The following is a 65115-nucleotide window of genomic DNA, read 5'->3' on the forward strand; positions in this document are numbered from 1 at the left end:
TGTCTTTGGGTTAGATCATTTTAGTCCTAATAATAAGGCTGGAGGTGGTTGTTTTATCGGTGGATTTAGGCCTTTTTGGTGTATCTCTCACGCAGCGGTATTTCTGTGTTTGGTGTTTATTTGGCCTCCGAAGCTGGGTATCGGCATAAGATCGTGAGCTCTGTTCTCATCTTGGAAAGCAGAGGTTTGTTCACGTCCGGGATGGTTGAGATAGGCGGCATGACCGTAGCCTACTACCAAACCGAAGCATGCTTCGCCGGACTATTTGAAGGACGTATGTTGAGCACATTCGCCGGACTGGGAGACTGGACTAACGGCGGCATGAGGGCGTAGTTGCTTGCGAGTGGACTGTGGTAGTCGCTTGTGAGTGGACCGTGCTTTTCGGAGTCGCGTGCGAATGAACCGTGAAGATCTAAAACCGAAGCATGCTGCGCCAGACTTTTTATGGACGATTTCCGAAGCATGCCGAGCAGATACACCGGTCTAGGGCAAGACTGGGCAAACGGCGGCATGAGGTGCAGAGGAAGATGCAGGGGTCTCAGCGGGGGAAGATGCAGAGGAAGGAATGAGGAGATACGGGTGGCGGCGGCAGTTTGTTTTTGGAAACCCTAACGGGTTTGGGCCGGGCCCCCACTAGCACTTAGTCTAGGCTTTTGTCTCAGGTTGGGCCATTTGATTTTACAGCCCATAAGCCAGTTTTATTTGTTTTTTTGTATTTGTTTTTGTTTGTTTAGTTTAGTTTAGTTTAGTTTAGTTTTTTAATAAAAAAGAAATGGGTTTGTGTCCCACTCCTCTTTTGGAGGAAGAGTGTGGGTGTTAGTCCTACTCCCCCTTTGGAGGAAGGTAGGTGTTTGTACTCTTCCTCCTTGGGAGGAGAGAGTGTGGTAGTACTCCTCCTCCTTGGGAGGATGGAGCGTGAGTGTACCTCTCTTCTTTGGAAGAAAGGTCGTTAGCTCTGTTTTGACAGAGCGCTTTCTCTTTTGACTGCAGTCAAGAGAGAAGGTGTAGAAGTTTAGACAATGTCCGTCACAAAGAAATTTGTTGACGGGGAAGCTCCTGAGCAGTTGCGTTAGTTGACTTATAATCTGGTTTTCCTGTATTGATAAGTCACAGTTGTAACTTCGTTTATGAATGAATGCAGTGAAGCATATTCCCATAAAAAAAAAAAATTATGTTTTAATTGGCAACTCTATGCCCATAATTTAATTTTCCTGTGGCTAACAATTCAAAAAATAAAAAGAAAAAGAAAAAGAAAAAGAAAAGAAGAAAAGGAAGATGCATTATGTCTTAAAAACTTTATATTAAGCAATATATATATAAAGATGACGTGAAATGCAAGAGTAAGTTAATGATTCAAGAGTACCTTTATAAACTAGCCAACAAAAAAACTTGTAAAGTTATTAGAAGATTCAATTCTTGGGATTTTTTGCTCTCAATATTAGTAATTATTCTATGAAAGAATTCGTATAAAGATTAACTTTTAAGTCGAAGTTTCTTTATAATATATATCCTTAGGAGTTTTCCAATCCTATTTTGGTTTTTTTTTTATTTTTATCCTTTTTTGATAGAAAAAAATTTAGTTGTAAACATAACTATATATTAATATGTACATTAATTTATTATAATTAATAAAAATGTAGATTTTATTAAATATAATATTAATTTAAATTTTAAATATAAAAAAATTAATATTAATAAACAGATTAACGCAACCTGTTTATATCAAATCTCATTCGACAGTGCCTGAACGAGGGGATCAAAAGTTCAAGCTGACGACCCGAAGGAGTCGAAGGACACATTTGAAACTTCCCCCCGCACCTCCCCCCCCCCCAAAAAAAAAAAACAAACTCTCTCTCTCTCTCTCTCTCTCAAGACTCGGCTGCTGATCCTTTGTCCGAGACCGAAACTCTGCTCGCGCAGTTTAAATCCGGTCTGTCGTGAATGGAGGCTATCAGAAAGCAAGCCACCAAGCTCCGAGAACAGGTCGCTAGGCAACAACAGGTTCTCTCTCTCTCTCTATTTGATCATTACGGCCAAGTTCTTAGGCCAGATCACCTAGTATTTTCACCTGTCATGGCAACTAGATCCGTTGTAATGCTAAAGATATAATCTTTTTGTTATTCTTTTTATTTGATTTCCTCCAAAATCTATTTTTATTTTTTATTTTTTCCAGTTTATACGTTGTTTTAGTAAAACCATTTTCTTAATCTGGGCTTGTTTGGAATGTGGCAACACGGTAATAGCTATCCTTGCTGATATTTGGTTGATTATCCGACTAAGCCATGTTTGTACGGTAACAACAAGCATTGGATCTATCAAGTTCTGATTTTGAATTGGCAAATGAAAGAGAAATCTACAAAACGTTTTGCTTTCTTTTGTCTAATAAGCCATCATTGCTGCTGATCGATGCATGACATGTAGCCTTTAAAGGCAAACGATGAGCTGGGGAAATTTTTTTTTTTTTTCCTTTTGGCTTTAATTTTTTTTCCTTTTGGCTTTAATCGGCACTCTATGTTTTGGGTACACGAAATGGAACCTATTGCATCTAGGAGTTTGATTTGATAAATCAAAAAATGGGTTTATTGAGTATTTCACAATGAATATTTCTAAGTTTGCAAAGTTCTCGTCTTTAAATGTATATTTTGTTATAAGCTAGGACGTAGAGTAATTGGCTTGTCTTCGGTCCTAAACCTACTATCTGGAATTAGGCCATAGATAGTAAAACTGTTCCTATCACTGCAACTAATGGTACAAGTTATTTTGCCATTGGAATTTCCCAATCATATCTGTTGATGTCCGTCATTACCTATTCAAGCCTCCTTTACCATGATGGGGTTGTAAATAAGATAACATGGGAAGCACAGTGGTGCAATATCATTATCCTCTTGGATGCTTGACAGTGGAAATGGAAAAACAGATCTGGTGGTGGGTTTTATTTTGGTTTGCTAGAAAATAAACTAGCATTTTATGGGAGGCCTTTATGTGTTATGCAGTCATTTATATGTGTATTTCTGCCATTTCAGATATTCCTGGTGTGCTTTTCATGCTTGTATTCAGTGCTTGTTAGCCTTCTTTTCTTGTACATCCACGAAACTTGTGGTTTCAAGACTATTAAGTGTGTGCTTAACTTGCTAATCAAGAAATATTATAAGGCTTGTGTGCTTACTTTCACATTGATCATGGATTTGGTGCTCCACCTCATTCGTTCTTTCTTTCTGCTTATAGCTCCATATATTTTTTTAATAAAAAAATGCATGCCTTAATTAGAGCGTCCTCTTTATTTAACCTTTAATTTCATTATCTTGTTTTGGTTAGTTTTATTTTAATAATAACGTATGTTAACATTGAGGGCCTTTTTTAGGTTGTCCTCAAACAGTTTGGGGCAGGGGGATATGGAGGTTCAGATAACCTAGTTACTGATGAGATGGAATTCCAGCAGCATCAGAAACTTGAGAAGCTTTACATATCAACACGTGCTGGGAAGGTTTATCTTGTCCACCTCTGGTCCATCTTTAATCTTCTTTTTTCTCACTAAGATTTTATGCTAAAGCATCTTTTTTTTCCCCCCTCTCCCGACTTACAATGATTCACCCTTAAATCTTCAGCATTATCAAAGGGATATTGTTCGTGGTGTAGAAGGATATATTGTCACTGGTTCCAAACAAGTTGAAATTGGTGAGTTGGTGAAACTTTGATGCCATTTTCTTTAAGAAGGGTTCAACGTACAATGACTTAAAATGTTGATTCTGTCAACCATATCTTGTTCATAGGAACAAAGTTGTCAGAGGATAGCAGGAAATATGGCACGGAAAATACATGTACGAGTGGTAGTACATTATCAAGAGCTGCAATGAATTATGGGCGCGCTTATGCTCAAATGGAGAAGGAGCGTGAAAATCTGCTGAAAGCTCTTGGTACACAGGTTTGACCAAGATTTTAATGTGCCAGAAAATGAATTTCCCTGAATGTTGGTTGCAGGAGCATGATATCTGTTCCATACCTCCCAAGTCCATGTTTCCTCACATGAATTATAATTTTTGATTAGATGTCCTTGCAATTTTAACTGTCAAGTTGCATATATGGGTTTGGGATTCCTTTTACTGGATGAAACAAAGTAAGTCATGGTTATTTGGGATGAACAAGTAGTGATCCAATTATTAGTTGCATAATTGCAACTGCTCCAGCGTTTTGCTGAGTTACTGCTGAAATATGTCTTGGACTTACAAGAGGATTGGTTAGTGGGTTGAGAAAGACAGAAAGTAGTCCATTGGACAGAGAAATCAAGACACTGTATTTGACAAGGTATTTCAAATATCAAACGCTGCTTTTATGCAGTACAAGTGGTATGTGACTTTATGTTAAGTTGGCAGCAGAAAATCAAGTGACTTGTCCAGTGCATGGTCCTCTTCTACTTAATTGTCCAAATACCAAAAAGAAAAAAAAAAAAAAAAACAAGTCCTTATGTTTCACTTGAGTTTTTGTTACCTTGTCTGAGATTTTTTTAGAATTGTTGAAAGGCTTATCTTAGGTCTTGATTACATTAGATATAATTTGTATGATTTCAGATTCAATATATTCTTCACCAATCTCCCATATAATTGGCATTTTGATGTTGTTGGGATTTTGTTGAATGCTTTGATTATTAGGTGGCAGAGCCATTAAGAGCAATGGTAATGGGAGCACCATTGGAAGATGCCCGACATCTTGCCCAGCGTTATGATAGAATGCGACAAGAAGCTGAGGCTCAGGTATTTTTCAAGATGGCTTCTTGCTGGGTTTTTATTTTTATTTTATTTATTTATTTATTTTTTTATCTGGAGATATTGACTTGACAAGTGTACTGGAACTGTAATTTTAGTCTTACGAGCCTGTAAAACACTTCATGTTGAACCTAGACAGGCAATTGAAGTGTTGAAACGACAAGGAAAAGTGAGAGAAACACCAGGCAATAGTGAGAATGTTATGAAACTGGAAGCAGCTGAAGCAAAGCTACAAGATTTGAAATCAAACATGGCAATACTAGGGAAGGAAGCTGCTGCAGCAATGGCTGCTGTTGAAGCTCAACAACAGAGGTTAACTCTCCAGCGACTTATTGCCATGGTACTGAAAATTCCCATCCAAATTTAGTACAGGTTCAGATAGTATATTTGGTATAAACATTTTAGGAAATCAAATTTGAAATTTTGCCCATCCTTTTTCTTCTGTATTGTGAAGGTTGAAGCAGAACGTAGTTATCATCAGAGAGTGCTTCAGGTGCTTGATCAGCTCGAAGGTGAGGTATGCAATCATGTCACCATGTCCTTAACCATTATGCTATTTACCATTGTGACTGAATTTACAGTAAAATGACGTGAATAGTTTTCTGTATCAATTTGTGAATTTTTACTGTCAGCCGCTTTTATGCACAGATGATTTCCGAACGACAACGGATTGAAGCAGCTCCTACTCCTAGTATGGATAACACAATGCCTCCACCTCCATCATACGAAGAAGTCAATGGCATATATGCTTCTCCAACCAATAATGGAACAACAGACTCCACGGGTTTCTTTTTAGGGGAGGTCAGTAATTTAGTATATCATGTTCCTACCTATGACTTTTGACTGATGTAGCTTCCGCATTGGCCCAATCAAGTGATTAGGTGGCTGGATTTGATTGGACCACATCCTAACAAAATATTAGTCTGTGCATAATACTTTTAAAGATATGCTAAGAATTGTGAGAAAACTAGAAATCTTTTTTTAACTATTATTTATAACATTTTAAAAATAAAGCAAATAAAATATTGAATATATTTTTTATGGGGAACAATATATTTGTTAGATTGATTATATGTATTTACATGTGTGTGTGTGTGTGTGCATATATATATATATCTTATGATTTGTGTACCCATAGATGAACAAGGATTAATTTTACTTCCCCACCTTTTCCAAGGACAATGCAAAAGTTTCTTTCAATAACAAAAAAAGGGGGAGGTGGTTGGATCCAGCCCATTCAAATTGAAATTGTTACTGAATGAGACATGTTTTTGTATACCAGTGTAAGCTTTGTTATGCCAAAACCTAAAAATGTTAAGTTAGGTAGTTAGCAATACTTCCAATGTGAGTGTTGATATTCGTGTATCAGAAATATGAGTAATAGTTGATTAAATATAGCAGATGGTAAATGAATACACTGGTGTTATCATGGATTGGTGGTTATTGGTTTAGTTGTTTACCAAGCAAGCTTGAGTTCAATTCATGGTACTTGCATCTTTGAAGAAACTCATACTTTTTGGTTAAAACCAAACCCGGCTAGTTCATTGGAATGGGGCTGGGTCGCACAGGTCAGACAAAAGCCCTGATGGGTGAATGGGTTGGCTGGATTTTGACCAAGTTAAAACGTCATTGAAACATGGCTGGGTCAGTCAGGCCAGAATAAAACTCTGATGGGTCCATGGGTTTGACTAGATTTTGTCCACATCTGATCTTATTAAACAGCCAGCCTGGTCTATCCACCGGGTCTATGAGCAAAAGTTGAGTTTAATAACGAATTTGTCTTTTGATTGTATGTGATGATATGTAATTCTGTTGCAGGTTGTGCATCCACACCAAGCTGAATCTGATGTGGAGCTCAATTTGTCAATTGGTGACTACATTGTTGTCCGAAAGGTTTGCAGCTTGCTTGACTTAATTACTTATAATCTAACACTTTATATACTTTGTTCCCTCTTTTGATATTTTGGCTAGTAATGTCGTACTTTGTCTGCTTAAACTGATTTGGTGAATGCAAACCTGATTGCAGCCCATTTTGGCTTGGCCCGACCCACCAACATGATAATAAGTGAACATATTTTCTGAAATAATCTTTAGTCTAACATAATATTTTTGAAAGATTAATGATGCTAATTTTCTTTCATACAACTATAATATAGAATATAGCACATTAACAACTTTTGTGTTAGTTTTTTTTTTTGGTGGTTAGAGGAAACTGCTTATCCTGTTGGGTTTTCGTGGGGCCAAAATCGTATTCAGAGATTGCGTATGCAATTTCTTCCAAAAGGAGCATTTCGCGGGTTCCCATCAAAAGCTTTTTTCGTCTGTTATGTTCTATATGTGCCGAATCCAGGAATCCTGCCCAAGTATAATCAATCATGTTTCGTCTTCTTGACAGGTGACAAACAATGGGTGGGCTGAGGGTGAATGCCAAGGGAAAGCAGGTTGGTTTCCATTCGGATACATTGAAAGAAGGGAACGTGTTCTTGCAAGCAAGGTGGCTGAAGTGTTCTGAGCTATTGTGTTCTTTTGGCATCTTTAGCCTAAGGATTTTGTACGTGTGGATGTTTTGCTCCAGCCTCCAAGGTGTGATCTTGTTTTCTTGCAAATAGAACCCATAATGTTACATATATCTATGTGAAATAGATGCTAGGTTGCCCTTCTTTGGTTTCTCAAATGTTATAAACATTTCTTTCTAATTTTATGGCCCCTTTCTATGCAAAGATGTCCTTTTTTTTTCCTAATCAAGCATATATATCATTCAATAAGGAAAATGGATACATAAGGAGGTGGTGGGATTTCTCAACAAACACCCCATTACAACAACCACTGCGCAAAAGTTAAAAAAAAAAAAAGAAAAAAAAGAAGGAAGTTTTAGGACCAAATACTTGGTCCTCACCCATACCCCACAAAGAGGGAGCGGTCTTAAATGACGGTTTTTTATAGTTTGCACAACTGTGCGAATTATGAAGCCATCGTTGGAGGTGGTGGAAGCTGAATGTGCATTACAATTTCTTGTCTTGAGATATTTCCTGAAGAGACCTGTATTCCCTTCCTCAAGATCATCGGTTAAGGAAAACGTAAACATAGTAAGAAGACCAGCATTGAATGGGTTGGATCGTGGCGGGCCAAGTTTCTTCATGCGCACTTGTGGTGGCATGTGGAGACTGCGCACTTGTGGTGATTGTGAGATGAGGTGGGGCAGATATGGAAGATTTTGAGATGGAGAATTTACTGGTGTGGCGCGTCTAGCTGACAGGCGAATTATGGCGCGGCGGCCCTTGACGACCATGCTTTTTGCTGCGATTCCACTTCATCCCGGTAGATTGGCAGTTGGAGAGTTGTGTGGTGGGGCGCGTGTTAATAGTCGATCGCCGGAGTACGGTAGATCTAACCAAAATCAAGCTAGTGGAAAGGAGATAAAAAAACACTAGCATAAAAATATTTACATAGATCGGTACTAGAAAAGGAATGGAAATGAGCTAGAAACACTCAGAAAGGAATAGTAGTTTTTCTAGAGAGAAGGGGAGTTTCTCTTTTTAGAAATGAAATGTCGAGCTGCATGTGCAAATATGTCCTTATTTGTACGTGTTGATGATGAGTGAATAGATGGCCCCTTTCTTCATATTCCATCTTTTGTTTTCTACTTCACCTTCTCAGACTATCCCTCTGGTTATAGAGAAATTCTTATTGTAGTCCCCGAATGGGGACTGCGTTGCCAGCATAATGAAACGCAGTGTTTTATTATTAAATAAAACGTTGCGTTTCATTATAGGAAACCAAAACGTCCCATACATAGATGAAATCGCCCTCATCGCCCAGATGAAATCGCCCCCCCTCACCCCGTCGCCGTGGTCGTCACCTCTCCCCATCGTATGCTACGTCGTCGTCTTCTTCCTCAGAGAAGAATAAATCCCCTTTCTTCTTTAGATGCATATAAAAATCATAGAATGTGTTTGTGTTTGGTTCTGGTAAATCCCCTTGCTAATTCTTGATGTCCCACTAATTAGTACATAGTATTCATTTATTTCCACATATGAGTGAAACTCGAGCAAGTGATTTGCAAAAGGATGGCTACTATCCTTGCAATCGATCTTCCTCCTCGTTTTCTAAAAAACAAGAACTGTAAATGACTAAAATGGAAGAAAAGAAAAACGAATGAGGTAAAGCTTGAGACCCAAAAAAAAAAAAAAAACTTAAGGAAAATGGAACGAAAACAAACAGAATGTTCCGTTGATGGTAGAGGAAAAGGGAAAGAAAACAAACATTGAGTATGTGATGCCGTTGATGGTGGAGGTGGTTTTTCCATTCATGGAGATTTGGTCTGGGCACAGCAGTATTCGTGCAGAATGTCAAATGTTATCATTTAGCTTTAGGTTGTAGAAGGAGGGGTAAAGTAGTAATTACAAGCCTAAAAATGTGGACAACCTAGTCATTTTAGACATTAGGACTGCAATACAGTCCTCTTAGAGGATTGCCGACTATATATAGCACCGCTCCTGGTTATAAATCTTACGTTCTCTATAGCCTTGTTATGACTTGAAAGAAATTTTCCTTTCCCAGCCATTCAACACATGATGGTTTTACAGTGCAACGGAACTTGGCAGAAAGATTATCTGAACTCGTAGCACCTGCCATGTGGTCATTTTCTTGTTAGTTCACATATAGAGATTTTAATGTGCTTCATGGGGCTGGAATTTCACGTGCAAGGGTTAAAAAGTAGAGGGACTGCTACCATATGGATAAAGTTAACAGGAAAAAATCTCTTTTCTCAACGGTGGGAGTCATGGCAGGGAACAAGCGGAGCCATCACCAAAAACTGTAAACAGTCTAATTGAGGGTGAAAGAAAGAAAAATGTAATAGCTATCTTAAGTGTCCAATGCTTAACATTTCAAGGAAAAGTACTAAACTGGGGCTCATTTGATGTATCATCGAATTTGGAAACTACAGGATAAAGGTTTTCTCCCAAGAGGTTGGGAACTACATGAACTGTATTTGGAATCTTTATAGTTGATATACATTCTTAATATATATAATATATATTTATGATATTAAACACAAACATAAATCGAGTTTTATCGAACAAAGCATGCACTTGGAAGCCAACCATGCTGACAGGAAACTCGAGAAGTCCTGCGTAAACACCAAACAACAAAATCAGCAGCAGGCAGGCAGTCAAAGAAAATAATAATCTTCTTTTAATTGTTCCATCAAATCATCAATTTTAACACCGATGAAACCTTACTTTAATTGTTTGGTCGTTTGGCATTGAGATAAGCAAAAATGATGGACAATACAATGAACAGCATAACAATCTGCATTTGAGGTCAACATATTAGCATTAGATTTTCTAACTATAATATTCTTTTTGGGGGAGGAGGGGGTGGCTCAAATAAAGAGAACCATCAAGTGTTTGGAAACAGCATCAGGTTGATATATTAGCATATACTTACAAGAGCAGAATTGTATCTAGGCTCGCTCCTGACTATGTAAGATTTTCTGACAAAATCCATAAAAAATTTGTCAGAAATTATATAAAAATGACGGCAATAACAGTCACGAAACATGTATAAAGTTCATAGAAGACCATATAGAAACTGTGACAACCTGTTGTTAAGGACTCCAGAATCCCTGCAGGTTTTCTGTACTGCTTCCAGCCTGCTCAACGTTCTTGTTGCATTAGGGTCACTCTTGTTGACCTAAAGTAGTCAATAGCGCGTTATGCTAGAAACAGATTAGAAACTTGGTTTCACAACAGAAGCAACACGACTCAAATATGCTAAGTATAACACTTCCTTCATTGCAAAGTATAGATATGTCCACATAGCTTGGAAGCACTGAATATTTATTTCGTTCCCACAAACAGAATTCATGTCCAGAAAATCTGTTTGGCATAAAAATTGCAGGTCATCATATCTAGGGGTCTGGTAGAACAATCAATACGTCCAAACTGGTTTATGAAAAATTCTAGAAGCATAGGATATGAAAGATAATTCCAATATATGAACACGACAGAATAAATATATAGTTGCAATAGAACATATCTTGCTAAATATTAAGAAAAAATTATTAAGAAAAGCATTGTACCTTCGATTTCAGCAAACAAGAGAAATCAAAGAAAGCACCATAGACATCAGCCATCATTTTTGTTCGGTCAATGACTTTGGCAGTAAGACCTAGACACCATAACCACAATCAATGAATACCATTTGGATGGAAGCTATCACACGATAAATATGAGAGAGAACTAGGCATGCAGCGTCACGACCCTTTATTATTTATCTGAATACACTGTTATTTTCTTTTTCATAAAATGAAAAAAGGACATCAAATGTTGTATTGCATTATAGTTTACGCAGGTTCTGGCAGGTGGGGTTGTGTATACAAGGTTTCCTTCCCAGGGGGTGGGTGTTCCAAGAGCCTACCATAGTGAGGCTCCACATCATCAAAAAATGAAGTGTGGGAAACATTGTGAGAAGCATATGATATGATAAAATAGCTAATACAGTCATGTTAAGAAAACCCTTCATTTTAAGAAGTCATCCATCAACAGTTCTTCGAAGAAATGGATCAAAGTCAAAGTCCATAAGCATAGATAACATCTCTCCATTTCTTATTTCAACCACCAGTTTGTCAGAAAATTGCACGATGGCCGAATGTGAACCCAACAGCAGTGGGCACTGCCATTCGTATAGTTTCAGATTGGCCTAAGCTTCCTGAAGACCCAACAACTCCCAAAGAAATCACTGCTAGGTTTTAAGCCAAGGTGCAGTGACTATAAAACTGTTCTTTGTAGGCTACTAGCTCCCTTAATGTCCACCTTAAAAGCAAGTCCATATCTTTTTTCCCCACAAGTCATCACTTTAAAAGAAACCGCACTACGTACAAAAAGTAGAAAAGGTCTAAAGAGTTGCCAAAAATGGAACGAGACCTCGCAAAGGCCCATTCCAATGTCTCATGAAATTGATGTGGTCCAGCATTCACCACAACACTCCACATCATCAGAACTGAGAAAACTTTTAGGTAGCCTAAAATGAGAGCAAAGATCTGCAGTGACAATTCTTTTTTTCTCAATGACCCTATATAAGAAAAAACAGATGTATGGAAGATGCAAAATTTAATTTCCATGAGACCTCCACACATGCCGATCAAATTTTCGGTTGTCTAACATGCATTCAGTTTCTGCTGAAAGGAATAATTAACTTACCACGCCTCATTTTCACTACACCTCGGAAGACTTCAATGTTGTTGTAGCACAATGCCAGTGTTCCAATTGCCATGATCTAGCAAATATAGCATAAGTCAAATACCAAAGAAACACCTAACAATTATTTTTAAACATGAAAGAAAAAAAAATCTAAAACCACACACCAGAAATCAGGAACTTCAGATTTTGTACCATATGCAGATCAGAATAAATATATGAAAAGATTGTAACTTTGCAAGTTACATGTGCATAAATGCATACACTCATGCCTCTATGTCAAATTATCGGACATGATAAAAATAAAAGCTCAGAGTTTATTAATTTATTAACTTTTTCTTAAAAATATTAACTAAAAAAGGCCACAAAGTTCATTGAGAAGATTCCGTACCTGGGGAATAGCACAAAATCGAAATATTGAGGGATCTCGTAAGGCAGCCATGTACTTCAAGCAATCTTCTACATGCATCAGAGCATTGGTGACCATGTTATTCAAACATTGCACTGCCTTTTCAGAGTTTTCCTCATATTTCAAGTCCTGGATCACAAACATAAAAAAAATGCCCATGAGAAAAGACAAAATATAATGATGGTGAAGTACAGTTTTACTGTGTTTTTAGACTCCTACCACTCTACTGAAGATCGGTGATAAAATTTGGTTTGCATACATGAGAAGGCAACAAACATAGAAAAAGAGACCAAGTAGTAGAATTGAGATAAAGCATGGAAAAGAGTTGTACCTCAAGTTTGTTAACATACTTCCTCCAGATCTCACGAGGCCAAAACATGCAAGACTTAGGTATCTCGTTAATATCCTCAAGATAATCTCGTATTATGTTTGTTTTCTGTGATTGTAGAATGTCTAGTATTGAATCAAACTTCCAAGCAAAAGGAACTAAAGTGAAAATTCATTGGTTGCTCCAAATATTTTTGCATTACCTGAAGAAATAAACCCATTGAATTTGAGAGATAATCTGAAGCCAAATCTTCTGACCCAGAGGCATGAAAAAGCTTGGACAAACCTAGTCCAACAAGTCCCGCTACGTAGTGGCAGTATTCATCATAGTCATCAATGGTCTCTACCTGCAGCATGAGGAAATATATATGGGTGTCACACAAATACATATTTTCTTTGCATCTTGTGTTCGGCTATGCAGCTTATAGAGAGCAGTTCCAATAAATGGTGGGGCATTTTAATGATCCAAACTAGCCTTAATTACTTCCTAAGAGAACATTATTTCTAGTGAAAAAAATATAGCTCACTACGTAACTGAAATACACCCACCAAATGGGGAATATATATATATATATATCTAATTTGGATAACATATGACAAAAAAAGGAGAAAGCTGTGAGCTGCTCGTAGTAACTTATGGCATGACTATTCAATAGTGGGGATCATAGGCCTAAGGAAAAAGGGAACGATTTACTTTATTTTGTGGTGGGTGGGAGGGTGGCAGGGATGGTCCAATTACACAGATGAAATTCTGATACAAGCTTTCGTTGGATTCGGCCAGGTAGCACTCTTTGGGCAGGTCATTATAATGAGGGAAAACTTGTGTCATTCAATATCATTAGTTCCCCCAGCCAACCATTTCCAACTGGGGATAATTTATGAAATGAACATAAACTCAAGAAAACAATATGAAAATCTCCAGCCACCATTAACCCTTCTCCAGAATGAGCATGCATAACAAACCTCCTTGCATATAAATTTTGCCATTCCTGCGCCCATTCTTTTGGTAATATCCTCAATTGCCTCCTGATAACTGCAAAATTGACAGGAGTAATGTAAGTTATTTTCCAAAAGCATGTAAAGCAATAAATCATACAACTATTTATAAGTGGAATAAACAGATGCTGCAAAGTTTTGAATCATATAGCATATCCTATAGATCCCAAGTCAGTTATTCATTTGACGCAGACTTAGAAAGGGCACAATCACACAAAGGGACCAATAAAACATGGTCCATAACTTTTCTTGGACCCTAATGGCAGCTTTAGATTCTAGAGTGTCTTAAACAATCACTCTAGGCATCTTAAGTTGAGTATTCCAATTTAAAAACATCAACAATATGTTGAAGAAGCAGTTTATAATATAATTGATCAGCATATTGAACCAGCGGGACTAACTATTCATTATGTATCCCACAAACACTAGACTTCGGGAAAAAAGGATTCAATCTAGAAAATAACCTAGTTGACTGTATAGTTTCAGCACACCTCATTAACTACTTTGGAACATTCAGCGATACAGAAGAAATGCAAGGGTAACATAGATATTGCACGTACCATGTTATAAACTATATAATAAATAAGAGACAAACCCCATATGGTTGCAGTATCAGCAACAAATAACTGTACATAAAAAGTTAAGAAAACAAGGGAACTGGTGATTCAGATTATGATCAGGTCATGGAAGGAAAAGCTGTAACAGGAAAGATAAAAAAATAAAACCAATGTTCTCACATCCTCAGAAAATCATTTCAGTTATTCAAAGAAAAGTAACCTCTTTCCAAGCTCCAGAAAAGCAGTTGATACAAGGTGAAATTGGTCCATGAGAACTTTGTAGTCCTTTGCACCACCTTTAAGCAGAATAGAATAAGTAATATCAGTAGATGGATGAAGACTCAATTTTCTTTCACATGTTAACAGGCATGCAACATATAATCATACCTAAAAATTATTTCCATGGACTATTTTTTTTCAAGAACATAATAAATATGGAACCTTTTTCTTTGAAGAGATAAACTGATTAAATAAGAATGCTCAAGTCCTTGGTTTGGAAGCCTACTGCATTAATCTGAGATTGGAAACTTTACACATACACAGGTAATAACTTGGATAAAATAACAGATATTAAATAAAATAACATGAAAATCAATTAAAGAAACTTAATAACAGATATTAGAAATTGGTTAAATCGTTTGCTTACAACTGCATGCATATATTTACATATGTATGTACGTGTGACAACCAAAAGAGTTAACAGCAACAGAATTGAAGAAATAAAATGTGGTCCACAAAACTACAGCTCGAATCACCCACTTAATTGTCTACCTACAAGCACTACAAGTGATTTTCTAATGAATTTAATCACTCCTGTGTCAATAATGTGTATCAAATTGGATTTTTTTTTTTTTTTTTTTTTTTTTTTTTTTTTTTTTTTTTTTATGGCAGAATGAAATAGATGAAAAGTTCCTCACTCTATAGAATCTAGAAAAATAAAGTGAGAAAGAACAGTGCAAAATTTCATAAAACTCACAAGAAAAATGCCAGTCGCAATCATAAATGTGATGATGAAAAGCTGTCAAAATAGGCACTTTAACATCTGTAGGTATGCTTGTATCATCCTCTGAAAGAATAACATCATGGAAAAGTTCATTAGTTGGGTGAATCAATAATAACACATAGAACTGAGAGTTGGAATCCAAAAGGAATTGAAATTGATGCCAAAACAAAACCAACAGCTTTTTTTTATTGCTTTGTATGTAACAATCTACGGAAGAACATTACGAAAATCATATCAGTTTGACAGAGTGAGCAGCTATTAAAATATGCAGCCTTGTGATTCTAAATTTAAAACGTGACGAAGGAAATAATGTATAAGTTTGAATGAAATTCCCCAATATTCAGAACAAAGTCCAACAGAGAGTAGAGTATTGACGTCGATAAATGCAACCCACAGGGCTTCAACTTGTTTGGGAGAAGTTATATTCTTTAACAAATCCCTGATGAGACTAAGGTATTTAAAATGGAAGTGCCTGGCTGGTAGCCTCAAGTATTCCTCTGTCAACACAAACATAACTATTTAATCTTCATTCATGATCTGATATTACCCATAACAAATATAACTAGAGCTACCAACGTGTAAATGAAATGTGGTCTCTTAAAGAATTTCAAGCTTAATGAAAAGACACATCAAGCTTGCATTTTACACAAGACGCAAACAACCGATTTGATATAGAGACCTTAAATTCATTCCCTCAGACAGAAAATTAACGAAGAAAAATCACAGAGAAAATTTAAGGTTATAGATAAGAATAATGATATATACAAGCCCCGTACAAGCCTCGACAGATACCGACATTACTCGACAGATGATGGGAACATACCAACAGTATCAAGGGCCCGAAGAACCAAATAGAATATGCATACCTGCAAAACCGTGAAAAGCATCACTGAGGCATCAAATATGATACATTGCTAGAAAGTAAAACAGTGAGTAATCCGACCACAAGACGGTCAAACCCGAACCCCAGATAATCATATTCATATCATTGAAAATCCCAAACAACCAAACACTTTCCAGAACAAGAACATTACGCATCACAACAAAACCACCAAAATCATTCAGATTGCACACTCCCCAGTCCCCACGCAAATTCAAACGGCAACATACGGCACCCACGAAAAAATGGAAGAAAATAAAACCCGGATTAACCATAATTCTATACAATACAAGACATACGTAAGTGCGGGAGGGAAGCTTACAGCGTTGCGAAGCTCGGCAGGGAGCTGCTGAATAACGAGAGCGAAGCTACGAGAGACCTTGTGGAGCATGCTGTAGCAAAAGGCCCAGTGTGGTTCGGGAGGGATCTGCTTCTCGGCGTGCCGAGCAGCTATCTTCAGCTTCATCAGCGGGTAAATGTCATCGGGGTGTTTCAGAATCACGCACACTCGGCCCATCCTTTTCCTTCTTTCTCAAATCGAATTCTATTTCGTCTCCGGAAACCGAGAGAAAGCGAAACTACGGATACACGAAGTAGCTGGCTTTTCGTAGATGCAGATGAAGTCAGTTTTTTTGTTCTCTTGAGGAGTCTGAGAAGAGAGGGAGAGAGAGAGTTGCGAGCGCAAAGTCGTTGAAGTGCGATTCGTAATATGACTTTCTTTCAGAACGATATTCATACAGGATAATGTGCGTGCGTGTGTGTATATATGATATTTCTTTTAGGAAAATTTTATGTGCAGTCATTTTCGCAGACTTTTTTGTGTATTCCAGTGATATGATTAGTTGTGTATTAAAAAAAAATTAATCCAGTCAATCATATCAGTAGAGTGCGCAAGAAATACGCAAAAATAACTATATGTAGCATTACTCTTTCTTTTATGAATAGAACCAATAAAATTACGATGAAAATGGGTTGTATTTTTCGTGTATCAGAATTCAGAAAAGAGATTGGCTCTTTTTTGTCTCTTTTGGTGGGTGTTGGTCGTTTTCTTCTTTTTCTGTACTTTTAGGGGCCTCGAAGTCGTGTAAAACGAGGAAGTTACCAGCCGGAAAGCGTGGACTTGAGGTTTGAATGTCTTTTCTTTATATTTACGAATTTACCCCCACAAAACACGTCTTTCGATATGATATATAAGATTATAAAATAAATTTCATAAAATTATATTAATTTATTAATTTATTTTATATAATCTCTATATCTTTAGCAGCTTTCCTTAATAGATTTTGACATCATCAATATCTTGCGATAGAAAAAGTCTATAAATTCCATCCATTAGAAAAAGTCTATAAATTCCAGCCTATTAAATTTTATAATTTTATTAAAAAAATATAAATAAATGGATAAATACACCAATTCTTTACAATTTATTTTAAAATAATTTTATTTAAAACTTTATAATACAAAGAGTAGTACTCTTTTATTATTGTGTAATGTAATGTGAATCCATCATTCTATATCGATGTTATTTTTCATTTTTCTTAAATTTATATTAAAAAATTTAAGAAATATTCTTTTATTTTAAATTTCTACAAGTGCGCGCAAATTTTGAGTTTCTCCTAATTAGGTAATATGGAAATAATTAGTTATAAAAAGATTGTACAAAAGTAATTTTATAAATTAACACGACTTTATATTATTCATTAGATTATAAAATTATTTTTATTATAAAGTAGATCTAACAAATAACATAAAACTATATTAGTTTATGAGATTAATTTTGTATAATTTCTTTGTAGTTATACATTTCTAGTTTAATAATTATAATTTTTTATCTTTTTTTTTTTTTTTTTAATATTGTATGACTATGACAATGATGAGATAGTGATATAGTTTTTATATTCTTCAATACTAATTTATTTCTTCTTATTTTTTATGTAGATTTTATATTTATTCACTTTTTTAAAAGGTAAGGGTTTATCCAATTTAGGATTGAAAATATCATATCTCTAGTATGTGCAAATTTCACATACTTTAAAAAAAAAAGTTAAGATCCACTGTTAAAAATTTAATTTTTTCATGAATTCAGATTTATCCAAATTTTCAAATTTTAAACAGAATACTTATGGCTTGTATAATTTAGTACTGCAAATATTATTTATTAAGAAGTTATATTTCTTTATTTTTTTTATTTGCTAGATTTACTTTTAAAGATATTTCAAGCTAATAATTTGAAGTCTTAAGTTCAATTTGCGGGCACAAAATTCCATTGTACATCTTTATCGACATAATCAATTGATCATGCCATACTCGTTATCTCCTGATCTGTCATTGTTATTACTTACTTTTATCACCATTTTTCAACATTGAATCACTGATATTGATTTTTGAAAATTTCTATTCATAATAACTTAAGTGAATTGATGTGCCAAACATAGATCAATTATTTATTGGAAAATAACTAAACGTGACAAACACGAGGTTAAAGTCGTTCAAATTTGTCAAAAAGGGCGCTAGTAAGAGATGAATAAAATAATTAACAAAAAGATTAATAAGCAATGAAACACGTAGTCGGAGTCGGAGGTGGAGGTGAACCGCCTCTGATCCGCTTCAACTCGGGCTCCGACTCTACTCAGACTTCACTTTAATATTGTACATATTTAATAAAAATATATGTATTTTTTTATATATTAATCATATAAATATGATAACATGTAATAATAATGTATAAATACTAAAATGTATAATAACATGTAACACCAATGGATAAACACTAATATATAAATAATAAATTTATAATAACATGTAATACTATGTATAATAACTAAAGTATTGATTATGTAGATTTTATATAATTAGATCTTATATAGTTAGTTAAACTCAATAATATATATACTAGCATGAGTTAATTATTATTATAAAGATATCTATATTCTTTATACATTAATCATATATTTTATATAACTATAACTTATAAAGTGAGTTAAATACTAGTATGGAAAAATGTACCTAAAATAATACACTTTTACTATAATAACATGTAACACTAATTTACCTAATATACCATGTAGTAGTAATGTATAGACTATAGTAATCAATCTATGATTTTATAATAACTTATAACATGTAATATTAATTTTGTTCTTTTTTCTTCATGCACAAGTTGGAATGAAATTCGTTGCAATTTATTTTGGTTCTTTTGTTGTAAGTTGTAACTTGTTGATGGAATTAGAACTTGATGGATGATGAGCCATGAGTTGGTTGGATAATTTGGGAGGATAGATAATGATAGATAATTAGTTTGTAATTTTGGTTATGTATTTTTAATGTGTGTATCATATTTGAAAAATTTCTTATTGCAAGTTTGAATTTTGTTTTATTTTACGGTATCCAAGATTTTAATGTGTGTATCAAGTTCTAAGGATCTAAGCATGAATGATCATTGTGTGAATGATTTCTTTTTACAAATTTGGTTAAATAAATTAGAAATTAGAAATTATATATTTTTTTTAAAAATTGATATGGAAGTCCAAATCTGATTAGAGTACAAAATTGTAAAATTAAAATATCAAATGGATCAAGGAAAAAAGTCCAATAAAAAAGCCTAACTCCGACTCCGCTCCAACAAGTCAGAGTCGAAGTCGGAGCGGAACCTATAGAAGTCGGAGTTAGAGTCGGAGGTCGGATTCGACTTCTGACAAAGTAGGAGTCAGAGTCAGAGGACGACAATACCGACTCCGAAAAGTCAGTGCTCAATCCTATTTCCTTTGCTTTTCGTAACCTTCCATCTAGAATCTTCCCTTCTTCTTTCTTGAGTTAGCAGATGTGGACCTCAACCTACCAGGGGTGAAAACCGACATATCGGTTTCGGTTTTGGACAAAAACCGAGACCGAACCGATGGGGTGAAACTGATGAAAATCTCGACCGAAACCGGCCGGAGAAGGGGGAGGAAACCGTCGTCCTCGATCTCGGCGTAACTCCGGTCGGTTCGTCGGCGTCGTCGGTGGTTGTGTGCGCCGTGAGAGAGAGTGAGAGACCACGGTGACTGCGTGGCTGGCGAGAGAGAGAGATACGAAGAAGAAGAAGAAGACGAAGGGAGAGAGAAAGAGAGAGAGAGAGAGAGGAGTGGCGGCTGGTGAGAGAGAGAGATACGAAGAAGAAGAAGACGAAGGGAAGAGAGAAAGAGAGAGAGAGAGAGAGATACGAAGAAGAAGAAGAAGAAGACGAAGGGAAGAGGAACGGCGTTGTGTTAACCCTATAGTTAAAACGGCGCCGTTCGTTTAAATTTTTTTTCCAATACTAAGCCATAAAACGACGCCGTTTCACTTCAGTTTTGAGTGAAACGGCGCCGTTTAGATAAGTATATTTAAAAAAAAATATAAATATAAATAGTCGGCCGGTTCAACGGTTTTTAGGGGGGTGAACCGCTACCGAACCGACCGACATCGGTTTTACATAAATAGCACCGACGGCCGACCGATTCTCTGCCGGTTTCGGCCGGTTCCGTGCGGTGGCGGTCGGTTGGCGTTGGTGGCGGTCGGCGGCGTTGGTTCCTGTACAGCCCTACAACCTACAATACACACATGAGAATTTAAGCCCGTATAAGTCTAAGTTAAGTAAAATTGAGCCCAATTCTATTTTTACTGTATAATCAATCTTTACTTATGTCAATAGCCCAAATGTTATGCATTGTTTATTAAATACTATTTTTGCCAATAAAACTTATTTAATCAAGTGTAATAAGAGTACTTAAAACAACATTATTTCCCTTTTATCATTATACAATCTAATTTATTCTCCATCATATCTTGTTTATTGTGTGAATCAATTAGTATAAATTAGTGTAATTGATTTATTGTATTTCCATTATTTCTCTAATCTCATTTATCTATCTATAAATAGGGACATGTATTATATATTCAAGAACAATTGAGATTAGTAAAAATTTATCCCTCATATTCCCTTATCCCTTTTCCTTTCTCCATCACTTTTTCTATTTTATTTTGTTTAATTTATACATGGTATAGAGACCTTGACTAATGCTAAGCTTGATTTTATGGATTATTTTTTTTTATTAAATTCTTTTGTTAACTTCCTCTTACAAAATTTTCTTAGCTATGTCCCTTTTTCAATACAGGTTTTCTTATATCGAACTAGCAATCGATTGTACTAGTTGTTGTCAACATTTTAGCATAAGAACCATTGACTTTCTAGTGTCTTGACACTATTTTTTTTTTTCATTTGTGATAAGTCTCATATTTAACGTGTTATTTTGTATTATTTTCCGTTCATCACATGTTCTTTAGAAACTTTCTACACACTTAATAGATCTCCATTCATGATAAGTGTTATATTCAACGTGTTATTTAATACTTTTTTTTTTAATTTATTTATCGGTTCACCATACGTTCTCTTTAGATTTCCTATACATTTAACAGATAACTTCTCTACAATAATAACGCTACAAACCACACTTTTATTTTATTTGTATTTTATTATATAAAATGTGGACTTTTAAGGAGTCGGGAGTCTTATATCAGACTGTTGCTGTGTGTTCTGAGTGATCTATGCACCAGAGTTTGGCCCAAATATACAAATTGGAGTCACCATGGGCTTTGCATTTTGATTAAATTGATCTCTTTTCGTCGGTTAAAATTTTTGGGAGAAATGATGTTTTGGCAAGGCCTAAAATTCGAGCCCTAATCCATAATCATCTACAGGCTATGTTGCATTATTGACAACATACCAGTTGGAAAAAATAATAAATTTTAAATATGCGATTGCTGTAAAAGAGAGAGAAAAAGAAGAAGAAAGTATTTAAATGGAAGACAGTGAGATATATTATGATGTTTTAGGTGCATAGTGAGATGAAAATAAGATTAAAATTAAAAATTAAATAAAATATTATTTTTTAATATTATTATTGTTTTGAGATTCGAAAAGTTGAATGATTTATTATAATTTGTGTGAAAATTTAAGAAAGTTGTAATGATAAGATGAAATGAGATGAAACACTTTTACCATTCAAACCAACTTAGATAAGTAGGTTATAAGTACTAAAGATATTGACTTATTAGCTGAATTTTGATCAGCTGAACATGAATGACTCTAGGTTGTAAAATGGTGAAGAGACTCTTTCACTTGCAGAGGGTTAAAAACATAATGATAAGAAAAAATAGGTTTTCACCTTGCAAAAGGGGGTGAAAGTTGATAAAGATTTTAATTTTAAGTATGATATTCGGGTTTGATACAAAAAGTGATGAATGTGATCTCACATTATTTAGGGATGAGAGAAGTATTTGCCAAATTATTCAAAGAAGTTTCAATCATAATATTGACTGAATATAGGCTTAGATATAATTTAACCTTTGCTTACGTCGTTGAGTCAAGACAACATTCAGTAACAATAATTTATGTGTCGAATTGATATACGTAAAACTATATGGAAACTGTTGGCTATGAATTTCCATGCTTTGATTCACAAAATGGTAATTTGTATTCATCGAGGTTCCATGATTGAAATCGTTAAAAGGTTGTTTACTCCTGCACTCATGTTGACTGCAGAATTTCTGTCCATCGCAATCCGACCTCCGACAAAAGCAGGTTTTTTAGGTGTAGGCAGAGGTGCATGTTCATTGCTGATCATTAAGACTACATCATGCATGGCGGGTCGATCAGTCGGGTTTTCTTGGACACAAAGAAGCCCGACGTTAACGAGTCTCAACAGAATAGAAATGGAAGGAGGATACCCTATAATCAAATCCATCAAGTCCAACGTCTGATCCGTCGTCCACAACTCCCAAGCCTGTTATAATTTTAAGATCATTTCAACTCAACTCATATATAAAGCAATAAGAATTTGAGAAGGCAGAAAAGTTACGCACATAATTAAGAAGATTGAGTGACTCGCTGTTATAGAAGCCAGTATTCTTCTTGCCACTCACAATCTCTAGCAGCAATACTCCAAAGCTAAACACATCAGACTTTATCGAGTAGAGACCCTCCATTGCATATTCAGGCGACATATAGCCACTGTGTTTCAAAACAATAAATTATGCAAGCAATTGAAGGTATTATACAACAAATAGATAGCATACTTACTAAGTTCCAATAATCCTCCTCGTGTTAGCATGTGTTTGATTGTCTTCTACTATTCGAGCCATGCCAAAATCTGATATTTTCGGGTTCATTCCACTATCCAAGAGAATGTTACTGGGCTTTAGATCTCTATGTATGACTCGTAACCTTGAATGTTGATGAAGATAAAGAAGCCCTTGAGCAATGCCTTCAATAATGTGTATGCGTGTCTCCCAGTTTAACATCTTTTTCTTGGTCGGATCTGTTGCAATAGAAAAATAGAAAAAGAAAAATAAACTAAGTCGTTTATGCAATTATGTAGTTTACATGCATATATGTGTGTTTATAAAACACATTAATTAATATGATGAAAGACGCTCGCACCAAAAAGGTAGAAATCCAGGCTTTTATTGGGCATGTACTCGTATATTAATATTTTCTCGTCTTGCTCAATACAGCAACCCAAGACTCTGACAAGATTTCTATGCTGGAGTTTTGCAATTAGTATCGTCTCATTCCTGAACTCCTCAAGTCCCTGTCCTGAACTTTTTGAAAGCATTTTCACCGCAATTTCTTGCCCTCTGAATAACTTCCCCTGTGAAAGAGAACCACATATAAGCTCTTTGAACTTTTTTTTTAAAAAAAAAATAATAATTTTGAGCTCATTCTCTAGAATCAAGAAGAAAACATACCTTGTAGACAGGTCCAAAACCTCCTTCCCCGAGCTTGTTCGCAATCGAGAAATTATTGGTTGCGGTTAATACACTCTTATAACTGAATAGTGGTAACTCAACATCCTTCTTCCCTCTTCTCTTCAGATTATCTTTATTGATAGGTTCATCACTCGTTGCATGAAATTCCGTATTAAAATCAAAAAACAGTATATCATTGCTTGAAGCCTGTTCCCCTGTTTGATATAGAAAGATAGAAATCTAGTGCTCGATCAGTCTGCTTGAACCAGTATTAAGTAGGTTACAGCATTAGATTAAAAAAAAAGCTCAATCTCTATGAGCCATTTAAGTACAAGTAGGAGGACCTACGTGCAGTCCATCTCCAGAGCCTGAACTCCATCTTCACCAACAGATGTGAGATCATACTTTTAGATCCCACAAAAATAAGCTTATAAACTGACATAGTTTCATATGATATTTTAATATAGTTTATAAATTTATAATAAAAGTAATTTTATAATCTAAGGCATTAAATCAAATCACATCATGTTGTTAGTTTACTTTTATGGAATCTCTTTGTATTTAAAGCATTTATCTAATTTTTAATGTTTGGAGCAAGAGAAAGTGTAGAGTTTTTTTTTTTTGTTCTTAGATATAGGTACATCTTTATACGGTTGTCGTTTACCCACAAAACCAAAACAATGAACAAATAAAGCTTGTAATTTTTGTAAAGTGATTTCTCTACGTGTAGAACTTGCGCTTACCTTTGCGTTTGAGCTTTCCCCTTGAAAAACAAATACAGAGACATAAGATAACCCCTGCTGCAGGGACCAGAACACCTACAGTTACTCGTACTCTCCATTTGTTTCCTGATTATGATGATAAGAATAAATATTAGCTCAACTATAACCGAAAATTTAGCACTCGCTCGGATAAAATGATAGCATAAACTTATGTAGATCTCATCTCATTCATCATGCCTTTGGTTCTAATTTGATGCTCATCTCCAGCAAGTCTTTGATACTCATCAGCAGCAAGTCTGAGATGGATGACTTTTCCAACCGGATCACCATCTGGAAGTTGCTGTATGTTCAAAAGAGCTCCTTCCCATATCATACACGTGCTGATATTATAAGCATAAGCTGTGCAAGAGCATTTTTCTATGCAAGACTTTTCACATATCCCAGCACTCTCAAACAAATACGTTATGGGTTTGACTGGCAATCTCATGTTTGACATTTTCAGGAATGAATCATTTTTGCCATTAGCAGGCTTACTATTCTCACATTGCAAAGGCAATTTCCTCACACAACGGCCTGACCAATCATTCAGATTGGTGTCTTCAAAGCCTTTTAGACATTCACAAGGGCTTGAGGAATTCCCATATTCATTATACACGCCAAAGGCACCACACGAAGCATAGACATCAGATGGATTTGCCGGTCGAGACCAAATTAAATTCCAATCCCAAGGGACAGCCCGCGACGCCATTTGCTGGATCTGTCCTGAAGATGTAATGCAAAATCTATACCTGGAAGTACTTTTAACAGAAAATTTAAAATATTTTTCCTTTTCACTGGATACAAAAGTGAAGTTGACGACAGAATTCATTTCCATCCACATATCAGGAGCTAAGCTGAAAGTTTTTCCATTCCAATCTCCAGTACTCCAATATATTTGGCTTCTGTTCCACTGTAAGATATATTGACTGCTTCCATTTGGATCTAATCCAAACGAGAACATACCCGGTGCAGGATCTTCCGAACTCGTCCAAGAAATAATCTGCTTCGATTTTCCAGTATCATTATCGATACCAAGCTTTGCGCCTGGCAGCCATGTATCGGTTGGATGGTCGAAACTCTCCCAAAATATTGTAGACAGGTTCGATCTATCTCTTAAAACAAAATTTCCGTCATCGCGAAGTACTGCTTCAGTTGAATTTGACAGGGTAAAAGGCAGATTTGTGGACCAAAATCGTCTCGAATCTTCGAGCAGCACCAGATTGCCATCTTGAGATAATTCGAGTCTTGAAGAAGATTGGTTAGACAGTGGGTTCTCTCTATTTGCCACCCAGACAATGTCTTTTGTATCAAAGGATTTATACCATATGCAGAGGTAGAGTTTCGAAGAAGCGCCTCGTTTGTCAAAACCGAGTTCAAATATCCCACCTCGAGATTCCAGCCTGTCGACCACCGTAAGAGGCTTACCCGCTGAAATTGTATCGAGGGAGAAACATGCTTTGAAGTAGGAAAGAGTTGGAAGCAGAACAAAGAAAAGCCATGACTCGGCAATATTCGTAACCATTCCTCGCTAACAATCGCAGAGAGTGAGTAATTGCAGCAAAATAAAAGGAGAATAATGACACTAGAAATGTACGAGTAAAGCGGAGATATTCGGCCTTTTGCTAATGAGAAAGTTGACTCCGTCATTCCAGACCATTGACTAGTCCTATGTGCCAATTTCCAGACGCGTGACGATAAACTCACAACTGAATATTCATAATTTATAGATAATTTTAAATAAAATAATATTTTTATTAAAGTTTTGCTACATATAAGTATAATCGCGTACTAATCTATATATACCAATACTAATTTATTTATATTTAAAATTTAAATTAACACTATTTTTAATAAAATTTACTTTTTAACTAATCACATCACATTAATACACAAATTAATACATAATTATACTTACAACTATATTTTTCCTTTTTATTAAACTTAAACACATCAAACCTTTTACAGCGCACCACGGGAAAGGGTCCATCCCGTCCAGCACGATGCTGGAAGCACTCCTAGTCTACCATTTATCTTTCCAAATTATTCTAACACGCAATCTCTCAACAGTTCAACTTATGACATTCTCATATTAATATTTTGGTATTTTGTGTTTATGATGGATTTAATAATAAGTGATATTTTGCACACTAGACTTGTAAATAAAATTATTCGACTATAAAATAAAACTTATTCTGAGTTATTTTGTCTTCCATCAAAGACAATAATTTGTGAGTTATGGCGTGTTTTCAGTCGTCAGCAACTCGACATAACAAATTTAAAATTCTGTTATCTGAACTTTTTTTAACGGTGTGTTTTACAGTCAAATATGATGGTTGAATCCGGAAGTGATGATAAGGAAAATTCTCCAGTTATTTTTTTAAGACCCGATGGGGAACGTGAATGTATTCAACACGAACATCTTAGTCATAACGTTGCAGAGACGACATAAATTAGGTCGATGCCTAATTGTCTTTGACAAAATATCTTATGGCATTATTTTTAATTATGTTTATAATATAATTCTATAACTTTTTAAAATATGTTATTCTTCAATTAATAATTATAATAAATTTAAAAAATAAGATGAAGCATTTTATAAAAAATAAAATGAAATTAAATGATCAAATTCATGATCAACAAATCAGCTCAACAATTTGGAGAATTATAATTTAGAAGTGTTGTGAATGTGTTTAGGTATCTTTAATGTTTTTACTATTCAAGCACGCGTTATTCAGTAAAAAATAAAAATTTTATTTACAAGTCAGTATGAATAACACACTTTCCATACTACGAACACGATATGATTTGACTAGGGAGAAATTTAAAAAATTTCAAATCTTGCAAATTAAATTTATTTTTGTAAGTGGTGTAGATGAAATATTCTACATGCCTTTCACAACATTGACATGGCATGTAAGGAATCAATTGACAACTTCAAGAATTGACATGAATAACATGCCGTTTATTACTCAATTTGTAAAGCATCGAGCTCATGGTTCTACCCTACACAACTTATAGGAATTATTATTTCCCTTGTGGCGGCTGAAGATTTGAATAAAAAGGCAATATCTACCACAATTGTTACATGTATTTCACCATGCACTTATTGTATTCTATACTCTTCATTTGAGATAAAATAATCGGTTCCAAATTAAAGAGAATTACTACGGAAGGAGAATATTTAAAAAGACAAGGTATTCATTGTAACAACTAGGGTTTAATGGAAAAGAATCCAGACGATGAGTCTCTCCCCATGTCTTCCCTCGAGTGAGCTTCCCCTCTCTTAGTAGTCTCCCCTTCCTTTCATCAAACACCCACCCTCTCAATACCTTCAAAATCCCTCTCCTCTTACCCCCTCCCCACTTTCGTTAACCATGTCTTCCATCCCAACCAAGATTGACAAATTCATCCAAGCCAAAGCCCTTTCATGGAGTGATCTTAACTTGGAACCAGAAGCTAGTGCAATAATGCACTTCTCAAACCTAACTCTAATAGGAAAGCTCATCTCCTTGAAGCCACCGGACAAACATACCTTCCACTCAACCATAAAGGCCATTTGGGGCTTTGTATTAAGATTTATCATTGAAGACATTGATGTCAACACTTTCCTTTTCATGTTCCCAACACAGCAAGAAAGAGAAAGAATTATAGACAATAGGCCATGGAACTTCAAAGGCTTCCATATAGTGTTAAGACAATGGCCAATAGGACTTAGTATCCATGAAGTTGCTGTTAACCACTCTGTATTTTGGGTGCAAGTCCATAGTCTGCCACTGGAAATGCTATCAAACCAAAATGCAGAAAGGATTAGAAGCATACTATGCAAAGTCATAGCAGTTGATAAAGCTTCAATCTTTGAATTTGTACTCAGGCAATACTTTAGAATTAGAGTTGAGATTAATATTAACCTCCCTCTCCCTGATGGTTTTGATCTAGCTAGGCCAAACATAGAGCCGATTTTTTATTTCTTTTGAAATATAGGAGGCTCTCTGAATTCTGTTACTCATGTGGGAGATTTAGATCATATATTTCAAGCTTATCCAAGCAATAACTTGTTGCCAGAAAACCTGGTCTATGGTCCATGGCTAAGAGCAGATAATCCAATGAGTAGATGCAAGAATCCCTGTGGCCCGCCACAAACCCCACACCACCATCAAAATCAGATGAGGAGTAATGCATTCACCCTCGGCTCTCTACCACTAGTGCATATTAGCGAACCAACTCATGGGAAGCCCTTCGGAAACTAAACTAATCCAGCCATCCAAACAACAAAGGGAAAGAAAAGATGCATATGGAAGAAAGCACTTTGCTGCACAAACCAGAAAATTGGGGTAAATCACTATGCATCATCTCAGTTACTCCATGCTAGCCTCAATGGAACTCAAGCTCTATCAACCAAGCTCCAATGGTGGTAGCATTCTCAAGGGATCTGATCACACCATGTGGTAATGATCAATGGACTACAGGAGGAATGTCAATGCCATTTATTAATAGCACACTATCTGCTAAGCCCCCAACCCTGACCCAGCCACCAGTCCCTCCTCATGCTCTATTTTGTCCCTTGGACCCTAGCCCATCACAGCAAGGTCTCCATCTTCCAAGCCCCGCATTAAAGCAATCACATCATGCCTCCTTCAAAGTAAACCATGGTTCGACCAATCTACTCCCATCAGAAACTGGCCCGCCTTGTACAAGTAAATAATAGCCTAGTTTGAGAACATCTTGAGCCCAATTTACTATAAGCATTCTCAGCCCTTATGGCCAATCCTTGGAAGCCTCTATGAGAATACATTCTCACCTAATTAGCCTAAGAGCCCCGACAAGCCCAACCTGCAAAGGAAGCCTACTTAAGTGATATATCTCACACTCTTATGGAGCAATAGGCACATCCCAAATCCATAGATCACTATCTAGCAACTCCTCTTTCCCTCGACAACGAGCTAAAACCCCCATGCCCTAACCATAAACTCCTCATTCCCTGTGATACCCTATCGCCTACAAAGAAGAGAGACTTAGCTCCCTCAGAGGTAGAGATTCCACCAAAAAATAGACTATCTTCTCACCTGATAACTGAAGTAATTACCTAGGAAATTATCCTTGAAAACTCTCTCAGTGAGGCAAAATTAGAGGAAACAATAAAAATTGATGAAGAACAACCATTGGCAAAGCTCCTTTAGACTGCGGGGAAATAGAAGAAAGGAATTGATGGACAACAAAGGAAGGCTAGAAGGTATACATCATACAACTCCAAGGTAGCAAAGCTTCCCATGGGTAACACCTCTCACTCCCCTCTCCAGAACGTAGAATCCTTTTCTGAATTGGCTGTTGTGACAGGCTTATCCTGCCACCAATTAAGAAATGAGGCTACTGTATTGGAATTGTAGAGGAATTGCTCGTCCTTCTGCAATTCGTAGCTTAAGGGCTCAAATTAGAACTCACCAACCTGATATGATCTTTGTAGCGGAGACCCTTTTGTCCGATGTAAAAACCTTAGGTGTTGTGAATAGCTTAGGATTTTCGTTGTTTTTACATGTTCCCTCTCAATAGAAATGGGGAGGTATGTTATGTATGTGGCGTCCTAGTGTGGATGTAGAACCTGTTTATATCTCTTCTAATATTATGACTCTTTTGATGTACACGGACCCAACACATACTCCATAGCTCCTTAACCTTGTGTACTGTCCTGCTCCACCTTGTCTTAAAATAAATTTCTGGACATAGCTTAGCACCATCACAGAGGCTCTCCTTGGCCCTTTGTTAAACATAGAAGATTTCAACTCTATTCTCCAACAGTCTGAAAATTTGGAGGAAGACCTTTTGCATCTCCATCAAACCCGAGTGGACTTAAGTTATTCATGGAACAAAATGGGTTGGCTGACCTAGGCTACCAAGGCCCAAATTCACTTGGTCTAACAAACGTCATGGCCGGGTAATATTAGAGAAAGAATTGATAGAGGAATAACAAACTCACAATGGACCCTTTTATTCCCTGATGCCAAGATCAATCACTTTCCAATCTACTCTTTAAATCATTCCCCTCTCCTTCTAAATATGTTTGGTACTAATAGATTCCAAAGTCCGTTTAAATTTGAAGAATTTTAGGCAATGGACCATTCTAGTCTAACTGTTATCAAAGAAACTTGAAACATTAGCATATCTGGTAATCCTCCTTATGCGCTAACTTAAAAACTTAAGCTTGTCAAAAAAGCATAGAAACTCTAGAATGTGAATAACTTTGGTTGTATTCAATCACTCAAAAAAAAATCAGAATTCTCAACTCACTCATCTTCAATCACAAAATCCCACTGATAATTCCTCTCATTTAGAGGAACAAGTGAGTCTATGCCTGAAAGAACAGCTTAAAAGTTAGGAAACTCTTTGGCACCAAAAATCTATACTACAATGGCTAACCACAACTGACCTGAACATGAAATTTTTTCACAAGTCCTCTACCATGAGAAGGAGGAGGAATGACATTGAATGTCTCAAGAACCATTCCAATCATTGGTCAATAATTCTCAAGAAATCCAAAGTATGATCTTGGAGCATTTCCAGAACATCTATCAATCTTCAAATCCCTCATTCCCTTCTGATCTAGAAAATCTCTTCCATTCTAAGATTTCTGAACTGGACAATGAGTTATTGTGTAGCATACCACTAGAAGAGGAAATCCTCTCAACCATCAAACAAATTTCCTCTTCAAAATTCCCGGGACCTGATGATTTCACTGGATTCTTTTATAAACATTATTAGGAAGTTATCAAATATGATATGATTGTGCCCATAATAAACTTCTTCACTCATGGACACCTGTTAAAGGAACTGAATCATGCCCATATAGTTCTAGTCCCTATGATTGAAACTTCTAATACTGACCATTAATACAGACCAATTAGCCTCTCTAATGTTTGCTATAAAACCATTGCAAAAATTCTGGCCAAAAGGCTAAAAGTGATCCTTCAGAAGTTCATATCTACCCACCAATCTACCTTTGTACATGGGAAAGTCATTAAGGAAAACACTATAATAGCTCAATAAGTGTTTCATCTCCTAAAAAAGAAAAGTGGAAGGAAAGGACTTAAGGCCATAAAAATTGATATGGAAAAAACTTTTGACTTTATGAAATGGAAATTTCTTCTAGTTGTTCTCTCTTGTCTTGGTTTCCACTCTACCTGGATAAATTAGATTAAAGAATGCATATCCTCAATTTCATTTTCAGTAGTCATCAATGGGAAACCCCATGGTCTCTTTCACCCTTCTAGAGGACTAAGACAACGAGATCCCCTCTCTCCATTCCTCTTCATTATAGGCAGTGAAGTCCTCTCTTGTTTAATCTTAAGAGAAGAACATCAAGGGCACATAAAAGGGATCAAAAGTAGCAAAGAGGGCCCTCCATTCACCCATCTTTTGTTTGCTTATGATCTAATCCTCTTTGGGTTAGTTAATACTAGAAATGCCCAATCCTTAAAAGACTACCTGAAAACTTACTCCTTTTGGTCTAGTGAAATTATCAACTCAAGGAAATCATCAATCTAATTTAGCAAAAATTCTACCAATTCCTCAATCCAAGAAGTAAGAAACATTCTTAATTTCAAAATCTCTTCTTCCAAAATCAAATATCTTGGCCTTCCCCTTAGTTTTGATGCTTCCGGCACTTTCATCTTTAAAGAAATGCTGGAGAGAATACACAACAAACTAGAAGGCTGGAAGCCTAAACTCATGTCCCAAGCAGGAAGGACCACTCTTATAAGATCTGTAGCTACCTCTATCCCACGCTATATAATGTCTAGTCTTTGGATACCAAAAAATATCTCAAAGGATATTGATAGAGCATTAATGAGATTTTAACGGGGGCTTTGATCCAAAAAAATCTCATAATTTCACTCCAAAATCTTGGAATTCTATCTGGAAACCCAAATCTTTGGAAGGTCTTGGGTTAAGGTTGACTTCCCAGTTTAATAAAGCCTTGCTTAGTAAAATGGGATGGCACCTATCAGTGATGCTTCCAGTAAATGGAAGACTATCATTTTTGCAAAATACCTCAAGATTCCTTATGGCTAGCAGTCTCTCCCAAGCAAACTGACTCCAAATTTTGGAAATGTTTCCTAAAACAAAAAGAGTTTATTGCTTCCAGCCTTTGCATTCAGATTAATAATGGTTATAATACTAAAGTCTGGGCATATCCTTGAATTCCCTCATTGTCTCCTCCTATCCCCAGCCCACTCTCACCACTCCTTCCTCAAGATTCACCACTAAGACTCTTTGAGCTTACTCTTGAGGAACCTGGAAGGTGGAACTTACTTCTCTTGCAAGCCCTATTCTCTCAGGAAACCGTTAATGAAATTGAGAAGATTCATTTGGCCCAATATCAATTTCATAATACAAGGGATACTTTCAAATGGACTCATCACTCTAATTGGACATTTTTAGTCTCCGCCTATGCAACAATTTCAATTCAATCCAATGTGGCTAACTCTCCCTATCTTGCTTCTTTGTGGAAAAAACTTTGGTCCTTTAAAATTCAGGACTGCCCCAAACTTTTCCTCTAGAAGGTGCTTAACAACATTTTGCATGCAAGAGGCCTCATTAAATCCTGCATCCCACTTAGTGATGATCAAGTTTGCTTTCCTATGTGTAACTTGGAAGAAGAAACAATGTCCCACCTTTTACTGAATTGTCCTTATTTTAGGATTCTTTGGAGGCAATCTCCCTAGCCCATGAATATCACCATAATTGCGGGGCACATCATTATTGACTGGGTAAAAACCATCCTAAACCCTGCAACTTCAAGTGTTTGCAGTGTTAGCTATGGACAACCTCTGGTTCTGCAGGAACCAAATAATTCTTGAGGTATCAACCATCCCCATTGATCAATTCATCCACAAAGTACTCATTTCTTACAAAGAACACTGTAATGCTTGGGATTGGAAGATCTCAACTAATAATCTCAATTGGACACCCCCACTCTAGACCACTTTTCAATTGCCTTTGATGTCGCAGTTAGAGCACAATGCAGCACCTCTGTTGCCATCTTCAGAACCCAAAATGGATCTCCTAAATTTGTGGTTTTGAGATTTATAAGTAGTAGCAACTCGAACCAAGGAGAAGCATTGGCAGCACTCATTGGCATCCAACAAGCACAAGCACAACATTTAAAAAGATAACTCTTGAGGGAGACTCTCAAATAGTCATCTCTACCTTGAATGATCCCCAACAAATTTCAAACTGGTCAATATAAGGCATAACCCATGATGCCCAATTCCTACTCCAAGACTTTGAAAGCTAATCAGCTAGCAAATTACATCGATTTTAGAACCAATGCGCGCATTCCACTGCACAATGGGCAACTTCAAACAATTTGTATGGTAGCATCCCTTTAATAGAAATACCACAATGTTCATTGGAATTTCATAGTGGGAATGATCCTCCCACATAATTTGTAAATATATTCAGACTATGTTTGGAAGTACTGTCTTATGTTTTAATGAAGATTACTATTTTCCAAGAAAAAAAAAGAGAATTATTACGAAGTGTGTTACCTGTCTGTACTCTGCAACATGTTTGAACCCTCTTGTGACCCAGAAATTACTTCCTGGAAGCTTTGCCTATCAGATGTAATGGACCCAACGTAGTAGCTGACTAATTCGAGAGAGTCACTCTCCAGGGATTAGGTGTAGAGGAAGAAGATGAATTGCAGAAAAGGGAAAGGAAGTGAATCAAATTCTCGTTGGAGACTTTCCCCCCAACTAAAGTGAATGTTTTACAACGCGTTGTTTAATTGTTTACATTTGAGAAAGAATAAAACGACTGCATTCAACTTATTGAAACTGAGATATAAAAGGAAATGTAAAACGACAACGTTCAACTAAAAGCAAGGAAATTAACACATAGTAAAACAACAACGTATGGATCTTCCCTTTAATAGCCAACAACCATTAACGACCCTTCCACTAAGATCCTACTGAGCATACTGCACATTGCCCATTCCATACCTCCACACCAGTACCTTCCACGACCCATAACACACCCTCCCCCTTTAAAGCACCTTGCCCACAAGGTGGGGGTACTGCTGTTTGAGTTGCCAATAAGGTTCCCAAGTAGAATCCTCCACACCAGCACCTTTCCATTGAATGAGGACTTCTACAAGAGCTCGATTATCCTTCTTGACACTTCTACGATCCAGTATTTTCTCAGGCTGAGGTCTCAACTCCCCTTGCACATCAACTGGTGGTAAAGTAGGAAGAGGAATAAAATGATCACCCAACTTCTTCTTCAAAGAAGAAACATGAAAAACTGGATGTAAAAGAGAATCTGAGGGAAGACACAACCTATAAGCCACCTGCCCAATTCTATGTGTAATCTGAAAGGGACTAAAATAACGAGGAAAGAGTTTAGAATTCCTCCTGACTGCCAAAGATTGCTGTCGATAAGGCTGAAGTCTAAGATATACCCAATCTCCTACTGAAAATTGCCTGTCAGTATGTTGCTTATCATAATAGAACTTCATTCTTTCCTGAGCTAAAGTCAAGTTATGCTTTAGAGTATCCAAAATCTGCTCACGAGTCTTCAACAATTAATCTACTGATTGATTAGAAGTGATGCCTGGAATGTAAGCCTGCAGCTTAATAGGAGGAATTCCATATACAATTTCGAATGGAGTCAACTTTGTGGAAGCATGAAAAGAAGAATTGTACCACCATTCAGCTAAAGAAAGCCAATCAGCCCACAGCTTGGGCTTGTCACCAGAAAAAGACCTCAAAAAGTGTTCAAAGCATTTGTTAACAGCCTCAGTTTGTCCATCACTCTGAGGATGATAAGCTGAGGAATAAGCAAAATTAACCCCTTGAAGTCGAAAAAGTTCCTTCCAAAAGGAACTAGTAAAGGTGGAACCTCGATTAGAAACAATGGTTTTTGGTAAACCATGAAGTTTAAAAACATTGTTTAAAAACAATGAAGCAACTTGAACAGCTGTAAATGGATGCTTTAAAGGCATGAAGTGAGCATACTTTGAGAGCCTATCCACAACCACCTTAATTATAGAATAGCCTTTGGAAATAGGTAAACCTTCCACAAAATCCGTGGAGAGGTTAGTCCAGATTTGATCAAGAATAGATAATGGTTGTAGAAACCCAGCTGGAAGCACATTCTGAATTTTATTTCTTTGGCAAGTATCACACTCACGAATAAATTTTTTAACATCATTTTTAAGGCCAGGCCAATAAAACTCAGCTTGAGCCCTATGTAAACACTTCTGAAAGCAAGAATGTCCAGCAGCAGGGCTAGCATGCAAATAATGCAAAAGTTTTTGCTTCAAAGAAGCTGAATCTGGAAAAAAAATTATGTCCTTCCTAAACAACAAACCATGTTTGAGTTTAAATAAAGGAACAGAAGAAGGATCATGATTCAAATCAGCAAGCAATTGTTGAGCATTCTGATCTGCATCATAGGCCAACTTAAGATATGAAATCCAAATAGGAGTAGGAAAAGATAAAGCTACTAGGTCAGTAATGAGATCAAGCTAATCCTTTCAAGATAAGGCATCGGCTACCTTATTTTCTACCCCTTGTTTATACTCAATGGTGAATTCATATCCAAGTAGCTTGGAAAGTCATTTTTGCTGTGCTACAGTGCCAATTTTCTGTTCCAGGAGATATTTGAGGCTGTGATAATCAGTTTTAATGATAAAAACACTTCCCACAAGATAGGGCCTCCACTTTTTAACAGCTAGCACTAAAGCTAATAACTCTTTTTCATAAGTGGAAAGAGTTAAGTTTTTACCCTTCAAAGCCTAAATGAGAAAGGCTAAGGGTCTTTGTTCTTGCATCAACATTGCACCTACTCCAGTAGCACAAGCATCACATTCAATCACAAATGGCTTGGTGAAATTAGATAAGGCTAGAACAAGAAGACTTGTGACAGAAATCTTCAAGTCATTAAAGGACTTGGTGGCAGCATATGACCAAGCAAAAGCATATTTTTTCAACAAAGCCGTCAAAGGGGCAGCAATTAGACCATAGCCCTTAATGAATTTCCTATAATACCCTATCAAACCTAAAAAGGCCCTTAAGGACTTGATAGTTTTAGGGATAGGCCAAGTCAGCATGGCCTCCAGCTTCTTAGGATCAGTTCGTACTCCCTCTTTGGAGATTAAATGGCCTAAGTACTCAATTTCCTAACATGCAAACTTTCACTTGGATTCTTTTGCATAAAACGTGTGAAGGCGCAATAAATCCAACACAGAAGCTAAATGAGCTAAATGAGCTAAATGAGAAGGCATATCCTTGCTGTAGACCAGAATATCATAAAAAAAAATAATGACAAATTGTTTAAGAAATGGTTTAAAAACTTCATTCATTAAACCTTGAAAGGTAGAAGGGGCATTAGTGAGACCAAAAGGCATGACAAGGAACTCATAATGCTCTTCATGAGTTCTGAATGCAATCTTTGAAATATCCTCAGTTCTCATGCGTATCTGATGATAACCAGCTCTTAAATCTAATTTAGAAAAAAATGTAGAACCTGAAAGTTCATCTAAGAGCTCATCCACAACAGGAATAGGGTATTTGTCTTTAATAGTAGCTTCATTTAAAGCCCTATGATCAATGCACATGCACCATGTGCCATCAGACTTCTTAACAAGTAACACAGGGGAAGAAAAAGGTGATTGGCTAGGCCTTATAACTCTAGAAGTCAGAAGCTCTTTAACAATCTTTTCTATCTCAGCTTTTTGATAGAATGGATATCGATAGGGCCTTACACTAATAGGACTAGCCTCCTGTTTTAAATGAATTTGATGGTCATGTGACCTATGAGGTGGCAACCCAGTAGGTTCAACAAAAACATCCTTATAAGACTGTAACAAGTGGTGTACTTGTTCATCATTCGAAGTAGACAACTCAGCTACACTACAGTCCAGCAGCTGTAAGAGTAAGCCTTTCTTGCTAGAAACATAAGCTTTAAGGGATGTAATATTATCAATCAACTTAGTGTTAGAAGGTGACAATCCATGAAAAAAAATGCCCTTCCCTTCATACTGAAACTTCATTTGTAACTCAGTAAAGTCCCATGACACAGGACCAAGTGAGGAGAGCCATTGTACACCCAAGATAGCATCACAACCCCCGAGAGATAAGGTGAAAAAATCCACCATAAAAGATACCCCTTGTATCTTCACAGGAACTGCAAGACACTTCCCACCACTTTCAACCACTTGGCCATTAGCTACTTTGACCTTGAGAGGTTGTCCCAAATACACCTCCATCTTACATCGAGCAGCCACAGCAGTATCCACAAAATTATGTGTACTGCTAGTGTCTATTAAGATTACAACCTTCTTTTTACCCACTTGACCTACAAGTCTCATGGTTCTAGGCCCTGAAGCCCCAACCATAGTCTGTAATGAAATAGAAGCTATCTCAGCTTCTTCCTCAATATCCATAATTGTAGCTTCACCAGCTAAATCAATGCCAACCTCATAGGCAATGTCTGCAATGAAGTCCATTCCTTCTAGCAGAAACAGTTTCAGTTTGATGCATCTATGACCTTGACGCCACTTTTCATCACAAAAGTAGCAAAGGTCCTTCTTACTCCTCTCTTGCATTTGTGAATCAGAAAGTTTTTGGAAGGGAATTCTAGTTAAAGGTTGAGTCTTAACTAGACTCTGGACCAATTTTATTAGAACCAGTAAAAGAACCCCTCCAAGGCTTCTTAAGGCACAATAGGTACTGTTCTTGAATTTTAGCCAACCCGAAGGCATCATTTAGTGTTAAAGGTTTAAGAAGTTTCACAGGAAACCTAATATCAGCACGCAGCCCACTCAAAAAACAACTTAGTCGATTTTTCTCAGAAATTCCTTTGATTCTATTGGAAAGAATCTCAAATTTTGACTTATATTCTGTGACTGTACTAACCTGCTTCAGATTAGTTAGCTCCTCCATAGGATCATCATAAGGAGAAGAGCCAAACCAAATTTGAAGAGCAAGAATAAAGTCCTCCCATGAATGGAATGCCCTTGCTTCACTAGCACTCTCAAACCACGACAAAGCTGTGTCATCCAAGTGAAAAGAAGCAACAAAAATACGCTGAACAGGAGGCACCTGATGGTACAAAAAATATTGATTAGCACGAGAAATCCATGCTGAAGGATTGCCACCAGAAAAGCGAGGAAACTCCAATTTAATTCCTCTAATAAGGCCTCTGTCACAAATTTCACGATGAGGATTCTCGCCCGAACCTACATTGACATTGATATCATGTTGTCCAAATGGAGGTTGAGTATGATCGCCAGAAACATTACATGAAATTCTTGAGATCTATTGTAACAGATCATGAAACTTCTTGTCATGTGCTTCACGTTCAACCTTTGCAGCTTCCTGTTGCTGCAACAACAATCCAAGTGCATCCTCAATCTGTTTCTGTGGACGATCTTGTTGCTGGCGTAAATGATTCATCTAGTCTACAATCTGAGCATATGATCTCGTGCCTTCTACCATGACTGGCTCTGATTACCAACTGTAATGGACCCAACGTAGTAGCTGACTAATTCGAGAGAGTCACTCTCCAGGGATTAGGTTTAGAGAAAGAAGATGAATTGCAGAAAAGGGAAAGGAAGTGAATCAAATTCTCGTTGGAGACTTTCCCTCCAACTAACTGTATTTATAGTGAATGTTTTACAACGCACCATTTAATTGTTTACATTTGAGAAAGAATAAAACGACTACGTTCAACTTATTGAAACTGAGATATAAAAGGACATGTAAAACGACAACATTCAACTAAAGGCAAGGAAATTAACACATAGTAAAACGGCAACATATGGATCTTCCATTTAATAGCCAACAACCATTAACGACCCTTCCACTAAGATCCTACTGAGCATACTGCACCTAGCCCATTCCATACCTCCACACCAGCACCTTCCACGACCCATAACATCAGATTGCCCAGTTGATTATTAAATGAAACAATAGTATTCATCGAGCCTCTATTATCAAAAAAGTTACACTGTTTATTGAGCAATTTTCTGCAGACTTAATTGTTGGAGTTGTGTGCATCAAATTCCGGCCTGCTATAAAAGCTGGTTTCTTGGGTGTAGGCAGAGGTGCATGTTCATTACTGATCATTGAGACCACATCACGCATGACAGGTCGATCAGTTGGGCTTTCTTGAGCGCAAAGTAGCCCGATGTTAATGTATCTCACCACGGTAGAAGTGGAAGATGGACACCCTATCGTTGAATCCATCAACTCCACGCTTCGTCCGTCTCTCCATAATTCCCAAGCCTGTATTCATTTCAAATTAATGTAAATTTCGTTAAACATAGTAATTCGGTTGATATCTTATATCCTTTACAATTGCTTGAGCTAATTGGATGGCCATTTCGAGAGATAGATAGCAAATCTTTGGGCGCTATAACTTTTAATGCTAGCAGCATAGGATTTTTGAGCAACGTTGACCACACATGCGCATTTAAGATTTTGTCTATCTCTCTTTGAATTGGACCATCCAATACACCCGGACAATTAAAGAAGATCCTAATTTATAAACTATTAACTATTAAAGTAAAAACATGAAAAATGTAATAGGGTATAAAAGTCACATACATAGCTAACAAGATTGAGTGACTCATGGTTATAAAAGCTTGTGTTCCTCTTCCCACTCACAATCTCCAGTAGCAATACTCCAAAGCTAAATACATCGGACTTTACTGAATATAGACCCTTCATGGCATATTCAGGAGACATGTAGCCGCTGGATTCCAAAATTCAGTGCTTAGTAAATTTAGGTGGCACTTGTAAATATGAGATACACGTGGAATAGATTGCATACTTACAGAGTTCCAACAATCCGATTAGTGTTTGCTTGTATTTCATTATCTCCAACTATTCGAGCCAAGCCAAAATCAGATATTTTTGGGTTCATTTCACTATCCAAGAGAATGTTACTGGGTTTCATATCTCTATGTATAATTCTTAACCTTGAATATTGATGAAGATAGAGAAGTCCTTGAGCAATCCCTTCAATAATGTGAATGCGTGTCCCCCAATCCAACATTTGTTTCTTAGTTGGATCTGTTTAAAAGATGCAATATATGAAATTAGCACTCAAGAACTCGGAATTATATGTGTGTGTGTATATGTATAATTTTTATACACATGTATGTGTATAATAAGCATCGAGATGACAAAATAAGGACACACCAAAAAGGTGGAAATCCAAACTTTTATTGGGCATGTACTCGTATATTAGTATTTTCTCATCTCCTTCAATACAGCAACCCAAGAGTTTGACAAGATTCCTGTGTTGAAGTTTTGCAATTAGTGTTGTCTCATTTCTAAACTCCTCAAGTCCCTGTCCAGATCTTTTTGAAAGCATTTTCACTGCAATTTCCTGCCCCTTAAGTAACTTCCCTTGTGAAAGAGAACCATAAACTCTTTAAACTTCCTTCAAAGTTTACCATATTTTTTTAAGGGCATTCATTTAGCTGAATGGAACATACATACCTTGTAGACTGGTCCAAAGCCTCCTTCTCCAAGCTTATTTGCAGTTGAGAAATTATCAGTTGCAGCTGATACGCTCTCATAACTGAACAATGGTAACTCAACATCCTTCTTTCCTCTTTTCGTATCATTATCTTTAGTGTTTGTTGGATCAACAATTGCATGAGTTTCGGTATTAAGATCAAATAGCATTAGATCATTAACTGAAGCTGCCTCCTCTCCTGTTTGGTACAGAATGAAGCGACTTGTGCCGTTTTAGTGGAAAATCCAGTGTTTTCTATGATAAAATCAATTAAAGGAGTTTTTGAATATGTTGGGGAGGCTAGTGGGATTTTTCTCGAAAATTTGGTTCAAATGATTTCAAGAGCATGAAGAATATATATATATACTTATATGTATGAGGTATATGTATATATGAGGAGAGAACCACCCCACGGTAGAGCCTTTAGGACCCAACCATGGAACCTAAAATCCCGGAGAGACTAGCAAAGCAACCAACAGTCATGACCTTCTACTTAAATTGCAGTTTGATCTTAGGGGGAATTGAACCTGTGACATAGGGGAATCGAACGTGTGACATGGGGCTCATGCACACAAGTTCGCCCTTACAACTTGGACTACCCACGGGTGGGTGCATGAAGAATATATTCACTAATTGATTAGACAAAATTTTGAGGAACACTCCCAAGAAGAAAGTAATGTCACAGATTTCTTGTCCGAACATTTTGTTGTTGCTAGTGATCCACTAAACCCAAAACAAAAAATAAAAAACTGTAACTTTCTAAGGATTTCTATGTGATGTTATAACTTACACTTACCTCTGCGTTCGAGCTTTTTCTTGCTCGAGAAACAAACGGAGAGGCATAAGATTAGGCTGATTAGCCCTGTTCCAGTGACCGGTACAGCTACAATCACCCGCAGTTTCCATTTGTTTCCTGATTATGATGATAAGAATGACCATTAGCCCTATCAGAACAGAATTATGGTATCGATTCAGTAAGAAGATAATGAAAACTTAAGTGGATTTCATCTTATTCATCCTACCTTTGGTACTAATGTGTTGCTCATCAGCAGAAAGTCTGAGATATATATCTTGTCCAGCCTCACCACCATCCGAGGCTCGCTGCAACTTCAAAAGAGCTCCTTTCCATATCATACACCCGCTGCTGTTATGAGCATAAGCTGTGCAAGAACAATTATTCATGCAAGCTAATTCACATCTCCGAGCACTCATTGCCAAATATGCTTTTGAGTTAACAGGCAATTTCATGCTTGATATTTTCAAGAACCAATCTTTTTTGGCATTACGATTTTCACATTGCAAAGGGCGTTTCCTCAAACAACCACCGGACCAATCGTTTAGTCTGGTCTCGATATCTGAAAATGGTTCAAAACCTAATGGACAGTCACAAGGATTAGATGTATTATCACGATATATGCCAAATGGACCACACAAAGCATAGACGTCAGATAATGATTCTGGTCGAGTCCAAACTGGAATTAACGGCAACACAACGAAGGACAGCCATGCAAATTGCTGGATCTGTCCGGTATAATTAATAAAAAATAATGTCATGAGAGAAGAATTATAAACAGAGTAATTAAAATAGGTTTCATTTTCATTTGACACGAAACTGGAGTTAAATATATCATTCGTCCTGATCTCAGGAAAATTGCCGAAAGATTTTCCATTCCAAACTCCAGAACTCCAATAAACTTGGGACCTGTTCCACTCCAAGATATATTTACTGCTTCCATTTGGGTCTAGCCTGTACGAGAACAGACCCGGTGATGGATCTTCTGAGTTTTTCCATGAAATAAGTTGCTTCGGTAGTTTGCCAGCTTTATCGATCCCAAGCTTTACACCTGGCAGGGATGTATCAGTTGGGTGGTCGAAACTCTCCCAAAATATAGTAGAAAGGTCCGATCTATCTCTTAAAACAAAATTTCCATCATCAAGAAGTGCTGCTTCAGTTGAATTTGAGGGAAGATTCTGCAAATTTGTGGACCAAAATGGTTTCTTAGAGGAAGCTTCAAGAAGGACGAGATTTCCATCATCTGAGATTTCAAGTCTTGAAGTAGAAGGGTCAGACAAATGGTTTTCTCTATTCGCTACCCAAAGAATCCTCTGGCGGAACCGTTTACACCATATCCCCAAGTAGATTTTTGAAGGAATGCCTCGTTTGAAGAATCCGAGTTCAAAGTTGCCACTTTGAGATGAGATGATATCGGTATTCATCATTGAAAGGGACTGACCTTTCGAAAGGGTATCAGCTGCATTAACGGAGAAGCATGCTCTCCGGAGTAGAAGTTGAAGCAGAACAAATAAGAGGAATGGCCGGGTACCATAATTACCCATGTATATCCCTTACTAACATGCAGCAGCTAGCACTGCAAATTCAAATTGTAGTTATAGAAAGATGTTTTAATAAAGAATAATGATGCTAAAAATAATCCAAGTGTAGAAGAAAACTTTCGGATTACTAGATAGTTTAGCCACCCGCCACCGCCAACTTCGACTTGACCCATTGACTCAACTAGTCTTCTAGGGCCGAGTGATAAACTCCTTAATTCGAGTAGCGTTGTAAAAATCAAGGATGCCAGATGGTCGGGTTAAACTCTGCTCAGTTAAATCTGGATTTAAATACGTTCAAAAGAATTAATCTTGATTATTAACATCTCGAAACCCTTTTTCAAAATCATCCTTTTATCATTGAAGTCAACCCGATCGGAAGAGATTATTTTAATTATTTATATTATATTAAATATATCATTTTTCACACGTGTGTGCCTAATTTTCCTTAAATAAATAGATCTAATAGATGAAACATTTAATTTAATTAAATATAATAGAATAAATAGTTAAAATTCAACCTCATGACATCTGCTCTAATATTATTTAAAATAATCTTTTATCTTAAAAAATTAAATTATTTATATATTCTTAATAGTTTTAATATAAGCCGGCCGATCAATTTTACGGTTTTTTTTCCAATGGATTAATAGAATAATGTAACTTCATAAAAATATATATATATATATTCTCTTTTGCTAACTTTAAAATTTTCATGAATTTTTATACTTACATAAAGTTGTAAAAAGAATTATAAAGTAGAAAATAATTTATAAAAAGCCATGAAGTGTAAAGTAATTATTAATCTTATAAAAACAGTACTCAATGGGTAATTAGATAACTCTATAATAGTCAGGAACTCAATAGTCTAAATATTTTACCAAGAGTTTTACTATGCATGAGCAGGTGTGTTAACACACCATTTATAATAGTGTCTATTATAATTTAAAAAAAATTAAAATATCAATAATTTTTTAACGTAACTCTTATATAAGCTTTTCACTTGGGTGCATTAAATAGATATTCTCTTTTAAAAAAAGTCAATTGGACCAAAACATGTACAGCTGATAGCAGCTACGTATAGTCTTTGTGGACCAAATGGGCACGTGAGTGTATTTAACACGAACGCGTTAGTCATATGGTTGCGAAGAAAGTCATAAATTATAGGTAGCGGTCTAATTGATTGTCTTGAACAAAATTTCCGTGGTTGTTGTAAATACATTAACAATGCATTTTATATATTTAATTGAAGACCATTAGAATTCTTATCCATTTATTTATTTTTATTTCTTACGTTTATGTATTCCTTTGATTCATGTATTGTCATTCGTTCATGTATTCATTTAATATCATATATCCTCTCATGCATATGAAAGGGAGGCTTGAAGAGCAATTGTGATAAATACACAATAAGAAAGTATAGAAAAATAATATTGAGTTTTTGAAGAACTAATTTCATATATTGTGGTCATTTAATTCTCTTATTACTTCTTCTTAATTTTATAACACATTATCAGCATAAGACTCTGACTAACCGTTGTATTATTTTGATCTTTGGCAAATACTTGTGTAACATTTCCTGACCATTGTAAGTTTCTATTATATAAATATTGATATATTCTTATTCCGATATAGACTATTTTCTAAAATCTTGATATGATATGTGTGATATTATATAGAGTATAACGTAATTATTATATTAATATGATGAATATTCTTTTTTACTATATGCTAATTGAATTTTAAATATTTATTTCTCATTCAATACTTAATATATTTGTTATAAATCAGGTCAAATCTTAAAAAACTTAAATTTATTGTCCTCAATATTTATAGCAACAATTATTTATCATAATTTTTTATGCTCATATTCATCTTGATGAATGAACCTTGGAAATACTATTAAGAAAATAAATGAAGCATTCCTGAAGGATCATGTAAAAGCAATGGTTTTCTTTCGCCACCATTTGAATGAAAAATTAAAAACTGAGTACCTCACTATTAAATATCTATTAATTCTATGGAATAGTTTAAGAGAGTGATCCTAGTACTAGAAGATCATGATTTTCCCAAAAAAAAAAAAAAAGGTTATGATTGAAGGCACCTGAAGTTGTATAATTGAAATTGTGTACTGGAAAAAAATACTAGGATATGTTTGAAATGAAATATATATAACATATTCATGTCTCGAATGTGCTCTTGCAATCGCAATATCGAGTACAAAAGCTTATTAAGTATTCTGAACTAATATCTTGTTTACTAGTTGCTGAACAAAATAACGAGTTGTTAATGAAAAATCACCAATCTCGTTCAACCGACTCTACTTCATTCTCTAAAGTGAATGGAATCTCATTTTATTATAATATAAGAAACCGTGATCATGGACGTGGTAGAAAAAAAAATTATCAAAAATAAGAAGAACGTACCCAAAATCTTTCAAAGAGAAATGTTACGTACCACGAGAAGTGGAAACACATTGCGATAAAACAAGATGAAAACAAAAGCTTACTGAATATGCCTGTAAAAAAATATGAAGATAAATATGTCACAAGTGTAGTTCAAAAGAACATTAGTCACGTACCTGTTGCATGTCCAAATATTTGGTAGACTTATATCAAGCATCTATGAAAGAAAAGAAAAAAATGTTGGAATGAATTTTGCCGACTACAATGATCTAGAAGATCATCTAACTTATTCTAATAATTCAAATTTGATTGACCTAACTCATTTCAATATTTCTAATTTTTTTTGTAGATCCAAACGGAGATAATGATATTTTTATTAATGAAGCATATGGTCATAATAATTAATTTTTTTTATTACGTAATCACATTATGTTTGAGTTATTATCTTTTAATACATCTTGTTAAACTTTTTTTTGCATTAATAAGATTTTATACATACTTTTATTTATAAGAACATATGGATTCTATTAATGCATCATCAACAAGATTATTAGTGAAGATTTGTGTCTAGAAGGTAGTTGTATAATACAAAATTCTTAAAGATGAGAAATATTTTCTATATTTAACTTTAAATAAAACCAACATCAATACAATATTTGGTTCATTGAACCAAATTGAAGTCTCCAGTAACGATGTTTTATATTCTTCAAAATTTAGAAGAAATTTACTCAGTTTTAAAAATATTTGTCGTAATGGTTATCATGTTGAAACAACCATTGAAGACAGTGAGGAATATCTTTACATTACAACAAAAATTTGGACCAATAGCTCATATTAGAAATATTGTCAGCTTTCTCATCTGAGTCATATTATACAACATTGAAAACAATTCAATTCCATTTTGTAATGCACCAGAAGTGCTCTGGTCCAAAGATTTTTATGCTTTAGTATGACTATCTTGGTCATTCAAGATAAATCATGATGTGTCGAATAATTAAGAATTCATATAAACATCATTTAAAAAACTACAAAATTCTTTTACCAAATGATTATCCACATGTAGAATGTTCCAAGGGAAAGCTAATTATCTTACCATCCCATTCCAATGTAATTATTGAGTCTTCCTCATTTTCACAAAGAATTAATGGAGATAAATACATCCACCATGTGGGCCATTTAGATATTTTATGATTTTAATACATGCATCAACTAGATTGGCACATATTTGTTTACTCTTTACTCTAAAGGTTGCATTTGCTAAAATTCTTGCACAAATTAATAGATTATGAACTCAATTTTCTGACTATCCAATTATGTCTATTCAATTAGAGAATGTAAAAGATTTACATATAAAACTTTTGATGATTATTGTATGTCAGTTGAAATTAATGTTGAAACATCCGGTTGCCCACCCATATACTCATAATGGTTTAACTGAGTCATTTTTTAAACATTTGCAATTAATTGCTCGATTATTATTTTTTAAAACAAAACTTCATGTCTCTACTTAAGGACATGCAATTTTGCATACTAAATCATTAGTCGAATAAGACCAATTGCCTATAATAAATATTCTCTATTGTAACTTGCAATTGGTCAACTACCAAATATTTTTCTTTTTCATATTTTTTGTTTTGTTTTATATGTTCCAATTACATCTCCCCAACACACTAAAATGAGTCATTGACATAGATTTAGAATTTATGTTGGTTAATTCTCCCTCCATAATTAAATACCTCAAGTCTTTAGTTGGGGATATTTTTAAAGCACATTTTGGTTTTAATTTTTATGAAACAATCTTCCCACCATTAGAGGGAGACAAGTTGCCAGAAGCACAGAAGCAAATAATATGGAACACTTTGACACTACCTCATCTTGATCCTAGAAGTTCATAGGATCATTCATTTGTAAGTTATTGCAAATCAATTATCGGATGTCTTTATTCACATAAGAAAATAGCAAAGTTTCAATTTCGACTACTAGTACTCCAGCAAAGATCAATGTCCCTATACGACTATCGAATAATGTAGCAACTAATGAGTCTAAGATGCGCCTAAAGCATGGAAGACCTACTGGTGCAAAGAATAAGACTCATTGGAAGAAAAAAAACACAAATAAAAGAAATTGGTACTCCTAAAGAGATCATACCCACAAAACAGGCAACAAAAGCTACAGATTCATCCAAAATTTCCGTATAAAATTCTTCTAGAATAGAATTGCCTGAAGCAGAATCTCTTAAAGAGTTATCCCCAAAAGAGGAAAATGTATCTAAAAATAATAAGATTTCGATACATTGTGTAAGTAAAAGAGAATTATCTTTTAGAAATAAAATTGTTTTTGACAACATATTTTCGTTTAAAGTTGCTCTTGATATCTCCAGAAGTGATGATGAAAATGAACAAAAAAGTGTCAATGAATGTCAACATAGAAAATATTGGCCAAAATGGAAAGAAGCAATTCCTACAGAATTGATGACACTAGCAAAGCTTGAACATGTAGTCTAAACACCTAAATGTATAATGCCTGTAATATATAAGTGGATATTTATATGTAAACGTAATAAGAAAAATGAAATCGTAAAATATAAAGCATGACTTGTTACATACGGTTTCTCGCAGAAACCTAGTATTGATTTTCAAGAAACACGTTCTCTAAAATGGATGCAACTACATCTAGATTTTTTATTAGCTTAGTAGTCATATAAAGTTTGGATATGCATTTAATAGATATGGTCACCCCATATTTATATGGATCACTAGATAATGATATACATGAAAACTCCAGAAAGATACAAAATGCCCGAAGCATATAATTTAAAATCTAGACGTATTTATTCTATCAAGCTACAAAAATACTTATATGGTCTAAACCAAACCAATCCGGACGCATGTGATACAATCATTTTAATGAATATCCATTGAAAGAATGATTTGAGAATAATCTGAATTGTCCATCTGTTTTCATTAAGAGGTTAGAATCTAGATTCTCTATTATTGCAGTATATGTAGACGACTTAAATCTCATTGGGACTCTAGAAATCATGAAAACTGTAACTTATTTGAAAAATGAATTTGAAATGAAAGATCTTAGGAAAGCCAAATTGTGTCTTGGTCTACGAATTGAACATTTTTTGAATGGAATTTTAGTTCATCAGTCTACATACACAAAAATAGTCTTGAAGCACTTTTATATGGATAAAGGTCACCCTTTGAGTACTCCAATAGTTGTTTAATCATTTGATGAAGAGAGAGCATTTTCAACTTCGAGAGGAATTTGAATAAATTCTTGGTCTAAAGTACTATACCTTAGGGCAATTAGTGCTTTAATGTATCTTACAAATTGTACAAGACCTAATATTGCATTTTTAGTCAATTTACTAGTAAGATATAGTTCTACATCAACTCAAAGACATTGGAATAGGGTCAAACATGTTCTACATTATTTTCGTGATACGATCGACATAGGATTATTTTATCCAAAGGAATTGAGCTCACAATTAATTGGATATGCAGATACATGTTATCTATCTAATCCATATAAAGGACGTTATCAAACAGGATACATATTTACATGTGGAGGTACAGCTATTTCATAGACGTTTGTGAAGCAAATAATAGTTGTTACTTTTTCCACTCACTTAGAGATTATTGCAATTCATAAAGCAAACATTCCATGCATTCGGTTAAAATCAGTAATTTAACATATTTCAGAAAAGTCTAGTTTACCCACAATCAAAGGTAACCCAACAATATTATATGAAAATTATGTGGCATGTACTGTGCAAATAAGAGGAGGCCACATCAAAGGTGATAGAACCAAGCATATATCACCACAATTATTTTATACAAGTGAGTTTACGAAAAGTGGCGACATTAAAGTCAAGCAAACACAGTTGAGTGATAATTTGGCAAACTTATTCACAAAAACTTTACTAATTGCAACATTCAAAAAGTTGGTACACAATATTAGAATGTGTTGGCTCAAGGATTTTTTTTTTTTTTTTTCATGAATAATTGAAACTTTCCATACTGAGGTAGTCAATTATTATCTAGATTGTACTCTTTTTTCTTTGCTGGGATTTTTCCTATAGAGGTTTGAATGAGACAATCCGAAGGCATTCAAAGGCACACTAGAATGTTGTACTCTTTTTCTTTTACCACAACTTTTTCCCACCTGATTTTCTTGGGCAGGGTTTTTAGTGAGGCATCTTTTTTATGTATGATCATCCAAGAGGAAGTGTTGTAAACACATGAATGTACTAAAATACATTCCATGTATTTGACGGATGACTATTAAAACTCTTACCCATTCATGTATTTCTATTTCCTATATTCATGTATTCCCTTGATTCATGTATTGTCATTTCCTAAATTCATGTATCGACCCATGCTTATAAATGAGAGTCTTGAGAAGCATTTGTGGTAGACACCAAGGTTCTAATTTTCATTCCGTTTCAGCTAGAATTTACCGTGCTGGAACAGTAATCGACATGACATAGACCATTGTTATGTTCCAAGTTAAATTCAGGTCGTTTCAGCCAAATATTGGTATTCCGGCCATAATAGTCATTCTAGTCCAAAATATACTAAAATGACATTTTTGTAAATAACTTGAAAATTGAGGTATGAAATGTTGTTTTCGTTCAGTTTGTGTTCTCCCATTTCCCCCCATCCCTTGCGAAATCAGATTCAGAATAGTCATTTCAGTCTGTCACCACTGTCGTTTCCTTTTTTATTTTTTTAATGTTTTGTCCAATGAATTTGTAGCCTTATCTCTCTTTTTGCTTTTTGACAAGTAACACTCTCTTTGCCAGTACTTTGCTAGCCCTTAAAACAAATAATCTCATTCTTACCTAAAACTCCTCTCTTTGTCACACCACCCTTCTGAACTGCATTATTCTCACCCTCCCTTTTATATTCCATGAAAATCTATATATACTATTTCTCCTTTTGGGTTTATTGTAAAAAGTTTAAGAAGAAATGCTCATCCTTGCAAGCTATTATGTTTGACTATCCCCTGGATAGTATGTTCTATACTTTTACTTCATGAACTTTTTTCTGGATTCTCATATATATAATTTTTCCATTGTTCTAAAAAAAATATATATAATTTATTCATATAACGATTATCTCGAAACAGAATATCAAAATATGTAAATATCAAAATATTCCATTCTATTGCCTCAACTGAAATAGACATGGGAACGGAATTCAAAATTTTGGTAGACACACAACAAGAAAGTATAGAGAAATAATATTGAGCTCTTGAAAAACTAGTTTCATATATCGTGGTCCTTTAATTATTTTGTTACTTCTTCTTAATGTACTATAGCAAATCGTATCATTTTATAAATTTTATTTTTATGAAATCTCTTTATAAACCTGTCATTCCTCCAATTTTACAATTCATTTTCCAACGGATTAATATAATAATGTCACTTCATTAAAAAAAATATAAATTATTTTTTTCTAACTTTAAAATTTTCATGAATTTGTATGCTTACATAAAGTTTTAAAGCATAAAGTTTTAAAAAGAATTATAAAATAGAAAATAATTTAAACAAGTGCAAGATGTGCAAAGTAATTAATCTTATAAAAAAAAAGTACTTAGTGGGTCATGAGACAACTCTATAATAGTCAAGAGTCCAAATATTTTACAAAAAGTTAATTGGATTAAAATATGAACGGCTGACTATGGGTGGGCAGTGGGGCCCTGCACCTTGCTGCCCTGCCCCCATATGAGTGGGACTGACCCTCGTTCACCAGATGCTGGGGGGCGGGTGGCCCCGTCCGCATCTGGTGGGGGTGGGGGTGGGATGGGCTCAACTCCAGCCCCTCAACCTCATATATATATATATAATTTAATAATTATATATACGTATATTATAAAAAAAATACCTCAATCATCAAAACACGTCGTTTTGATGATTGGAGTTTTTGTTTTAAAACAATCCATATCAAAATGATGTCGTTTTGTCATTGACAAATCGATGTCATTTTGATATGGGTTGTTCTCTCTCTCTCTCTCTCTCTCTCTCTCTCTCTCTCTCTCTCTCTCTCTCTCTCAGTAACCCTGGTAATCATTGCTCTCTCTCTTCCTCCATTTATCGGTTGCACATTGTCAGGACTTAGAATATTCTCTATTGTCGTTCATCCATCGTACACCTTGTCTGTTGCCGAAGGTAAGTTCCCCATTCTCGATTCACATGCTACCTCTAATATATGTTTTTTTTTTTTTTTTGAGTTATGGAATATGGAGGATGTGATTAAATTGAGGAATTGGAGGATGAGATTGTAAATTGTATGTTGTGGAGGATTGAATTGTGCATATATTTTTATGATTGTAATTTTTATGATGTGTTCTTTTATGATTGAATTGTTTCCAATCCGAAACTCTAAATTAATTTAGAAATTTCAAATCTTGTCACTTAATTAAGCTTCTTGTTGTTATATTTCTTTCATTTTATATACTATATTATATAGGTTTTGTATTATTAGCACAAGCTCAGATTTTTGAGAAAAAAAAAATGTGTCCTCATATTTTGCTATATATGAGAAATAAAAAAACCTATTATTATATATACTAGTATCATATTTTGAAAATGATAAAAACTGTCCTCACAAGTGTCAACCATTAAAAAATAATGAGTTAGATTTAAGACAATATATTTGGAAAAAAACAAAACCTAAGATTTTGCTATGTTTGAGGAAAAAAAAATCATTACTATATATGCTAATATAATATTTTGAAAATAATAAAAACTGTCCTCACAAAATTTCAACCATAAAAATTGTCCTCACAAAATCTCAACCATTACTTAAACTTTTTCTTTGCAAGTATATACCTCATGTGATTAAGATGAGGTATGTAATTATAATAAATTTGTCTATGTTTTCTATTTTGGGGTTTCATTTGGAAACCCCAATCTGTTTTGAGACTTGAGTGATTGTTGCATAGTTTTAATTGTTTGAACTTGGTTTGATGTTTGCTTCATTTTAGATTTTTGTCAGTTTTGGAGAATGCAAAATCCATCAAATTTTAGTGCTAGCTCTTCTACCCCTACTCCTACTCCTACTCCTACCCCAACACCTAATCCTACCGGATCTACATACGCTACCCCTATCCCTACAGACCCTTGCCCTGCCCCTTGCCTTCAGAAAGAAAGAAACCTATTTCAAAAGTTTTGACTTAATTTACCAAATTAAAGGGTGGTGACTCTAATAACCCCAAGTTTAAGTGTAACCATTGCGGTAAAGTATATGGATGTCACTATAGGAGACATGTCACATCCCAATTAAAGGTACACTTAGAAGAATAATGTAAAATAAGAAAAGTCCAATATTAAAATCTTTACAAGAGAAAAGTCAATCTTGACAAGAAATTAGACTTAAAAAAATAGCAGATGAGAGTAGTGGGGGTGCAACATTGAAGGGGTATACTAAGTATGATCCCAAGAAGTGTAAGAGACATCTATCTCGTATGGTCATCATGGACGAGCTACATTCTCAGTTTGTAGAGGGAAAATGGTTCTAAGCATATTCTAAATACTTGGAACCTAGGTTTAATCTTCATTCTCACCACACGGTGAGAAATGATATAAAAAAACATTATATGTCAAAAAAAGAGTTGTTGGAGGGCCAATTGGTGGGTCAAATGCTTTGCCTCACTACCGATACTTGAACATCCATCCAAAATTTTAATTATATGTCTTTGATTGTGTATTTTGTTGACTGTAATTGGACATTACACAATTTTTTTTTTTTTTTTTAAGTTTTGTCAAATTCTTGATCATAGGGGTAAGACAGTTGGGAGGGCCTTGGAAGCCTCAATAAAGGAGTACGGGTTGGCACGAGTTATGACAGTTACAGTTAATAATGCCTCATCTAACGATGTTGCATTGAGACATCTTAAGACCTATCTTAGAGAGACAAAGAAGACAATCTTAGGTGATGAGTGTATGCATGTGAGATGAATTGCACATATTCTGAATCTAATTATCACTAATGGTTTGAAAGATTTTAATGACTCGATTGCTTGGGTCAGAACTTTTGTGAGATTTGTGAGATATTCACCTGCTAGATTAGAGAAATTTAAGATTGTTGTGAGGTTTGCGGGCATAACATCTAAGAAGGGCCTCTGTACTAATGTTCCTATAAGATGGAATTCAACATTTTTGATGTTGGAGGTGGCCTTTGCATTATTGGGTGATGAAGACATTCAATATGTTAGATATTTTGATGAGCACAGGGGGTTGGGGAAACCTATCGATGATGATTAGGAGGTTCTTGCTACTTTTGTAGATTTTTTTAAGCTTTTCTACGAGGTTACAACGAAGCTATCTTGTTCTTTGTAACCTACATCCCCTCATTTATTTAGCAAATATGTAGAGTAAAAGAATAATTGGATGACATGTACGCGAGTGACCATATTAGAATGCAGGAGATAGCATTGATGATAAAGGTGAAGTATGACAAGTATTAAGGAGATTTCAGTAGATCTAATATTTTGTTATATATGGTTGTTGTTCTTGACCCCTAGTTTAAGATTGATATCATAGTATATGGATTGGGAATTGCGCAAGGGAATACATGGGCAGAGCTTATTACGACAAGGGTTAGGGAAGCCCTTGCTAGATTATTTGATGAGTTTATCGTCTTCATGGGTGGTAATATTCCAACACTTACACCTACCCCACACCTCCTCTAGAAGCTGGGGTTGGAAAAAAGCCTAGGTTGGATTGAGGTTAGAGGTTGGAGCAGAACCACATAACCCATCATTCTACAAAGGCTCAGTCAGAGGTAGACGAATATTTGGCAGCGGACATTCAACCATTTGCACGAGACTTTGATATATTAGCTTGGTGGAAAACCAATGCCGTGAAGTATCCCGTCCTTGGAGAGATAGCTTACAGTATTTGGTCATCCCTATTAGCACCATAAGCTCAGAGTCAACCTTTAGTACCGAATGATGCGTATTGGATCCATTTTGGAGTTCATTATCTACTACCACTGTGGAGGCATTGATTTACATGCAGAATTGGATCAAGGGGACCACAATTCATGTTCCAGATGTTTTTGACTTTCAGGAGGCCGACGATGAGGAGGGTGGTGATCAGCTTGGATCTAGATCATCTAGTAATCGTGGACTTCAATTTCTTATTTTGATTTATTTATATTCATTTCATTTGTATTAATTTCAAATTTAATTGTTGTAGCGATACTTGAGACAAAATCTACGATTAGATCCGCTATAGTATGACTTTGTGTGTATTGGACCCACCATTTCCATTTGTAATTGGTTTGCACAATTTGTCCCTTAATTGTTTTTTATATTTATATAATTTTTTGTATCTAATTATTTTGTTTGTAATTTTTTAACCTTTTATAATCTCAATATCATATGCCGAATCCTAATCCTAACTTCCTAAGGACCCAATGATGATATGACCTACTCTCATCTTGATCCCAATGACCCAATCTCATATTGGTTACTAGTTTTAATGTTTGTAATTTTAACATTTCGAACATATGTTTTTATTTTTAATTTTTGTTTCTTGTTTATAATTCTAATTTATTTTCCTTTTAAATTATTAATGCTTCAGGTTTTATGATCTCAATTCTCACAGTAGTTACCATAGCTCACTAACTTTTCTACCACCATGGCCACCCCAAATTCCATTGAAAAATTAAATATTATTCTTTTGTTAATTTAGTTAATGGTAATGTTGCTACAATAGTACAATTTGTAATATTGTTAGATGAATTTATAATTTTGTAATAGTTTTCTCTTACTTTTCATTGTAATAGCTTAGTTATGATTATTAGTTAATAATTGCAACTCAGTAGTATATAATTAATAATTTCTATTATTGTAAATTATTTTTTGTTATTTTAAATTATGTATTTTTTTAGTTAAATTTTGGGCTCAAAAACATGTTCTGGACTAGTTTTGGCCCATTACATGTGTTTCTGGGCCATTTTGAGCCCAAAAAGGTGATTGGACCAGTGGCCTATTTATTTGAGTATGGGGCGGATGGATGGGGTGTTTGCCCCTACACTCTAGTGCTTAGATTGGATACCCACCCCCCGTTTGCAGGGATAGATTCTAAAGGGAAACCTCCAACCCCCTGTCCATGCAGGGCGGGTAGTATCCATACAGTTGACGAGGAAAAGAGTAGTAATAAGTTTATAACTTAATCACAATTCATTTATATTTTTAATAAAATAATATTTTTTAAATATTTAAAAACATCACATCAAAATAAAAGTCAAACTAAAATTTTAAAAAATATATTATTTTAATTCATAAATGTGGACAAATTGTTAACAAGTAGTTGCTATATCATTTTTGTAGAAAAGATTTCCACATCAGCTGCGTATAGTCTTTGTGGACCCGGTGGGCACGTGATTACATTTAACACGTACTCGTTAATCATATCGTTGCGAAGATGGTCATACATTATAGGTCGCGGTCTAATTAGTTGTCTTGGACAAAATATATTGTGGCTATTGTAAATATATGAATATAGTAAATTAAATATATTCTATGTATTTGATGGATAATCATAGGCCTGAACAACCGATCCGACCCGGCCCAAAAAATAGGATTCCAACCAGACCCGAACATAGGAGATTCCGAAGCAGGCAGTTCTAAACCGACCAAATTAACGGATTAACTGAATCTGACTTTTTTCGAAAATTAACCGATTACCCAATTGTTTTCTCTCTCTCTCTCTCTCTCTCTCTCTCTCTCTTCTAAGGATTACCCACATTAGTTTATGCGTGCCTGCCTTGATCATCTGCAACAATAACAATAAATTTAGACATTAAAAATGCTTGAGAAATAGTAATATCGATTTATTTCATTATTTTATTTTATTTTGCTGCAAATGGGGGATCCATTTTTCTGAAACAAGAAGGTTGATCTCCTTTTTTAATATTTTTTTATTTGAAGATAATTAGCTAGTATGTCCACTCTTGGGGCAAACCAATCTCATTTGTTAGATTTTGAAAGCTATATATGAAAGCTATATATTGTTGTTGTGTCTTTGCTGCTGGATTGTATCTCTAATTTTGCAATCAGAACCATCATATTTGTTATCCATTTCTGGACTCTATTTGTATACTTCCTAATTGGTTGAAGATGTTACTTTTTGGTGAACTTGGTCATTTTAGTCCATTAGCAAATTGTCTCTACGGTAATTGAGAAAATGCTTCACTAGAAATATTCTTGATATTGTTTCAAATTCATATCTTCAAAATCCTGGGTTCCAATCTAATAGCTAAATCTTTTGTTTTTTTCTTAGGAGTCCATTCATTTCTCTTTACAACACAAAGGCACGCATAAACTACAACCCAATAAACTGAAAATAGCTTAGAAAGCTCGAGTACATTGTTGTATTTAACAATTAGTCTTAGAATGCAAGAGAAAACAAAAGCTTGCATTATGCCTAACTTCCAAACAAAAATTTCCAGTTTTTTCTCCTTAACATCGTTCTATTCCTACTTTTGTTGCAAACTTCCAAGTGTGATGGCCTCGTAACACCATTTGGTAAGCTTATCTCATCATAAACCTACATGGGCAATTCAGAATGGCATAAATGAGTCAATGATCAATAGCCACTAGCCAGCATATATGAGAAATGATCAAATAAGGAATTTCAATAATCACCATGAGTTCAAGTTCAAAAAATTTAAGTAATCTTCAATCAGCCTCATTCAAAATATTCATCAAAGTCATCTCTACATGGAAAAAAAATTATATTAAAAATATAATTAACTGAAATGATTATATGAAAATATTATTCAAATATGAATCTTACCAGTTTCTAACTTGTAGCTTTCTGCATCTTCCATTACATCTTGGGAGTCATAATTAACGGAGTGAGTCATCAACCAATTTTGTGTGCAAATAAGAGCTTCAACTATTGCAGGGGCCAGTGAGCTACGGAATGAATCTAAGACACGACCTCCAACACTAAATGCCGACTCAAAAGCAACAATAGTTATGAGAATAACTAACACATCTCGAGCTATATTGGCAAGGATCGAAAAATTGATTGAATTCATCTTCCACCACATTAAAATATCAAAATTTGACGTCAATCCTTTAATGCTCCCCATAAAATATCGATCCAACTCTGATTTGGACTCTACGACACCCTTTGATGCTTGATAGTGCCGATACATACTATAAATATCTGCATCATCATAAGACGTTGTGTTGCTTTGAGTTTCATCAATACTTGAACTTACATTAGATTTTGAATATTGTTTATACATCTGCTCAATTATCCTCATTAACCTTGTAACAAGCTCAAACGCTCGCTCATGGCCTAGAAAACCTGTAAACCAAAACTCCAAAACTTCCAACTTGGCGCGCGGATCAAGAATAGCAGCAATAAATAAGAATTTGTTTACTTTCTCAAAATTTCCTCAATACTTATCATATTTCATAAGCATCCTCTTCGACATAGTTTTCAACATATCATCATCACCCACATAAAATTTAATCAAATGGTTATAGATTGAAGTTATTTCTCTCATAAACAAATGTGAAGTTGCATAAGTTGAGCATGAAATCTGCAAGATGACGTCATAAAAAATCTTCAAAAATTGTACAAAAACCTTGACGATTTTCCAATCATCTAAAGTTGGTGGTCCTTCTCCAACCTCACGTAAATGCTGGTCAAACTGATTGTCTTCATCCTGCATCACCTCAAAAGCGGCATAATACTTGAGAGCCGCGCTCAACATCAGATAGGTTGAGTTCCATCTAGTTGGAACATCAAGAGAAAGAAGCGCACCACCCAATATATTTTGTCTCTCTGCGCATGACTTGAAATTATCAAGTCTTGTAGGAGAAAACTTCACATATTTCATAGCATTTCGAATTTTCACAATTGATCCATCAGTTTCTTTCAAGCCATCATGGACAATAAGATTCAAAATATGTGCACAACATCTAATATGCATAAGGTCATTGTCTAATACTAAACAATCTCTAAGTTTGGTAATCTTCCTCAAATAATCAATGGCCGTAGTATTAGAAGATGCATTGTCTACTGTGATTGTAAATATCTTCTTTATGCCCCATCTAAGTATAGATGACTCGATCTCTCTTCCTATTGTTGTCCCTTTATGATTAGGAACTTTCATAAAACCAATAATTCTTTTATGTAAGATCCAATCATCATCAATAAAATGTGATGTTATGCACATATAATAAAGATTTTGCACTGATGTCCACATGTCAGTAGTGATACAATTCTTATAATCAGATGCTATGAATATATCCTTTAACTTATCTTTTTCTAACAAGTACATTTTCATACAATCTCACATAACAGTAATGCGAGAGGGAATTGGAAATCTAGGCTCAACTGTAGACATAAAGTCTTTAAATCCCTGTTTCTCTACAAATCTAAATGGTAGCTCATCCACAATTATCATCTTAGCTACCGCTAACCTTATTTTCTGCTCATTATACTTGGCAGGTCCAAAACTAGGAATGTTAGTTGTACCATCCACCCCATCCTTTTAGGTCCGGCCGTTTTTGATTGGGGGTTAACCTTTCCAATCTCAATAAAGGCCTTACAATTGTCATTATGGTACCTCAAGGATGAAGTACCTTGTTTTTTAGAATGACATAATAAAACCTTACCACAGTAATTGCATGTAGCTTTGTGAATATTGGGGTCTTCTTCCTCAATCCTAGAAAAATGAAGCCATACATTCGATGTAACTCGAGATCTTTTGATATGAGGGCGAACATTAGAAGGAGTAGTTGTAGGGAGAGAGCTATCCAAATGATCCTGAGGAGTAGTTGTAGGTAGAGAGCTATCCAAATGAATTACATCAGGGATTGATTCAGACCCTGACGAAGGCATAACAGCACTAGATTCCACAACTGCAATTTGAGATAAAGAAAGCATCATTAAATTATTAATCACATTGCATAGCAGCACCCAATTCTCGTGTGCAAATAATGTACCAAAAAGCTGGGGTCGCCAACAAAAGAAAACAAGCAAGTTCATTCTTGTATAGCTTGTGAAACTCTGAATAGATCCACCAACAATATATTGGGAAGAAAAAGGCAATATAAACAAACAACATGACTTGGGATTCACCAGCAAAATGGGCCTCATATACATATATTTAACCAAAGAAAGCACCATGATAAGACAACCTATCAATAATGGAATTTGATATCTGCTTCAACTTATATAACTTTAGACACTCTTGATGACATGACCAAACCATTATTCTATTGCCTCAAAGTCAATAAATACAACGTAAAACCAAACAAGGGAAATGGAGAGATGCTAGAATGGGTGGATATTCTCCCTGTGTGTCTTACTAGTCCTACCCTGCCAAACAAGGGATGAAAAAACAAAAAGACAAGGAAAAAAAAAAACAAACTTAGTCTCAAAAGGAGCTGGCATGATAAACCTGTCAACACCAACTAGTGTAGGAAAGGGTGTAGAATAAATAGGAAAATAAGTTAGCTAGAAAATGGAGAGCAAATAATTAGAGTCTGAACCCAACAGAAATTACTGGTATAGGGTGAAACAAGACAAAGTCTGGATTTGAAGTCAAATCCTCAAAGAATGTAAAACAAATGCTGCTGATGTGGCTTCTCACTCTCAAGAATCCTAGATTTTCACATTGTTTACTTTTAATCAGAAGTATAATGTAGTACCAGACGTAGTAGTACTGTAATTTATCGAAAACTACAAATCGTCTTAAATTGCCACAGTGCGCAGAATTAATGTAATCTAAGCCCATATTTCTAGCAGTTGCCATATTTTCTTCACCATAATTAAAACCAAACAAACACACACAGATTTGCACAAAAGCTCCATCCAAACAAACAACGCAGTTATGTAAAACCAAGGGCTGGGGAAAAGCTATCATGAAAACTCCTAATCGAAAAGCCTTGAGTATTTACCTACACAAGAGAGAGAGAGAGAGAGAGAGAGAGAGAGAGAGAGAGAGAGAGAGAGAGAGAGAGAGAGAGAGAGAGAGAGAGAGAGAGAGAGAGAGAGAGAGAGAGAGAGAGAGAGAGAGAGAGCCTTGAGAGTGTGAAATGGAGGTAGAGCCCAGCGACTGTGGAGTCAGCTGAAGAAGAAACGTACTGGCCCTACTGGGTAACGCAACTAAATCGGGTATTGTGTAATTACCTGACCTAACTTGATCATAATAGAAAACGGTTCGGAAGCTCATCATTCCTACCCGTTTAAAAACGGTTTGGGTAATTTCGGGTCAGTGTGATCGGGTATTCGAGTCAGGTCGGTTATTTCAGCTTAATTCTTCAGCCCTAGATAATCATTAGAATTCTTAATTTTTCATATATTCTTATTTTTCATATTCACGTATCCCTTTGATCTATATATTGTCATCCTCTAATTAAGTTCATGTTTTATTTAATATCATATATCTTCTCATGCCTATAAAAGAGAGTCTTGAGGAGCATTTGTGGTATACACCTAAAAAAAATATATAGAGAAATAATATTGAGTTTCTAAATAACTAGTTTTATATATTGTGGTCCTTCAATTTTCTTGTTAATTTTTCTTAATTTCACAAGACATTATCAGCACGAGACTCTGGCTAACCATTGTGTTCTTTTGATCTTTGACAAATACTTGCATAACATTTTTCGACCATTGTAAGTTCCTATTATATAAATATTTGAAATTCCCAACGTATCCCTGTAAACCCACAAAATTGTCTATCAATTTTCTTTAACAAATTGGTTAGATCTCAATATTATGATTATTAAACGAATCAAATATTTAAAGAAAATAAACAAACTTTAATAACACAATGATTGGTTACGAGGGAAAACCCTTTAAAGAATTCTTTAAAGGTAAAACCTACGGGCTAGCCAAACTCAGGAAAGTCAATCTTATTGTTTGAAAATCAATTATAAGTAATTCTCAATTACAAAACTTTTGTAACTTGACTCTCTTACTTGTCCAAAAAAATGACCCATTTGTTTTTTACCGTATTAGTATCCAGAACTTCTGGTTATCTTCAAATTATTGACTTTCGTCTTGGAACTCCAGTGGTTAAAATCTGATCAACGATCATTCACACTTGAAGCACGATCACACTAAAAAAAAGATCATAAATATGAAAATTCACTAAGAAATTTTATCACCAAAATATGTACTAGAAAGTACTCTAAAAAATATGTAAATCTGAATCTCTGCAGATCCTAACCAATAGGATCTCTTAAATAAATTATCTGGAAAGAGTTCCAGTTGAAGTAGGATCAAGGATGTTGCTGATGGATAGAGTCTGTCGTGACGACGTCTCCTAACGGATTACTAACATTTCGCGATAACTCTCTTCTGCAGTGACTGATTTTTGTTCAGCTTTTATTCTAGATAAATGCAGATCCTCATGGACTTGAATTTGAATTTTACCTAAATGACTTATCTAGACAACCTCTAAGACTTCTAGATAAACTTAATGTTGTTTAGAGATAAAGTTAATAATTATTTTATATTTATCCAAAAATTACAAATATAATGATAAGATAACTCTTATCATTTAGTCATCTAATTCTAGTCAATTTTTACTTTTACAATATTGATATCTACTTATTGAGATAAAAACCATTTTATAAAATCTTGATATGAAATATGTGATATTACATATATTATAATGTAATTATCATATTAAGTGTATTATCCACACCATGTTATTTGCACGAGGTCTAACTAACTGTCGTGTTCTTTTGATCTTTGACAAATAATTGCGTAACATTTTTCGACCATTGTAAGTTTTTATTATATAAATATTGATATTTGCTTATTGTGATATAAACTATTTTATAAAATCTTGATATGATCTGTGATATATATATATATATATATATATATATATAATATAATGTGATTATCATATTAAGTGTATTATAATTTATCCACACTAGCTTATAAATATATTTTTTCTCTTACAAGTTATCTTAAACTTAAATGATTAAATTCATAATCGACCAACTGAATAGTGTGGCTAAATATATATGGAGAATTATATATATTATAAAAAGTGCTTTGAACGGTGTTAGATATCGTTGATATTTCTATTAAGAATAACTTCTTTATTGATGCATCAAATATACCGTTGATGTAGAAGCCTGCTAGATCAGTTTATAATATATATAAATATATATATATATATATATATATATATTAGTATTTTGACTGATCTTTTGATGAATATAACAGCTAGTCCAAAGTAAGTGATATGTTACACACTAGAATTATAAATAGCATAATTCTTCTATACTATTTCCAGAGTGAGTTTATTCAAAACGCTAGAGTATTGATTATTGAAGAGGAGAAAGAGAATATAGTAGAAGAAATAACATTACTTTTTACTCAAAGAAAGCCAGTAAGAAATCAAAATGGACATCAATTCGATATGACACAATATTTAAAAACTTTTATACCACACACCATCCACATGGTATAATTTAATTTGTAAAATTTAAATTTTAAAATTCATATTCTTCAAAATATGTTGCATGGATAGTGTGTAGTACAAATGCGTACAAATAGAATTATTCTTATTTTATAGGGTAATTAATTCTAATGTTATATATATATATATATATATATATATCTCACACTAGATTAATTAACTATATGATAGTGAAAATGATTTGAGCTGAAAATTCCGGGCTTGAGTCATTATAGATTGGAAAAACTGAGGGCAGCCTACTTTAGGAATTGACATGAACAACATGCCGTTTATTACTCAATTTGTGAAGCATCAAGCTCACGGTTCTATCCGACACAACTTCTAGGAATTATTTTTGCCCTTGTAGCGGTTGAAGAGTTGAATAAAAAGGTAACATATATCTACCTCAATGGTTATATGTATTTGATCACCATGCACTTGTTGTATTATAGACTCTTCACCCAAAACTTGCACTTCCAAGTTCCAACAAGCTCGTTGCCGGCAGTTTTATCCCAAAAAGTAGAATAAAATTGCCTGTTTGGGCGGCCTCCCTTCCCCTCCCCCCCGGGAAAAATGTTGACAAATGATAAGAAAAATAGTCATGTTAAATGACAAATTGATCATGACTTAGTGTCATTCTAAAGTCGTCTTCTAGGGTAGTAAGTAGTATGATAATTTGTGTTTGCGGTTTGTGTTCATCACATGTTAAATTATGAGTATTTTAGTTTTTATTAGATTAATATGGGCATAACTTGGAAAGAAAATAAAATCTCCTACTGGATTGGGCCCGATTATGAGAGATGCTTAAGACCAAGGCTCATCACACATTAACCGCGGCCCCTCCATGGGCTGCATAAAATTTAAGAGGCCTTGGGCTCGGGTGAGAAGAAGCTCAAGGCCTGAGCCTACAGAGAGAGATCTAAGGTAACGGGACGCCGACATTCTAGACGCCACCATATACACGCACGTAATGATAGGGTCATTTTGTTGAAAGAAAAGTGCACACATTGATAAGGTCACTGTAAGGCGACATGTCCCTAATAGTGTGTGCAACGCAACCCCTTGCCACTAACAAAAGCATGTTGGAAGCAAACGTGCCCACCAACCTGCCGCGAGGATGTAACCCTTGTCTCTCTAACATGGGATACGGGGGACCACACGACTACCAGTATAAAAGCCAACTTTTAGGTTAGGATGCTCTCTTACTTATTGAAATCAAGGTCGGCTCTTCCCTAAGGCAAATTAGGCAATTGCCTAAGGCCCCAGTAAAAGAAGAGGCTCCCTTTCAAAAAAGTCTAAAGTAAAAATTTTTTTTAAAGGAAAAATATTTAATTAAAAAATTAATTAATCCAATAAGATAATATCAAAAGTATTAAATAGATGTTATATCATTATTAGTTTTAAAAGTATCCCACATAATAATTATTTCAAATATTTTTCTTCTAAGAATACACTTCTCTTTTATTATTATTAGTTTAATATATAATGTAAAAATTATAAATAGCAAAATCTAATTTTTGAGTGTTGATAAAAAATTTAGTATGATCTTTGAAAAGGCAATGGCCTACTTTTTTCCAAATGTGTAGGTTATTTATAGAACTTTATTGACAATTATAATTACTTTTAAGGCTTGTTTATATACTAAAAATATATATGAATAGTAGTGAAATAATTTGAATTAAGATGTTTTATTTAATTTTGAGAAATGAGAGAGAAAAATTT

The 65115-nt window shown here is 35.0% G+C and overlaps 4 protein-coding genes across 6 annotated transcripts; 1 reads left to right on the plus strand and 3 right to left on the minus strand.

The window, feature by feature from the left end:
• Positions 1 to 1803: 1803 nt before the first annotated feature.
• On the plus strand, positions 1804 to 7480 carry LOC122314028 (SH3 domain-containing protein 2-like). The gene is made up of 10 exons (XM_043129407.1): positions 1804 to 2001; positions 3362 to 3484; positions 3606 to 3675; positions 3771 to 3922; positions 4647 to 4748; positions 4900 to 5100; positions 5215 to 5277; positions 5409 to 5561; positions 6579 to 6653; positions 7156 to 7480. The coding sequence occupies exons 1-10, from the start codon at positions 1942 to 1944 to the stop codon at positions 7270 to 7272; spliced, it is 1116 nt and encodes a 371-aa protein (XP_042985341.1). The 5' UTR covers positions 1804 to 1941; the 3' UTR covers positions 7273 to 7480.
• Positions 7481 to 9660: 2180 nt separating this feature from the next.
• On the minus strand, positions 9661 to 16870 carry LOC122314026 (squalene synthase-like). Of its 2 annotated transcripts, XM_043129404.1 has the most exons (14): positions 16457 to 16870; positions 16078 to 16120; positions 15228 to 15317; positions 14472 to 14547; positions 13662 to 13731; positions 12902 to 13045; positions 12703 to 12807; positions 12354 to 12500; positions 11966 to 12041; positions 10846 to 10934; positions 10366 to 10457; positions 10212 to 10257; positions 10004 to 10073; positions 9661 to 9891 (listed from the first exon to the last, which is right to left on the minus strand). In XM_043129404.1, exons 1-13 carry the CDS (start codon positions 16649 to 16651, stop codon positions 10005 to 10007), a joined length of 1242 nt encoding a protein of 413 aa, XP_042985338.1. In that variant the 5' UTR covers positions 16652 to 16870; the 3' UTR covers positions 9661 to 9891; position 10004. The 2 variants fall into 2 exon arrangements, with proteins under 2 accessions (XP_042985338.1, XP_042985339.1); XM_043129405.1 differs by lacking the exons at positions 9661 to 9891; positions 10004 to 10073; positions 10212 to 10257; positions 10366 to 10457 and adding an exon at positions 10471 to 10642.
• A 5596-nt stretch (positions 16871 to 22466) lies between these two features.
• Positions 22467 to 26291, minus strand: LOC122314022 (receptor-like serine/threonine-protein kinase SD1-8). Its single transcript, XM_043129400.1, has 7 exons — positions 24861 to 26291; positions 24645 to 24749; positions 23902 to 24116; positions 23594 to 23804; positions 23234 to 23471; positions 23017 to 23164; positions 22467 to 22937 (listed from the first exon to the last, which is right to left on the minus strand). The coding sequence occupies exons 1-7, from the start codon at positions 26182 to 26184 to the stop codon at positions 22632 to 22634; spliced, it is 2547 nt and encodes an 848-aa protein (XP_042985334.1). The 5' UTR covers positions 26185 to 26291; the 3' UTR covers positions 22467 to 22631.
• Positions 26292 to 39273: 12982 nt separating this feature from the next.
• On the minus strand, positions 39274 to 43631 carry LOC122314021 (receptor-like serine/threonine-protein kinase SD1-6). Of its 2 annotated transcripts, XM_043129398.1 has the most exons (7): positions 42206 to 43631; positions 41980 to 42096; positions 41165 to 41382; positions 40862 to 41072; positions 40495 to 40732; positions 40265 to 40412; positions 39274 to 39943 (listed from the first exon to the last, which is right to left on the minus strand). In XM_043129398.1, the coding sequence occupies exons 1-7, from the start codon at positions 43518 to 43520 to the stop codon at positions 39635 to 39637; spliced, it is 2556 nt and encodes an 851-aa protein (XP_042985332.1). In that variant the 5' UTR covers positions 43521 to 43631; the 3' UTR covers positions 39274 to 39634. The 2 variants fall into 2 exon arrangements, with proteins under 2 accessions (XP_042985332.1, XP_042985333.1); XM_043129399.1 differs by lacking the exons at positions 40862 to 41072; positions 41165 to 41382 and having other exon boundaries at positions 42206 to 43630.
• Between the last annotated feature and the right edge of the window lie 21484 nt (positions 43632 to 65115).

The sequence above is a fragment of the Carya illinoinensis genome, chromosome 6 (assembly GCF_018687715.1).
Source record: "Carya illinoinensis cultivar Pawnee chromosome 6, C.illinoinensisPawnee_v1, whole genome shotgun sequence".
Classification (NCBI taxonomy): domain Eukaryota; kingdom Viridiplantae; phylum Streptophyta; class Magnoliopsida; order Fagales; family Juglandaceae; genus Carya; species Carya illinoinensis.

What these genes read in the sequence shown, in the direction of transcription:
- LOC122314028 (XM_043129407.1), top strand. Translation starts at nt 1,942, where the DNA reads ATGGAGGCTATCAGAAAGCAAGCCACCAAGCTCCGAGAACAGGTCGCT. An exon ending in TGAAAGCTCTTGGTACACAG is followed by an intron (nt 3,923 to 4,646) that starts GTTTGACCAAGA and finishes TTTGATTATTAG; the next exon opens with GTGGCAGAGCCATTAAGAGC. An exon ending in TCCAGCGACTTATTGCCATG is followed by an intron (nt 5,101 to 5,214) that starts GTACTGAAAATT and finishes TGTATTGTGAAG; the next exon opens with GTTGAAGCAGAACGTAGTTA.
- LOC122314026 (XM_043129404.1), bottom strand. Translation starts at nt 16,651, where the DNA reads ATGGGCCGAGTGTGCGTGATTCTGAAACACCCCGATGACATTTACCCG. An exon ending in CAAAATTTATATGCAAGGAG is followed by an intron (nt 13,046 to 13,661) that starts GTTTGTTATGCA and finishes CTCATGCTGCAG; the next exon opens with GTAGAGACCATTGATGACTA. An exon ending in GATTTTGTGCTATTCCCCAG is followed by an intron (nt 12,042 to 12,353) that starts GTACGGAATCTT and finishes TATATTTGCTAG; the next exon opens with ATCATGGCAATTGGAACACT.
- LOC122314022 (XM_043129400.1), bottom strand. Translation starts at nt 26,184, where the DNA reads ATGGTTACGAATATTGCCGAGTCATGGCTTTTCTTTGTTCTGCTTCCA. An exon ending in GCATCAAATTAGAACCAAAG is followed by an intron (nt 24,750 to 24,860) that starts GCATGATGAATG and finishes CATCATAATCAG; the next exon opens with GAAACAAATGGAGAGTACGA. An exon ending in GTTTTGGACCTGTCTACAAG is followed by an intron (nt 23,805 to 23,901) that starts GTATGTTTTCTT and finishes TCTCTTTCACAG; the next exon opens with GGGAAGTTATTCAGAGGGCA.
- LOC122314021 (XM_043129398.1), bottom strand. Translation starts at nt 43,520, where the DNA reads ATGGGTAATTATGGTACCCGGCCATTCCTCTTATTTGTTCTGCTTCAA. An exon ending in TTTGGATTTCCACCTTTTTG is followed by an intron (nt 40,733 to 40,861) that starts GTGTGTCCTTAT and finishes TCTTTTAAACAG; the next exon opens with ATCCAACTAAGAAACAAATG. An exon ending in CACTCAATCTTGTTAGCTAT is followed by an intron (nt 39,944 to 40,264) that starts GTATGTGACTTT and finishes AAATGAATACAG; the next exon opens with GCTTGGGAATTATGGAGAGA.